Genomic DNA, 72,089 nt, shown 5'->3' on the forward strand with positions numbered 1-72,089 from the left:
TCTTCTTAGTAGATTACTGCAGTGATGGAAAATATGATGTAGTCTCACCTTGAGGCGAACCTGAATAAATTTTGTTGTCTTTTTCGTGCTTGCTTTTTCCTTTTTCTTTGATTATTATTATTTCTCTCATTAGTTTTGAATTAGGGCATTTAATTACTAACACACACCATTGTGATGCAACAAGGTTAACACAGTGCCACGAGTCAAGACCCTTTTTCTATTTTTTACACATTATACACTTCCCTCCAATAGGGAAGCATAACCATACAACCACTTGTATTGTGGGGTCCATAGGCATGGTCCTCACACATGTAAGGTTGAAACACCACATTAGAACTAATTAAAATTTTAACAAGGGGTCTATGTGTGGCACACTCATTACATCAAGAATAGTCGTGATTCCTACTTCCTAGGCAAGGATATCTACTGTCACAACAAAAATCCAAATTGCTGGTTTGAGGACCAAGAAGAGAAGTTGTATATCATAAACATTTTGGAGATAAATACCTACTTAAGGCATTCAAAATGAACTGCTCGCCACTAGGTTCTATGTACTTGGAATGGGAGCAAGAAACGTAATACTCCAGCCATCTACATAGAAGAAGAAATGCTCAAATGAGAAAGACTTCCAAATTCCAAACCCTTACAGTGAAAAATCTCAATGATCGTTCAGCATAACTTTCAAAAATGGGATCCTAAGGAGGATGAAGAAGTATTCATGTTCGTGTATTTGACTTCCATAAGCACTAGCAAAGGAAAAGCTTTTGGCTTCTCTCTTTTCATATTGAGCATTCCCCACCATTGGCACAAAAGATGAAAGCTTCCTTAGAAGTCAGAGCTGCTTCAAATCTGTTAAAGGGATTGAGAGTAGGAAGCTAATGCCACAAAATCCAAAGCAAGTGTGAGTCCTTAGATTTCATCATCCTTTTCAACATAGATTGAGTCTATGCAGATGTTGGATGGTACCTGAAGTGCTAATAAAAAAACACAAAGGATCATTGAAATGGAGATTCATCTAGTCCAAAGTGTATGTTACTTGAAATGCCAACACTTGGATGAGATCTTGAGTCCAACACATGTAACTCTTGCTTGATAGTAGAGAGATTAGTCTCAGCATTGCTAGTTAAGCTAATATTGTTGAAATATAAAAGGAGTATAGTAAATTGATATCTAGAGTGTCAAACAAATAAAGATTGACATTTTCTGATTAAAAGAAGACCATGTTTACATATCACCTCATGAGAAAATTCAAACCAAGTTCTAGAGGCATGCTTCAATCCACAAATAAAGTGAGTGAGTTTATGGATATATAATTTGGGATTTTTTTCATATAAGCTTATTTCTTCAATTCCCTATGAAGGAAATCTTTTTTGATATCCAATTAATCCACTAACTAATTGATGAGCAATTGTCTCTCAATTATCAACTATGTAGTGCTCTTTTAGGAAATTATTTAGTGGGTACTGGTGTGCCAATGGAGCTTCTTAAACCAAGTGGGGAAGTGCTGGTAGGCTTCAATACTAGTGGATGTGGTGGTGCACCATGAATCAAATAATGGACTTGTTTGTGAACTCCTCGACCTTTGTGAAGGGGATTATAGCAAGGGTAGTAAAGATAGAGGTGCATAAGATGATGAGGTTGTTGGATATATTCATTTTCAAGTATCATGGGTCCCTCTCAAAGTCAGGATGATTGAATAGGATAGCAAAGTTGAGGTGCCAATATGAGAAGAGAAAGTAGAGGTTAGTGTGATGGCTGAGATAAAACACAAGAAAGTTCATCAAAAGTAACATGTCCTAGAGGTATATAATCGATCACATGCAGCTAGTGTGCTTCTTGAGCATGAGGAAAGAAAGAGGAGTGATTAATTTGTCATAGAGGTTAGAATCAACATGGATGAAGACTACACAACCAAAAGTTTGCAAGATACGATAATCTAGGGTGTGCTTAAAAAGGATTTCAAATGGAGATTGACCATAAAGGGTAGGGCTGGGAAGGTGATTAATGATATGTACTTGGATGAAAGGCCTCAATCTATAATAATCATGGTACTTTACTTACAAATATCATGGATAAGGCCAATTCAGTAACATGTTTGTGCTATCTTTCTGCTACACCATTTTGTTGTAGTTTATAAATACATAATTTCTAATGTATAATACCATTCTAAGCATTACTCAAATGCATGAGAGATGTATACACCCTTCCATCATTTCGTAGGGTAGAGATTGTATGGTTAAAAGTTTTTCAATCATGACATGACATTAATGAAAAATTGGGAGAGAATAAAACATATATTTGATGAAATATATACAAGTGTAGTGCAAGAAATTATTAATGAAGATGATATAAAAATGTGTCCTAGAGAGAGAAACACTGGGAGTTGGTGTACAAGTGGTAACTAAATGCTAATGGAAGATGTTTGTGATTTCTCAATTCACACAGGGGCATTTATGTGGGACCAATTTTTTATTAAAATAAATCACTTTTAATGACATAAATTGTGCAAAGTAAGAACAATGTCCCAGTTTCTAGTGTTAGACTATAGGACATGCATCACCACCGGAAAACTCAAATTGACAAAGAAAATTTAAAGATAAATTAAGATACGGATTAACCAAAGGAGTAGCCTCAACCCAACTTGTTCCATGAACATAGCAATGTTGTCCAAATCTTCACCTTCTAGCTATGGTCACCTTAGATAGAAAGTCCTTTAAAAGAACATGGGAAGGAGTAAAAATTAGCTTGGCTGGCAACCCTTGGTCATTTGTCAGGACATAAAGCAAATTGTACTTAAAGGTAATAAAATAAAAGACTTTGGGTAATTGTAGAGGACCAAAGGCACTATGCAACACAATGCCATCCACTTGTGAAATGTTATGGGTAGTACCATCCCATGAACTATCTGACAAGTGCCAAATTGAGTAAGTTTAAAAAACTTTGCATCATAGCTCACATGAAGACCAACACCTTTATCAATAATCTAGGTTTTATCTTCAGGACTCTCAATGACTACATAATCCATTCATCTCACAAGAGAGTTGGCATCAATAGGGTTAGTCCTATGTTTAGCACTCACAATAATTTTTGGCAATGTCTCCATAAAGACTCCAAAATTGGCACTTAGACTAGTCTTGATTATTGGGGCGATTATCATTTCCTCTTTCATTATTTTTGCCACTTCCTCTACTATTTCCTCTTTCGCATTTGTTATTCCCCTGATAAACTCAGTTTCTATTATTTTTTTATTGTGTAGATTGATAATTCGATGTCAAACCTAATGCTTACCTGGGTATAAGATTTTCCCAAGGATGGCTAAGAGCCTTTCAAAGGTATGTAGAGTAAGCTGACTAGTAACTTGAAAGACAAACAATTGATAGTTTACATGAATCCACCTATCAAATATATGACTTTGTGTGAATTAGAAATTGTCTCTCTAGTTGTGGGTAACCGATCACTTATGTGCTTCACATCATTATAAAAAATCTTGAATATTGTGGGACCTTTGTTTGAGATTTTGGACATTTCACTGAATCTGCATGACTTGTGACTTTGTTTGAAAATAAATTAGTTTTAATTTTTTTATTAGATCACAAGCAATTATAATGCTCATTAAACTAAGGCATAATTTCTTCAAAGATGTGGCCTTAGTCTAGGATACTATATGGTAATCATCAGCTAGCTATGTTTAGTATTCGGGGTTTCGGATGAGATTCTCTTTAGAGGATCTAACCTCTCCATCCTCAGTTTTGGTAACTAAATTGGGGGATGGAGTAGATGATCCATCAATGTAATCCATGAGGGAAAAACTATGAATTTCTATCAGATCTTTCCGAATGAAGTAATTGATACTATTGAACTTCAAAGGGATGAACCTAATGTTAATGGAAGGGTAAAAATAAGCCATTTGAGTCTAAATGAGTTGACTTAGATCGGGGAAGAAGTAGTTATAGGAAGGTCGTGTTGTTGTATAATTGATTATCATGTTCACACCATTTTGGATGATTGATTATAGCTACGTACTATTGAATAGATAATAATGGAATAGTCTTACATGACTCTCATAATAAGAAAATCTCATAATGAATGAATTAATATTGAGGAGTCTTACAAGAGTCTCATGGGAGGAACCCTCACATAAGTGTTTCATTTCAACGGTGTTTTAGTTCTGCTAGTTCTCTATAATTGTTGTTTACTTTATTTCTAGTTAGGTTTCTATTCTAGATGTAATTGGTTTTACTTTGATTTTATGTATTCTCTCTTTTATAAATATACTCAATCTGAACACAATAAGTAAATTATTAGAATCTTTTAAAATTTCAACATGGTATCAGAGCAGGTTCAATGAGTTGACTCGGTCACCCCATAGAGAATATTTTCCTTTCCCATAAATGAGTCTCTTTGTATTTTTTATGTCAATGACTTTATTTCTTGTTAGTCTTTTATTTTGTCTCTCAAACACACACTCGATTGTAGAATAATCAATTAGCCTATTCTAGTTATCTACTCGTTCATCTCTAGTGTATTTTGCAGAAGATCTGTGATAACTAAATCGGAATTAGCATCAATTATTGCAAGAAGGGATCCACCCTCACCAAACCAATTGAGGAATCAACAATCGCTTAATGCAGCGGATGACATTGGTGGGACAAACCAAAACAATGAGGTGCATAACCATCACAACATCAACACCTTTTTTTTAATCCAAGCTAGTTACCCACAGAGATTTGCAATAGAACAAAAGAAGACAAACAAAATTTTGGATCTGATATGGAATTTGATAGATGACTATTCCCATTATTTCTTCATGTATAATGATTTACTTATACCAAAGACATATTTATCTTTTTCGTAATTATTCAAATGCTTATAGAAAAATATCAAGGAGGGTGTGAGATTCAAACACAATTTTGGTTCTCTCATACGTCTTCACTCTTCTTCTCTCTTGTGAAGTCTCTCTTCCACCAAGTCCTCTTCTCTTTTCTTATCTTAATAAACACTCAAGGAAAAGCTCTCTTTCAAGGTTTAAGGAATGCAAATCGTAGAATTTGACATGGTATTAGAGCAGGGATTCTAGGATTCGATTATTACTACTTGGTATTGTTGTTACTACAAGATTGATATTTTTTCATTGCTACATAGCCCAGATAAATTTCTTTAGTTCTCTACTCTTCTTCTAGTTTAAAGGCTTCCAGTTTTTTTTTTTTTTTTGATTGATCAATCTTTATACTCATTGATAGATCATACTTATTAAAGGATAGTTTACTAGACTCAATTGTTGTCCCATTGGTTGACCACACGTTCTAGACTCAACCACATTTTGTATGATCGATCATTCTTTATACTCATTGATAGATCGTACTTGTTAAAGGATACTTTACTACTCTCTGTTTAATCGATCATACCTTGTTTGATTTGATCAATCATTCTTCTCCTTGAACAATGATTTTGATGCTGCTGCTCCTGAAGTTTTAGGGTATGAAACTTTTGCTTGGCAACCTCCACAGCATTGAAGCACCAGCCACTCACCAACAGAAGATGGCAATCCTTCAAATATTTCTCAGTTTCAGGTTTTAAAGAAAAGTTCTGGGTAGCCTCTTTAGTAATTGTGAAAAATAAAGTCTATGGAGGTACCTGCTCCTCGGGCCAGCCTACTATCATCTGATGGAAGATGCAATGGTTACTCAAGATGGGGAGCTTGAATAGCAACTGAAGAAGTCACTTTGTATTATGATTTCCATGTGAGGATTGAAGGTGCTATTTACTCGGACTCGCTGTTAAATGTTGGACTCCAGCACCCAGCTGTCGCTGGAGCATCGAGGTTTTCGATTGGAGTGTGTTAATTTTGGAGTTTAAGGTAAAAGAAGACTTAAGTACGTGCTATTTCAGAAATTTAAAGTTTGGCTCCTTCAAAGGAAAGGTGTTAACTCCTTCCTTCTATAGAAAGGCATCAACTCCTTTCCAAGGAAAGGAGTCGACTCATTCACTAATGGCTTTACTTGCCAAGCATCATTAGTTAGGAACATCAAGGTACAACAAAAAATCCATCTCCTCCTTTGAAGGCTCCCAATCAACTTTTTCTTTTTTGGTTAATTCTAGTTAATTGATCTCTGGTCAGTTTGGTGGTCTAGCCGGTCTCCCATTCTAGGTGTCTTAAAAAAAGGGCCACCTTTGTTAGAGTAGGCTCCTCATAGACTCTTCAACCTTGAATATTTCTTCAATTTATCATCCCTTTTATTACTTTGGAGTAATACCTACTGATTAATTACCTGCTCTATAGGATTATCATGTGATTGGAACAACTTTTGCAACTTTCAACAACTTCATCTAAGGATGCTAGGCTTGGTTAAAGAAGCTCTGCTCCACTAACAGGAAATGTTGCAACTCACAAGTCTTATTGTTGAAACCAGTGCGCTAAAAGGCTCGAACCTTTTAGGAAAACAACCCCACAGATCTTATACAAATACTGGCCCGGTCGATATAAACAAATATTCCAACACTCCCCCGCACGGGGAAAACCCGTGGACAAATTCCTGAAAAAACCCAAAACAAATTCGGTGGGAGCGGGATTCGAACTCGGGACCAACCTGCTCTGATACAGTGCGCTAAAAGCCTCGAACCTTTTAGGAAAGCAACCCCACGGATCTTATACAAGGATTGGCCCGGTCGATACAAACAAATATTCCAACATTAGTGATAATTATTAAAGTTTTTGAATGCCCGGTATATACCACTAATTAGTAATTTGAATGCACCATAAAGAGTGTCATTAAGACTAGTAAAAGTCATTGAAACAAAGTTATTTATATGTATAGCCTACATCAACAAAATCTCACGCTTGAAAAAGAAAGAAAGAAAGAAAAAACGAGATAAAAATACTAATAAACGACGTCAAACACCAGGCTGAACGGTCTTAGCGCGAGAGATATTCTCACGTCTCGTTACCACGACGTAGTAGGTTCCCATTGCCAGCGCCACCAGAACGACGCACCCGAACACAATTCCCACCATCCCAAGGGCTCCGATGCCGCGACCATTCGATCGAGCGACGGGTTCCGAACTTTCTTGCATCTTGGTCACCATTGGTTTAAAGAAGGACGAAACAGGTGCGCAGTCGGATTCGGCGCAGGAAGTAGTGGGTACCGGAGACTTGGGGTTGAAGAATTCGAAAGCCTCGGGAGAGAATGCCATTGGAGATTCTTGTGCAAGACCGTGAGGCCCTCTGCCGGATTCCTGGGATTGGACATTGGAGAGGAAGGAGATAGAAGAGAAAAGAAGCAAGAAGTAGAAAGAGAGGGAAGAGATGGTTGCCATTGTTTTGTCTCCGACTGGCGAGGAGCAGAAAAGTGGTTTCTGAGATGGTGGAAGTCAGGGTTTTTTATAGTGTGACCGAGCTGCGTACTATATGAATGTTCTGGGCGTTGCTTGAAGTTGAATTTTCATTGAGTCAGGGGCGGTTAGAAAGCTGGGGAACAAAATGATGGGAGGCTTGGAGTGGCTCGAGGGAATTGAATGATGATGGCTACGGTTTCATTTAACCAGAAGACCCATCTCCATTACTCTGCTTTAACTAAGCTAATGGTGACCCTAACAGAGGGTGGACTTTCGCAGGGAAGGGTTGAAACTCTTTTGACATTGCTGGAGCATTCTCTCATCATCGTGTCTCCATTGGTGGCTCTGAATATTATGGTTCTCGAGTGCCCCTGCTCATGCATGAAAAATAATTTTCTCACTTCTGACTTAAGAGCAAACCAGTTACTGCAAACTTCAGTTTATCGTGTAGATTACGTATCATAATACCATAATAAGCTAGTTACTCCATGAGAGAAAGGCCCTTTCCCGTGACCTTTCCTTGTTCCAGTGGGCATTGCAAAATGCATGCGAGCTCAATGCAGAAATGAATGCGGGCCTGAGAGAGGGATTAGATATTAAAGGGCATCACGCACGCAACGCAGGCTTTGCGTGCTTTCTGTTCCTTGTATTTCACTCTTTTCTCCTCTCAATTTGATCAGAACAGGTGTCGAGACGAGACTCTGGAGATTTGATTATTCTGCGAGTGGCAGAAGGATAAACACGAGAACGTGGGAGTCTAATTATATGCGACGTGGTCCATTAGTTGTAGTGGTGCACTCATGAGGCTTGGCCCACGATTCGCCTTTACTTAACATGGTCCCATACATGAACTGAATCATGAAAATCTTCTATTTATTATGTATGATAAGAGTATTTTGTTATCTTATCCATTTTAAATTAATTAATATTAAATAGTAAATAATCATAATATTAACATATTAGTTAAGTGTTTTATATTTCAATATTATTATTTTTTATATAAGATGGATTTTAATACATTTACTAGTATTTTATGTATAATTTATTATATTTAATATATAAAAGCTATTAATTATTGATATTTTAATATTTTTATTATATTTTCATGCCATCTTTATGAGAAGTCTTCTTATTTACCAAGATGCCACCTCATGGACATGTGGGTTTTCTTCCTTAGACGTGTGGGTTTAAGCCCATCTTCTAACACTAACTTGTTGTAATTTGAGTACGATAAGTCTTTATTTATAATAGCGAAAACAAGTGGAATTCCATTACAATTAAATAACCCTTATCCTACTTACACCCAAAGTTAAACACTAAAGGATAAATCCTAGAAAAATTGAACAACTAAACATAAATAGAAGATTAACATAACTAAAATATCTTTAACTAAGACTCTTCTATGAGAGATCCTCCTATGAGATTCATGTAAGACTCCACCCCAATAATTCTTGCTCTATGACACTTCTTGTTGTGAGATTCATGTAAGACTCTTCCATACATACTCTTTAACATTGTAGTTTGATGGTTGTCGACTCCAATGAGAATATTTTCTTACATATAAATCTGATTGACATAAAATTTTCTCCATATAAAACTATACTTTGATACATTTTATTCAAGTATATTATTTTTTCATAAAATATACTTCTTTTGAGGCAAATAATTTGATAGATTTTGGACTCTATAATCTGGCCGAATTGAATACTCTTTCTTCTTGAACCAGTATGACCATTGACCCTTGCAAAAATTATATCTCGCTCTAGAAAACTCAGATTGAGAATTTGTTTGATAGGGTAGAAAATTGACTTACATGTATATTTTTTAACATATAAAATGGCTCAAAAATTGAAGTTTTCTACTACTGCTCGAACCTCTCTTGAAGTCTGACCTTTGCTGCTTCAAATATCTATTTCTCTTTTTAGAAAACATTGATTGGAAAAAAAATTGCGTTGGAAATTAGACTCGAAGATCTTTTCGTCAATATATAATTTATAATATGAAAATTTTAGTATTGAAGTGCGAACACCAAGAAAACAACGGATATTGGAACAAAAAATGAAGAAAAAATATAGAATATGAACCTATAGTCCTAGAGATGATAAATTAGAAAATGATTAAATTATCTTTGTGGATTGACCGAGTCAACTCATAGAACCCACTCTGATATCATATTAAATTTTTGAAAAAGGTAAATACCTCACTGACTTGATGTAATTTGAGTACAATGAGCATCTATATTTATTATAGAGGAAACAAGTAGAATTCTATTACAATTAAACTACATTTATCTTAGTTACACCCAAAGTTAAACACTAAAGTATGAGTCCTAGAATAATAAAATAACTAAACATAAATAACTTTGTGACCTTCTTCCATGAGAATTTTCTTAGATTCCACCATATTAGTTTTGGCTCTATGAGACTTCTTACTATGAGAGTCATGTAAGACTCTTCCATATCTGCTCTTCAACAATATCCAATATCACTTGACTACCATGAGTAGTAAACATATTTCAAACCCAAGCTATGTGATAGTAATTTGAAATTGCTTATTAGCTTGAGGCATTTGACATGTAGAAACCAAATGGGCAAGCCAATTTTGGAGACAATGATTTGCTCTATGTGGCTTACATCATTTCTACATGTTCTAGAGTGGTTATAAGAGTAAGCACTTAAGACTTTGAAATCCACAAATCCTCCTCAATCAAAGTGTAAGATTCTTTTACTACTTCATATGATTTCCATGAGCAAATCAATGAGGCACCTTCCCAAGCTTCAAATGTGTAGCAATTAAAGGTAAATTGAGCCTGAGTACCAAAAACGTTTCTAGACCTATGAATCTCACCTTAAAGCTCAAAATGACAAGCTCCAATATTGTGAAATGATATTTCATAATTTTGATACATTAACTCAATCTGATTTTCCTATCTTGAAATGAAGTTGGGAAAAGTAATCAACACTGCTACAAAATATGGGAAGAACTAATTTGTTAGATGAAGGAATCTCTCTTTAGTATCCCCTAACTCAATTATCATGTATTAAATAACCGTTACCCATATATATTCTATTTAATATATGTAAATGGATAATTGGGTAATTAGATAAAATTACATGAATGCATAATTAGGTAAGAATTGTATTCTATTTTTATTCTAATTAATGAATGGTCAATAGAAAATCAAGTAAATGGGTAAAAATTGACATCCCCACTTAAATTGCCTCAACTTGCTAAATATTAAAGTGAAAAATGCTAACATGGATAAATCCTTTTTCAAAACTCGACTCAATGATAAGTAAACTCTAGATGAAGCATGCAAATTATGTATTGTCTTGTTACTCATTATATAATGTTTTTTAATAAGACTCTATAACACTTTATATTATAAATCATATACGAAAGAATGTGTTTTAACGTTACTTTTCTGGCCAGAAATAACTTTGAAAGTAAAAATTATCCTTGAACCATAATGACCCTAATTAGAAATAACTTTGAAAGTAAAAATTATCCTTGAACCATAATGACCCTAATTAAATGAAATGCATTAAACAATGGGCCCTATTTACCTATAGACCTAGAATTTGATCAAATTAGGTCGAACCCCCTATGCCTTTGTCCATTTTAGACAAATTTTTAAAGATAGGATTTGAATTCAAACCTTTCAAAGAAGGTGGAACCTGTTTAAGCCCACAAGGGGTTATGTCGGTTTTGAATCAAATTCGGGTTTTATACTATTTTATTTAAAAAATTCTTTTAAAACATAAATTTTTACTCAAGGACGAACCGTTAAAACTACAAGAAGGAATGTAATAATAATAATAAATATAAAATAATTTATATTTATTATTACTTAAATCATTAAGAGTTTCATAATATAAAATGGAAAGGTTTTCAAGTTTTTTTTTTTAAATAAAAAACAAAATATATGTAAAAAAATCATTTGTTATGATCTAGCATCAATAATCTAAAATTTGTATTAAGCATGGAATCAAGTTGGCTTTGGTCCATATAAATTTTCAATGGGTTAGGATTTGAATTTGGATAGCTTTCGGGGTAGAGCATTTTCAAATCTACCAAGAACGACTCCATGAGATTTTAGGCTTATTGCAAGACTTGCTCGATAGAGATAAAGGATAACGGATGAACACAAATCAAATTGTATCCAGCTACGACACGTAGCTGAAGAGTTGTAAATGTTACACTTGTTGTAACTCTATAAATACATGTCTCCTCATCACAATGAATTATTTGTCTTCCTAGTTATTCTTCTATATGGTATCAGAGAGGGCTCAATTATTTTCTCCCTATGATCAATCCCTCTAAAGACCCAAAGCCACAACCCTCTCCTACCTGTCATTGCAACGTCTACCAACCCCCTCTAGATATTCCTCTATGTGTCACACTCTCGTCCATGCATAAGTCGAACTCTAATAGAGCCTTTAGCGATAGATCACATACCACGACCTCCAATTTCTCAAACCTACCTCTATTCACCATGCGGGGTGTCCAATACTCAATAAGCAAATCGGTGCGCCCGGGGAAGAATCGTGTCCGCATCACTGGATCTCCTCAAGAAGTGAACCACCAAAATTAACCAAAATCCAAGCTCCGACAGAGCCTCCAAGCGTCAGTGATGATCGCAGCTCAGCCACTGGAAAGAGCTTTGGATGTCCCACATTTTCAACTCTCGGCTCTTCACCGTCCCCCCAACTTTGGCGAAGCCTCTAAAAATAGTCATTGTCGGTGCCTGGTCTTTTTCTTCCCTCTTCTTCTTCCCATTTTCATGTTGTCGATCTTCGATTTAATCCGAATTTCTAATTAAAGACGAGTTTGGGAAGAAGAAGTTTGATGCACGTGTGACTCTCACACGTGGGATAGTACAAGAAAAAAGAAAAAAAAGCAACGTCTTCATTGCTTGCTTCTCTTCTTCTCACAGTGCCACTAGTTACTGTGTATTATTGCCACCTATAGCATGCTGCTTCTCTAAGCCTCGTTTGACTTTGTGCCCATGGCTCCTAAAGATACTCAAGCCACCATTCCTAAAACCCATGAGCCACCCATACATCTTACGGTGATCAACATCCATAACTCTATCAAACTCACATCTATCAATTATCTTTGCTAGAAGCTTTAGATGGAAGCCATTCTTATTAGTTATGATCTCTACAAGTTCATTGATGGCTCTCGTCCTATGCCCTCAGCCACAAAGATAGTCAATAATCTCGCTGCTCCCAATCCCGAATACCATACATGGCTTCCTTAGAACAAGCTAATTTTTTGTGCTCTAGTTGACTCTCTCATGTCATATCTCATTCCTCTTATCACTCAATTACGGACCTCTCATGAAGCCTAGAATACTTTGCCCGTAGTTATGCTCGGCTTTCACGTTGTCACATCAAGCAGATCAAGGAATAAATGAAGCATCTGATTAAGTGATCTCAAATAATTTCTGAGTATAAGCAGTTTATTAAAACCCATGTTGATGAACTTGCAACCCTGAGAAAACCTATGGATGAAGAGGATGTCACTGAGAAAACTTTGGATGGACTAGACAATGATTGAAATCCTCTTGTTGATATTATCAATGGTCATGACACCAATTTCATTTGATGAACTACATGAAAAACTCATCAACAAGAAACCCTTGTTATGTGTCCATAACAAGCTGGGGTGTTTTCCTACCACCCACTGATAGCTCCTGCCTTAAGTGTCACCAACACTTTCACTCCGGATGGTCAATCTCAGCCTCGACCCTACCTCGATATTTGCCAGTGGTGTCATGAAAAATGACACACCGTTCCACCTTGTCCTGTCTTTCGTCAAATGCAACTGCTCTTGCCACCAACCCAAGATCTTCACCAACCTCGTCCTTTGACATCATGGCAACCACAAGCACATCTTGCAACCGCCAACTCTTCCATTGGTTTTACTTAGCTTCTGGATAGTGAAGCATTATACCATGTTACGACCGACTTGAGTAATCATCTATACATATTCCTTATGATGGCAATGATGATATTGTGATTGGTGATGGCAATGGTCTTCCTATTACTCATTCTGGTTGCAAATACACCTCTACATCGGCAGTCAAATTTTCCTTAAATATTGTTCTTTGTGTTCATACTATGCAAAAAAAAAATTATTTCTATTTCTCAGTTATGTAAATCTAATAATACTTCCATTGATTTTTTACCTACTTCTTTTCTTGTGAATGATATTTGCACGTGGGCAGCACTTTTGCAAACTTGAACTAAAGATGGTGTGTACGAGTGGTCGTCGTCCTCAGTCCTATCTTCACTAATAATCGCCTTTTCCCGTGTCAAGACCACGTCATTTGTGTGGCATCGTCGCTTAGGTTATCTGTCATCTACGATTCTCAAGCACATAGTATCCACTTTTTAGTTAGATTTATCACATCCTCTGAATTTTAATTTCAATTGTAATTCTTGTCGATGCACTAAGAGTCACAAATTACCATTCTCCAACTCCTCTCTTGTCTCTTTTTCCTCTCTTGAGATTATTTTCTCGGTTATATGGACCACTCTATTTATTCTATTGATGATTTCAAATATAATGTTATTTTTGTCGACCACTTTACAAAGTTTATTTGGTTTTACCCTCTCAAAAGAAAATCTATGTGTTTGATATATTTTTCTAGTTTAAATCTCTTGTTGAAAACGTATTTGGTAAACGGATTAAATCTCTTGTTGAAAACTTCTTTGGTAAACGGATTACAACACTCTACTTAAATAATGGGGAGAAATATATAGCAATGGCCTGCTTTATAGTTACCACTGGTATTTCTCATCTCATGTCCGCTCCACGTACTCCTAGACATAATGGGTATTCTGAACGATGACATCGTCATATTGTCGAAATAGGTTTGTCTCTTCTTTCTTATGCATCCATACCTCTATCTTAGTAGTCATATGCATTCTCCACTGTTGTTTATCTCATCAATCGTCTACCTACACTCACATTTAATCTTACATCTCCACATGCCAAACTTTATGACACTCCTCCTAACTACTCTAAACTTCAAAGTTTTGGTTGTTTCTGTTATCCGTGGTTTAGACCGTACTCCTCCACAAACTCACTCCTCCTTCATCTCCTTGTATCTATGTTTTGAACCCACCTCTCATCTTGATAAGTCTCGTCATGTTAAATTTGTTGAGTCTCCCCATTCACTACACTTCAATCTCACCTTGACTATTCTTCATCTGATACACTCTTCCTTTGGTGTTCCTCTTTGTCCTTACTTTCGGTTACCGGCATATCATCCACATCTTCTATCCATGTGCCCTCTACTAGCTCCATTCAAGACCTCGCATCTAACCCCACTGACACACCTCCCTCATCAGCCGACCCACTCCCATCATCCCATCCAGCTTCCTCCCCTCCCCGTATTATCGTCACCAGATCCAAAAACAACATTTATAAGCCCATCCAAAAATTAAACCTCATAGCCTAACTTCCTACATTTGCAAACCTTGAACCATCAACTATGACTCAAGCTCTCACCAATCCCAAAAGGCATCAAGCTATGTCTGATGAGTATGATGCTCTTTTTCAGAATAGGACATGGAAACTTGTTCCCTTGGATCTCTCATGGAATCTAGTTAGGTGCAAATGGATTTTTCATACTAAATATCTGTTTGATGGCTCTATTGATAGGTACAAGGCTTCCTAAGATGCCAAAGAGTTTCATCAACGCCCTATAATTGATTATCATGAAACCTTTAGTCCCATTATTAAGCCTACCACTATTCGCATTATTCTTAGCCTTATAGTAAGTTGTGGTTGTTGGTTTCGGCAACTTGATATCATTAATGTATTTCCCCAAGGTACCCTGTTTGAGGATGTTTTGTTATGGCACAACCACCGGGCTTCATTGATCGTGATATCCCCTCTATTTCTGCAAACTTTACAAAGCTATTTATGGTCTCAAACAAGCTCCATGTGTTTGGTATCATGAGTTGTGCTAATTTCTTATGACCTCTGGCTTCACCAGCTCTCACGCAGACTCTTCTCTATTTATCTCTCACACATGAACTACTATGTTGTATATTCTAGTCTATGTGGACGATATCATTATTATAGGGGACAGTGATAAAGCTATGACAACGTTCATCCACCTTCTTGCTTATCGATTTTCACTCAAAGAACTTGGCTCCTTGACGCACTTTCTCAGAATTGAAGTTGTTCCTCATTCTCAAAGATTGTTTCTGTCTCAACACCGATATATTTTTTATCTACTTGCTCGATGCAAAGCATGTAACTATGTCTCTTGCCACATCATCTACATTCACACTTCAGTATGGCATGACACGCTTTGATCCATCTAAATATCGGACTGTTATTGGTAGTCTCCAATACTTATCTCTTACGTGCCCTGACATTGCTTATGTAGTGAATACGTTATCTCAATTTATGCATTGCCCTACTACTGACCACTTGGATGTTGTGAAGCGCTTGCTGCAATATCTTTGTGGTACTCTTAATCATGGTATTATCTTACATTGACAATCTTTTTTGTCCCTCCGTGTGTTCTTCGATGCTAACTGGGCAAGAAACAAGGATGATTTCACTTCCACAGGTGTCTATTTTGTTTACCTAGGTCACAATCCTATATCTTGGAGTTCTAAGAAACAACGGATTGTGGCTCACTCATCTACCAAGGTGAAATATCCATCTGTTGTTACCACTGCATTTAAGATTTGATAGATCTGCTCTCTACTCACTGAACTAGGTATTTTTCTTCTACAACAACTGGTGCTTTATTGTGAGAATGTTGGTGCTAAAAATATGTGCTCCAATCCAATATTTCACTCTCGCATGAAATATATTGCTTAGGATTACCACTTCACTCGCGAACAAGTTAAGAGTGGCGTTCTTCGAGCTACTCATGTCTCATCTGGTGATCAGTTAGATGATACTCTCACCAAACTATTTCCACGAATACGCTTCCTCTTCTTGAAGACCAAGATTGGACTCTCCTCTCGAAGCTCCACTTGTGAGGGCATGATAGAGATAAAGGATAACGGATGAATTCAAATCAAATTGTATCCAGCTACGACACATATTTGAAGAGTTGTACACCATATGACAGTTGTTGTAAATCTATAAATACATGTCTCCTCATTAATGAAAAACACGGTGAATTATTTTCTTCTTCCCAATGATTCTTCTATATTGCCTTCATCAATAATACACTCATTATCAATAATACACTCATTATTGGCTACAAGAATTCTGCACAAGTTTTTAAGCTTTTTTTATATTAGCATTATGCATAGTTGTGAAAGTTATTGAGTACACAATGGTGGATTCTCAAATGGATAGTCTCTGGTTGAGCATTGGATGAAGTAACCCTTCTCTCTGTCAATGGGGGACGAACCAATAAATGAATAAAATAGTTTACTAGGGTTCTATCAGCCACGATATGATAAGCACAATTAGGGGTGGCATCAAGCCGAGCCGAGCCCGAACCTGCCTATGTTCGAGCCAAACTTGATTTAAATATTTCGAACACGAGCTCGAGCCTAAAATTATTATCAAGATCGAGCCTAATAATTTTAACCAAGTTCAAGTCGAGCTCGAGCTTCAACATTCATTTAAAACTTTTCAAAAAATACATGTCTTGAGTTCATGCTCCAACATACATTTAAAATTTTTCAAAAAAATACATGTCAAATAAATTGTATATAAAAATTATACATATATTTTACATAAAATTGGGAATGACCTCTACTTAAAATCGGCATCAGGGTGACATCGAATCCAACTGAGTCCGAACCTTGTTCAAGCCGAGCTTGATTTAAATATTTTGAACTCGAGCTCGAGTCGACCCTAGCCTTGAACCTAAAATTTTAATCGAACTCGAGCCTAACAATTTTAATTGAGTTCGAGCTCGAGCTCTAATCGAGTTCAAGCTTAACCTACATTTAATACTCTATATAAAATATATATCATATAAATTATATATAAAATTATGCATACATTTTTTAAAAAAAAAGAATGATAGGGGAGGTTCAGGATTGAATTTCAATAATGGATTAAAACGCACCAATATTAATCTGTTTTACTCCAAATATTGTCTAGCTTGTTTTATAATTTTTGAAACTGGCCATAAATTTACTACGGCCTCCTTAGTGCTCCTAGTTGAAAATTTATATTCTAGGAAAAACTAGAAATATTTTTCCCATGATACATATTCCCAAAAAAACCTTTAAATAAAATCCTATTACTATTAGTGATTTATTATAAAATTACAAGAAATATTTTAAAATTTTCTTAGGAAAGTTAAATGGACCTCTTATTACCTCTTCTAGGGAAATAAATAAAAATTAATAATCAATCTAATATATTATTATACTTATCGATAAATTTTTAATCAAATAAAATGTCAAACACAAAATTGCAATGAAAATTGTCTCTTGCTAAAAGTATTACAACATTAACTGTCAAATATTTATTCAAAAAATTTTTATATATTTTTTTAGCCCAACTTGGCAGGAAAATCTTACTTAAAAAATTATAAGATTTTGTTAAAAAGAATTTTCAATTAGAAAAATGTTTACAAAAAACATGAGAGACTAATAGTTTCTAGAAATTTATTTCTTCAACATTTATTTTCAATTTCTTCAAGAGCTATGAGGAAGGAGATTTTAAGGAATTTTTTTTTCACTTTAAGATCTCCCACGTGCAAAATCATCTTCGCGCGGGGGAGGGGGGAGAAATAATTTCTCCCCTAATTTCTCCCTTGGTTCTGGTTTTCCGTCGAGACGACGCAGAGTGAAGGGGGTTACGGTGCCAGCGAGGACCTGTCGTCGGGGATGACGGCTGCGATGAAGGCGGCGGTGACGAAAATAGAGGTAACGACGAGGGAGGAAGAAATCGAACGGACGGCCACAGAGGCGATCGCGCGAGCAGCTGTCGACGGCGATAGAGGTGGCGACAACAGCCAACGAGAGGGGCTTGGCAGTGACGAGGGGAAGAAGAATTCCCCCCCCCTCCCGCTCCCTGCTCCGGATCCGATCCCGACACAATTCGAGCCATCGAACCGAACCCGAACCTGGATTCGTGCTCGGTTCGTTAAAATTTACGAGCCAATCGGAGCTCGAGATCTAGAGATGCCGGGCAACTATCTCAAGAGTGCAGATATCAGTTTGGTCCCAACGCTAGGACAGATTTCTGAATGTTAAACGCCATAAAACATGACAACCTCATCAAGGTGCGTGCAGTAGCAGAAAGAAGTACAGACTCGTTTTCTACAACCCTCATAATTTTGGAGGTATCGAAAGTAGTGAGTAGGAACAATATTCAATTAATGGTCTTCATTAATGAGCTCAGCCACCGGGGAGCACTCAGTGCTGTCCCCGGCCCCGGCCCCGGCCGCCCCACTGTGACATCAGAACAGATATTGCACGTTTTTGTCAAAAATTTCAGCAAATGCATTGTTTCGTCAAGAGCTGGAACATAATTGTTCACCCACTAAGATCTCAAAAGGTTCTCCAAATTTCCTCATTTTTTGTCAACTCTCTGAAACGACGAACCCTTTGTTGTCTCCTTTTGCGGTGCGTGGCTTCCGAATGAATGGTCGGCACTATAAAGCAACTTGTCGCCATCTATAGGTATATCTTAGAGCGATTAACTTGATCAAACGCCTCCAGAACTCTCTGGTCCGATGATTAAATAGGAAACTTCGCTACCACTTTTCCAAACTGCGGGGCGCCTCTCGACTGTTCACTTCCTACCAACCCAATAAAAAATCCACCTACTGTAAGGGGTTTAAGACACGATACTGTTGATAATGTCATAAATTATACACCAATGGCTACAAATTCCTGTTGTTTATTTCGAGATGAGACTACAATCCACCCACTGGAAGGGGCTGAGCCACCAATAAAGCTCACATTGATTAAGAAGAAACGGTAGAATTGCTCCAGTCATTTTAACCTCCTCCGTCACCCTCTAGTTGCTGATGATCCATTCTTAATAAAAGATCTTACTTGTCAATGATTTTTGTTATATGGGGAGAGCAGATGGGAAAAGGCGAACACGAAAGAGAAGTAGCATTTCATCAAACACTTGATAGCTGGTACACTAAAACGATAAAAGCAGCATCTAAAAAGCTACAGAAATGGGAAAGTACGGAAAGCTGTTTCACCAGACCGACTGATTTATATCTACAATTCACTGGATCTACATCTCTGCCTCCCGGATTCACCCTGTAAAAAACACGGAGCTGAGACAGCCACAGACGCCCATTTATTCGTCTGCTTCTTGCTTCTGAAGACTGTGACTAGGCTTGAGTCAGTGCAGGAAATTAGACATGGGGGTTGCTCCTGAAGGACCCGAGAGCCTTCATGGCCGCAGCCCTCAGTACGTACTGGTGGTAAGCAGCAGCAATCGCCGCGCCGATGAAGGGACCAAACCAGAAGATCCACTGAAACACATATGGTTCAAACACATAAACGTTAAAATTTTCTCATGATTCTGGGTAAAAATTATTGAAATTAACAAGACAGTGCCAATTGCTGAAGATGGAGATGTCCACCTGATTATACCGCAGGGCCGTACGGAACCAATTATGAAACGAAATTAACAAATGGCTGAGAGCGGCGTTAAATACATATAGAAACCCACAAACCTGATCATCCCAAGCTTTCTCTTTGTTGTAGATAACAGCAGCTCCAAGGCTCCTCGCCGGGTTGATACCGGTGCCGGTGATGGGAATAGTGGCCAAGTGGACCATGAACACCGCGAACCCAATTGGAAGCGGTGCCAGGACCTGCAGATTTTAATATCCGTTTAAGTAATTTAGACACAAAAAACACAAAACCCGTCACGCAAACTTTCTTAAATCATATCACGCAGAGAATTCGATTATTCGACTTGAAATTTATCCAGGAATTAATGCTCTTTTTTGTTTACTATTCGGGGCAGGAAAAAACAGAGACACGAAGACCAAGACCACTTCACCTATGGACAATGAAGAGTACAGAAGTCGCAGCAAACATACAGAGAAAAGGAAAGAATCCAAAGCACCAAACGTTAGTCACAGAGTACAAAAAACCAGACCCACGTCAAAAACCCTTGCAATGACGAAAGCTGAAACGCAGAACAACGGCCGGAGGAGTTACGCAAACGCGGTAGGAGACACAAATCGACAATGTAAAAAAAAGATAGATTATCTCGAGGAAGAGCTTTACGGGCTCAATTACAGAAAACCGTGACTAGGTTTTTCACATACCGGGACGTGAGAGTCTCTGGCGTTGCGCTTGGGATCCGTTGCGGAGAAGACGGTGTAGACGAGGACAAAGGTACCGATGATCTCAGCTCCCAGGCCTACGCCCTTGTTGTAACCGTCGGCAAGCTCGTTGGCACCTCCGCCGTATCGCTCGTAGTAGGACTTCTGGAACCCCTTCACGAGCCCAACACCGCAGATGGCTCCCAGGCACTGAGCAACCATGTACATCACCGCCCGGATCAAAGATACCTTGCGAGCAAGGAACAATCCGAATGTCACTGCCGGGTTTATGTGACCACCTGTGTAGCAGACACTGAAATCCATCAGAGCTTGCTATCATGATATCAATTCTGGGAAATATTTCTAAACTTATCAGCGCCTTATCTTCTATTTTGATTCGGACAGGCAGAGCAACTGAAATTTTCACGCATACTTTTCCCTTTTGAGAAGAAAAAACTAAACTTCGAACAGTCTTCTCCAAGCTAATTAATACGTTTCGACTCTGACTTTCAACATCACATTTTAGAAAATTTTCCACAATAATTAAGATGCTCGTGATTAAAATGCAAATACCCACCGGAAATTCCAGCAGTGCAGTAAACGAGAACGAAGATCATGCCACCGAAAGCCCAGGCGATGCCCAGGATTCCGACCCCTCCACACGCATCGCCGTTCTTTGCAGGATCCACCTGGCTCTTGTACCCGATCACAGTTGCCACCGTGATGTACAGAAAGAGCAACGTTGCTATGAACTCGGCGATCACCGCCCTGTAAAACGACCACTGTGTGAGCTCATCAACGTCGATCAGTGCGACCGGTGGGGGATCCTTGTAGTCCTTGGCCGAGAGCTCTCCGTGGCGCTCACCACCCTCAATGTCCTTCCCCATTTCTCACTGAAACTGAAAATTTGTCGAGAGAGATAAAGAGAAAAGAACGAGGAAAAACAGAAGAGATTTCTCCAGAGAGTGAAACGAGAAGTGTAAAAGCTCGGAGAGTGAGAGGAGTATTTATGGGTCGCAGGGAGAGATGAGAAGGGATTAGTGACTTAAATTTGCCGCCCCACACCGACTAATTCTCATTATTTCGCTGTCGCGGAGTCCTATTTGCCTTCCCAAATTCATTTTTCCACCTCCAACTTTTTCTGTATTCGACAATTTTCTCTTCCTTTCCGTACTCGATTCAGAAATCAGAAATAATCAGTAAAATTTATAGCCTTAGGGTTTCACTCCGATCTTGAACTTCGAAAAAGTGTAGGTAAATGTAAGAACTTGAATCATTCCATAACCATCAAAATCAATGTCGTGTGGAAGAAAAGTAATTGTAATCGTTGGCAGCTTCGTTGGTCGGCGAGTATCTCACTTTTAATAACCCTTTTCCCCCTCAAAACCACAAACAGTTACGAACAATTAAAGTTCCCAAAGAACGAGCCAGATTGGAAGACTCTCGTTCTTAAATTTGTCGTACATTAAATCATAAATGGTAATCACTGGAGCTCCTAATGGAACAGCTTGATCTGGAACGATTCAAAGCAACATCGCTCGTCCGAACATGGTGATAATCATGTAATCAACAGGTAAAATTTAGCGTTAGTTTTCTTTCAAACCCAAAAGGAAGAAAAAACAGTTTACTTGCAGCGTCAATAATAATATCCACCTCGTGCTTGATCCAGCAGTGCAGCAGTGACGACTTAGATTGGTCAAGAAAAGCAGAAGGAAAAACAAAAAGACAAATTCGTGTCCCTTTCTTGTTCGATAATGATTGATGAAAGAGAAAGGACACGTGGAGTAAAATCGGCCAGATTATGGTATCGGGGCGTGCGATTTGAATAAAAAGCGATTGGAGACTCGAGAGGAAAAGGAATGAAAATGATCGAGACACGTGGAATCGCATGGTTTCGATTCATCTGGCGGTTTGCACGGGGCCCCAGGATTCTCGGCAGCGCAGACGGATGAAGAGCAAACAGGGGAGGACGGAGGTGCCGACGTCCGGATGTTAATTTTGATAAAAGCTTTGGAAAATTGGGAGAGAGAATAGAAATAGAGGCAGGGAAGAAAGCATTAAAGAAAGGGGGAAGATTATTGAAGCTTGAGAAGAAAACGAGGACGTCCTCATAATTGCAATTCGCAGAACGGGAGAGACGTGGGGACCCATCAGTCACTTGGGCAGAAGAAGATTGGCCGGCCAGCGGAGCCATTTCATAACATGTCCGTGACGGCGACCGACCTTTTGAGCGGTGCCAGTCGGTCGGCTTTCCACTCCACGGGCATTTCAGGAGAGGCGCTGTTCCCCGAGGCGAGAAGATTCATCCTCCCACTTCTCTTCCTCTCACTCATCGTGAGAGAGAAGGGTGCAAAGGACAGTGAAAAGGAGACCTCATAAGGCAGAAGGTCTCTATCCTCTCTGCACATCAATTCTCTCAGAGAAATTAAAGCAGTCATAATGCCATCGCCACTCGATTCCAGTCTTCGAATATTTTGGGCTTTGGAAAACGACGACGATCGTCTTCCCGTGAAAGTGAAACTGGCAGTCTAACGGCCATCATCCAAAGCATCACATTTTCTTCTACAAGAAAAATCGATGGCATCAACTCAATTGAATTGTTTCTTACGCCAGGGGAAAAATAATAATCTCTCTCTTACTTTTCTCCTTCTCGTCGTGTCTCTCAGTTCGTTCCAACCAAACACGAGACTGGAATCTTGAGCCCCTGAACTCCGCTCTCAGTTCTGAAATTGTACCAGACTATAGTTACTTACAGATCAATCAAGAGAAATTCGTCTTTCCTCAACACACATCCATATACCCAACGTCGTATAATAATTACAAGAGTGGAGAAGACTGGTTCTTCTGCATTATTTTATTGTTGAGCATTGAAATTGTCAAATAAAAATGTCTGCATCAAGGCCGGAAAATGAGTTAGAAATGGAGTTTGGCCAATGTTCGGTGGCCAGAGTGAAGACAGCAGAAGGTACGGGAAATGTCACTGATTAGTCCTTATCTCCTACAGGTGACAGCTACTTTAGGGCCGGGTTGTTGTGCCAAACATAAATCATAGGAAAACATTTCATTCTTCTAAGTGCATATGCCAGAAAACGAAATCCACGAAGACAATTCCAAGTCCCAAGTTGAAGGTGGTTTATAGCTAGTGTCCCGAATGCAGTTGGTAGGGGTGGCATGGACTCCAATTGAGCTGCATATGTGTGAATTAGGTTTGATGTAAATACTTTAAACTCAAGCTCGATCCAAGCCCAGTTTTGAGTCTAAAATTGGAATTGAGTTCGAGTTCGAGCCCAATAATTTTAACCGAGTTAGAACTCCAATTTATATTTAAAACTTTGCATAAAATATATATCTAAATTTGGGTACCAAATCAAGTCTATATACCTCAATAACAGGAGAATTTTTTCTTTCCAATCAGTATAATTGTCTCCATTGAAAGGAATAATATTGCAAGAATAAAAAATTGGAACAGATAAAGTTTGAACAATTAAAAAATAAACAATAATCTTAATAAAACATGCAATGAAGCCAAATATTGAATATTTACCTATGTAAATAAATTAAAAAAATAAATAAATATATCATTATAATATTTCCTATGTGATTAGAGTATATAACACATAAGCAATTTGTATCACTTTATGATGTGATCAAAATTTGTCTGTAAAAGAATTTTCTAGGCCTTTGGACAACTAGAATTTTATTTTTTTGGAATATTTTCATCTCATCCTGCTTAATCACTTAAATATAACGTTTACCTTGTGGGGTTAAATTATTATATCTCTATGATTAATCACAATTTTTATATCAATAATTTTATGTGACTAAGTTTAATATCACTAGACATTTTCATAATTAAAAATGTTGTGGTTATTACTCAATTATTCAAATATAAACAAAAATATGACAACAAAATAATTAACTAAAATTGATACCAATTATTAATTCTTTATATTTAGGTCGACCAAAAATATATATAAAAAATTAAGTATACATAAAAACCTAAATTATTTAATTCTTATGAATATAGTGAGAAATTACATAAAAAATCTAACCCTCAACAGTTTTTTTCCTTTTTGTTTTTTTTGTTTTTAGTACTACATTGAGCCTTCACTCGTGCCACTCAGTTGTGTAGTTTGGAACGGGTGAGTTGCAGGCAACTCAGTGAACCAACTCGTCATTTTGAAGTCCGCTTACATATGAATCATTTAATTTTTTGTTTTGTTTTGGAGGTCGTCTTCAAAGAGAAACGCCCTGTGGTGGCCTCCGTCCCCACCTCGACGCCGACGCACCCAACATTGGCTTTGTTCTGACATATCTCAGACCCAAGAATGCACGACTGACGACGCGTAGGGAAATCTGCAATCGTCGACATTACGGTCGCGGCTCATCTAATGAAGCGCCTGTCTCAGCCGAGGATCGGTCGTGCCAGGAAGGCCGGCGCGCAATAGGTTGATGCGCAAATCTAGCTCCTAAAAACGCTGGTTGCGCCCGTAAAAAATTCAACGCCGACGTAAGGAGTGCGCCATCAACATCTTCCTTGCCGATGGTCAGCCCCTGGCTCTGCAACCCAGTCTTACGTAGTGCCCAAAAACACCACGGGGCACTCCTGGTGTTTTTTTTTTTTTAAGATGAGCTTGAGCCTCGCTCAAAGAGCTCGCACAATTTTTCCTTTAATGGAATTGAAAATCCTTAAAAATGTATGTGATACTTCCAATTTCTTCTGGATATAGTAAAAAACCAGCATATCTTGGAGATAAATGCCTTTTGTCCTGACTGAACATAGAGAGATGGAAACGTTTTGGCGTCCTTCGGTCCCGAGTCCCGACTCCTTAACTTGGGTTTAAGTAAACGGACAGGTTCACGAGTTTATGAATCCAACCAAGCCTTGTTCAGATTTGACTGATCTCGACCTTGAAGCATTGGATTAGCGAGCCACGCACTCATCTTCTTCGTGATAATGTTTTTAACTGAAACTATTAGTTTACACCCTTAAACAAAAGCTCCATCGCTTCTTGCACATCTGCCACCTACTTCGAGTCCATTCACTGAGAGCAGAGACACAGGACTTTGTCAGTACGCATGGCATTGTGCAGGCCATTGGCTACATCTTGTGTCTCTGATCGATCGGTTTCTACGATGGCTGACACGGCTGGGGCTCTGTTATGAAAACCACATGATCTCACCAAGCCGCCAGTGAGAAATTATCTATTAGTCAATTAATTTAAAACAATTAATGATACTTAATAATCAATTTGTGTAAAGTAAATATTATCCCATTTACGTTCTTCAGAAGTTTACTCTCCCGGATCGTGGAGTCTCGTTTAGTCTTGAATCATTGTGAACTTGGATTGAATTTTTGGTGGAAGTTATCGATATGAAACTCAATAGATTCGGTGTTCTATTCAATTTGTATGCGTTTCATCGGTTCAATGCTTTCTGTAAGAGAAGGAGAATGATGGAATTAAAGGTAGAAGCCGACTTCATGAAACAACACAGAAGCTTTTAATTTTCTCAAGCAATTTATCTACAATTCCATGAAACCCAGCTCTTACACTAAAAGACGATAGAGCCAAGATCACAAGGCACCCCATTTTATTCTTCTTGTTTCAAACACCGCGCTTGCCTTCTCTACTGAGCAAAGAACAAGCAAGAAGCAGAGCTAAGCTAGTTGCTCCTGAACGACCCAAGAGCCTTAATGGCCTGTGCTCGCAGAACGTATTGGTGATATGCCGCAGCAATAGCCGCACCAATGAAGGGGCCTACCCAGAAGATCCACTGAAACAGGATACAACAAACACAAAAAGATTATTATTCATTACTCATCATACGGTTCAAATAAAAAGTAAAAGCCCACAAACCTGATCATCCCAGGCTTTTTCTTTGTTGTAAATGACGGCAGCTCCAAGACTCCTAGCTGGGTTGATGCCGGTGCCGGTGATGGGGATGGTGGCCAAGTGAACCATGAACACAGCGAATCCAATTGGGAGAGGAGCCAAAACCTAAACATCCAATAACCAAATTTAGTTCAGCAGTGAATAACCAAATTAAAAAAAATTAATATCCGGTTTAAGGTTTAAGGGGTAGTGACATACCGGGACGTGGGAGTCTCTGGCGTTGCGCTTGGGATCAGTGGCCGCGAAGACAGTGTAAACGAGGACGAAGGTGCCGATGATCTCAGCCCCCAACCCTGTGCCCTTGTTGTAGCCGTCGGCGAGCTCGTTGGCACCTCCGCCGTATCGAACGTAGTAGGATTTCTGGAATCCCTTGACAAGCCCAACTCCGCAGATGGCTCCCAGACACTGAGCAACCATGTACATCACTGCTCGGATCAGCGATACCTTGCGGGCGAGAAACAGTCCAAAAGTCACCGCCGGGTTTATGTGACCACCTTTGATCCAACACAAAATTAAATTAAACTTCGAAGTCAATGACTCTCACTGTCAGTTCTAAAGAGCCGTCCTGTTCTGCTTGCTAACCATCCTTTTAGAAAGAAGTGAAAGAAATGTCTGACCTACCCTAACTACAGCTTCTAAACACGGCGGCAGAAAAAAAAACAGGATGAAACAAAATCAAACAAAATGTTCAAATCAGGGATAATAGCGGGTAAGAGGAAAGCAAGTACACACCAGAAATCCCGGCGGTGCAGTAGACGAGGATGAAGATCATGCCACCAAAAGCCCAAGCGATGCCGAGGATCCCTACCCCTCCGCAACCATCAGCGTTCTTCGTAGGATCCACCTGGCTCTTGTATCCGATAACAGTTGCCACGGTTATATAGAGAAAGAGCAAGGTCGCAATGAACTCGGCGATCACTGCCCTGTAAAACGACCATTTTGTCAGCTCCTCCGCGTCGATGAGAGGAGCCGGCGGGGGGTCCGTATAGTCCTTGGCCGTGAATTCGCCTTGTTGCTCCCCAACCTCGACATCTTTCCCCATTTCTCAAAAATCAATGAGAGCTGAAGACCTGAGAGAGAAAACGGTGGAAGAGCTTTCCTCACTAGGGAGCTGAGAATTGCTGTGTGCATCTGAAGCATGCAGCAGGTACTATTTATGGGAGGGCGTAGGACAGAGGTGAGGTGGGAGATAGAGTTTTTTACGACTTAATTTGCCGTCCAAAACCAACTAATTTCCATTTCTTCTCCATTCTTTACTCTCAGCAGGTTTACATCCTATTTCGATCAAATGAACAGAGCCAGAAGTGTTTATTAGTAAATAGGAAGTAAGATTTTTCTATAATCGGGAATGAGCGAAGCCCCTCGCGGATTCCAACAGAGCAGATGGGACGACAGCGAAACTCTCCTCATCAAGTTCCCTGTATTGGACCGTCCATTACACCTGCGCCACAAGCTGGACAGTGGACAAAAGCGTTGAGGCGTTATTCGCGTGTTTTGAATGTGGAATTCGGATTCCCATATCTGACGTGGAGGGATTTTAATAAATTTCCCATTTGGTGTGTGTGACGTTGCTTTGGCAAATTACAAAGCCAGCCCGGTTCGAGCGAGGACACTCGGAGTCTGCCTAAGCGATGGCTATTCATGTGGCTGAAAGGAAACCACGTGTCAGGCAATCGTCAGAGCAGCACCGACCAAAGTCCCTCTGGTGGACACGCGTAAAAAGGGTATTTGGCAGCTTCCTGCTTGACAAGGACAGCTTTTCGATACTTTGCGGCCAATAATGCTAATGATTAGATTAGATTAGATTAGATTAATGAGGAGAGTCTCCTTGTATCTTGGATTATTCGGAAGTGTGGTCTCGAGAGTGCGATGTGCCACCGTCCCACAGGCCATTGTCCGCCTCGGTGGTTCGCGCACCATTGAGATTGGTTCTCTCTTGATCTTTCTAGTTAAAATTGTCTGATAATTCTACTTAATTTCCTTTTTTCCTTTTTATTACTATTACTATCCTTATAATCCAATAAAAAAAATAATTGTAATTCTCAACATCCCCATGAAGCAGGCCAAAGAATAAATAAATGTAGCCTTAGAAATGACACATAAAAGAATAAAAAAATTGGAAATAAGTTGAATGAACCCTAAAGCTCATGGTAAAAAAATTGGCCCCAAATCGCCTAAAGCTCCAACAAGATAGTCTTGAGATCCTAATTTCAGCCCATAATCTACTATCAAGTATTGATTAACCTTGATTGTCTTAAAGATAGCTGTAGACTCGAGTCTCGATTGTCTTTGACATAGCCTTTGTTCTAATATTGTTTGAAGGAATCAAAATTAAGTTTTTTTCTTTTTCTTATAAACTCCATTGGTACATGGATAACAACTGGTTCTTTGTATTCAAGAACAATGACTTTGGAACATCATTTGCTCAAGTGTCTTTTGTTTCCATGTTGCTTAGTATTAAGTTTTAATTGGTTAATAAATAAGATAACATTTTAACAATTTTATGCTAGTTATAATTATTTTATAGATGATTTTGTATCTTGCTTGTATGATTTGTTTCTTATTCTTGAGGTAATTGTGTTATCAACTATAGTTTACTGGTTGAGACATACCATACTAGGATTGAAAATCAGCCATTTGTAAGTGAAGGAAATATTAGTACTAAAAGAAAAGGTAAGCATATCGTTCATAATGCTATTCAAGCCACTCATAGTAGTACTCAATCTCCAAAACCTTCACAAACCTAAAGGAGAAAGATAAAAAGGAGTTCGATTTCAACAGTGTGGAATGATTTTCATAAATTTAAAAAGATGGGATAGACATGGCTAGATGTAATTATTTTAAAGTTGAACCAAAAGTACCGAGCAAAAATAAAATGTCTAGTTGCTTTCAACATTTGAGGTAGTACCCAAAGAGAAAAAATCTTAACATTAGGCAACACTTACTATCCTCTACACAATACGCTATTGAAGCTATAAATCGCACAAATCATGTGTTTAATCAAGAGAAACTTAGAGCGAATATCACTAAGGGGATTGTACTAGAAGAACAAAATCATTGTCTACAGTTAAAATTCTACACTTTAAGAATATGTTAAAGGAGTTGAATCCTTTGTATCAACCCATTTCTAGTACTTCTTTGAAAATAGACATCTTGAAAATGTATAATAGTGAAAGACTGAATGAGTCGGATAAGTTTTCTACTAAAGTGGCTATTACAACATACGAACTTTAGTGTAAAGGGTATATGGCCATTGTAACTCACAATATTGATGACGCTTGTAAGTTACAAGAGCGCGTTCTAAGGTATGTCTTAGACTTACATCCATACTTTTTATTTATATTATTTACATGTCTTATATTATGTTTACACTAGTGTAGATAAAATATTTAGTACCTATTGTTTTTTTGGTTATGTTTACTTACGTTTCTTCTCCTCATACAAAAGATGTGTTATGGGACGCTTCATTGGATTCTTTTGTGGATTAAAATAAAGAAAGAAAGTTGTCTTACATTACTAAGACAATTGTTTTATTAATGATGTTTGTATAACATTACTTAGGGAACAACCTTATCATCATCCTCTTTTACTTGTTGGAGAGTTTTTACATGTTTGATATGTTGCTTACATTTCAGACGTAGTTGTTTAAGAAAGTCTTGGACAAATGAAAAAAAAGCAATAGAGATTTTAAGAGAATAGATTGTATATTAGACTACAAGCCCTCAACAAGTTAAGAAATTTGAAGAAATAACTCATCAATTAAGAATTTCCTATAAAAATAAATTGATTTTGGATTGTAAAACCGGAAGGTTTCAAGTAGCTTTAGAATATAAAGAAGTATTTGCATGTTTGGAATAAAGTGAAAAATTTAACATGGAATTGCCAATAGCAAAAGAAGGCCTCTTTATAAAGTAGTTACTACCTAAAATATTATTAAATAAAATAGAATGACCCATAAACCCATAGAAAAATGCAATATAAAAAATAAGAGAACTTCAATGATAAACCGTAATAGTTCATTTAATTTCCTAAACCGTTATTGACACATTTCACGTATTATTCCTCCTTTTGTCAACATCGAAACAAAAATGGGGACAACAAATTTTTAAATTTGATCTAAAATCTCATTGAGTACAAAGTTTGAGTAGCATCAACCTTTCGAAAGCATTGGTATAACTAGAATCACCGCCAATACAAAATTGAGTGCCTTGACCCTTTCCGAAGCTTCAAGAACTACAATAGGAAAGACTTTTCTTTACAATTTTGAATACCAAAAATGTCATTTTGGTATATATAGGCAAGGAAAAGGAACCGATTATAAAAGGCAATTGATGAAGCTACAATTCTTGCCTCTAGTATAAATTTGAACCTTTAGAACGATGAATTCATTGTATAAGACCTTCCTGAACCACATAAATCGATGATGTTGTTCATCTTTTGTGTTTAGAGTCGTTCTTAACATGGTATCAGAATAGAACAATCACCACTCAATTGTTATTATAGTCTATGGAATCATTCTTGAGCTGAAATTTCTTTACGCTGCACTTTTTGAAATCCAAGTACAATATATCTTCTACTTTAAAATCTTTCCTTGTTCATAAGCTCATATTTTCAAATTGCTCCCTCTTGAGGTGTTTTATAAAGACTACTTTTTTAACTCATATTAATTTTTTTCCTAAAGAGCTTCATATTTTGAAATTAAATCATTTGAGTCACTATTACAATTGGAAGAGAATATACAATCTAATTTGAGCTTGGGTATTGTAAAATCAACCTAAACAAGAGGTATTAAATGCATTTAATTTGTAAAGTAAGTAACCCTTGCATTATCATTTGGACAAGCCTTGTGCAAGCAAGTTACTAGACTTGACTCTCATTATAAAAATGACTCTGGGATTGTGATTGAGGTATCATATAGTGTTGATGTAATTGACCTCAATTATACTATTTTACATTTCAGATTAAACTACATGGAGTAGAGACACCTTTAAAATGGATTAATAACCTCAAAACTATTATAAAAATTATCGTCTTAACTATGATTGATTGATTGATTGATTGATTATGAATGGGCATACTTGTATTTTATGCTTGGGGTATCTTTCTTGTTAAGAAAAGTCATTAAAGATTTAAATGGAGCAGAGATTTTTAAACTTCAAAATTTAAGTGCATAAACCTATTCACCCCTGTTGCTTTGTTCTACTTTTCTGTGGTCAGATCCAAAATGCATCTATTTTTTAAGTTCTAATCCTAACAGAGATCAACAAAGTATTCTCAAACTGGAACAACTTCAATGCATAATCACGATGTTGAAAAACAAAACACAAAAACCATATGATCCGCGCTTTATTAGAGACAATTAGACGAAGTCTCATGTGAGGCCAGCGGCCACAGATATCTCAATTGCAACAAGACCCAACTGCTCTTCACTTTAACCTGTGGATGGTCTTCATGTCCGCAACCTCCTCAAGATTGCCCTGTTCAAGATAGTCCCACCATTTGAGCAGGAAGTTGTCCACAACAAGCCTGAACCAAGGTGAAAGTTTAACACCATCTTCACCGGCATCTGCTTTCCTCAGCAACTCTTTTAACTGCTCACGACCAACATACTTCACATCGGCAACTTCATCAGGATTTGGTTTCAAGGTGACATTCCGCACAATGAAAAGCAAATAATCCACTGAAATGAAAAAGGTTAGACATGGCAGTTCAAGTCAGCGTGTTACTCCAGCCAGATGATTACATGTAGAATATAAGTAATGCAATGTAAATATGTAAGCATATGCTGGACCAGACTGTACCTTCATGCTCACCCCACTTGCCATCAGATGGGGCCTTGTACAGCATTCGGCCAAGAGGTACAAACTCATCAACTGGTATTTCTTCAGGAGGAATACCCAATTCATCCAAAAGCTTTCTTTGAGCAGCATTTCTCACCCCTGCTTGAGAAAGAAGCATTATTGTCATGACACTGAAGAAGAAAATCAGAAAAGTAAATTGAATAGCTAAGATAAAATTTACCTAGGCAGTTCTCTTCTACAAGCTCAGACTCTCGATAAAGGGGATGGCTGCAGCAAGTGTTTGTCCACACCAAAGGAAATGTTACTTTTGTTGCAGATCGTTGCTGTGAAAAGAAAAGGAAAAAAATAGAATTATATCAAGTTGCATGGATGGCAAAATAACAAGACGAGACAGCAAAAAAAAGAGTGGGCAAATAACATTTTTCCTCAGGCACTCAAGTTGCATGTAGCATTGATGAGCATATATCTTGGAATAGTGAGCTGAATTACGTAGGCTATAGTGCATCAATTGCCGATGCTATAGTAAACTTGCTTAAAAAACAATATATAAAATAAACTAATGTTTCCTTGAAAGAAAAAAAAGGCAATTCAAGTTCTGGATGGATTGAATTGTTATTCCTCCTTCCTCATATATAAAACCTCTACTACAATTCTAAAAAAAAAAAGAAAAAAAAAATCAAGATGGATTGGCTAAAACAAGGTATTACTTCCCCTTCTTGTCTCTCTACCTGCCAATAGTTTGACGTAAAATTACTTCAAATTCAGGAAAGTAAAAGAAACTGACACTTTCACTGACAGAAAAGCAAATAGCATGCGACAATTTTTTTGCGAAAGGACTCCACAAACCTGAAGCAATAGTTCATACTTCGTATTAAAGAGAAACACGCTAAAAGCCCTATGTAGGAGATTTTCCGATTCAATTTTCTCCATTAAATGACCTGGACGACAATAGAGAAGCCGTTATACTCAACCAAGTATATATTGCTTAAATCATAAAATGTCAAAATCATTGATGTCATCAACCATGACAAACAACAAATATCTAAATTTACCACAAATGAATCGTAAAGTATTCATGAAGCTTCAGTTGTAAATATTCATGAAGTTTCAATTGTAAAAAATTATGAGTTTCCTTTCCTTCTTGTTAAGTAGCATTTATAAACTCTACAATAGGTTTCTGTGTAGGTCAACAACCACAAGTTACAGTGTAATCACAGCATAGATATAACTATCACATATTGGAAACATGAATGTGTTATGAAGCATCAGTAGATTGAGCATTTGAAGCTTTACCAAAAGATATGACTTGTCATAAAGGAAAAGTATAGATGCGGGTTTTTAACATGAAAATTTGATGGTTGATATTTTTCAGTAGATAAATTATATATAGAAGCAGAAGAACAAAAGTAGATACATAATATATAGAAGCAGAAGAACAAAAGTAAACTAAAACTTTTACCGGTTATTCAACCAGAAAAAATTCCAGAAGAAAACCCCGTCTGAGAGACAGCCATCACCATTTAATCTTGAAAAGTTGGCTCAGTGGTGGGTTTTGTAATCTTGACAACATGTTAAATGTGAAGAAAAATCTGAAATTTTTATTCATATTGAACTGATCAAATACAATTGACTAAATCACTAAATCAGAAATACAAATCTAATTTGCAGCTAATACAAATCTGACTCTAATCTCTAAAAATCAGGAAACTATTATCTAATAATTTACAGCTAATCTCCTATAATTAGAAATACAAATCTGACCCTACAATTACTGCTATTCACATTAATCTTGGGATTTTAATCAAATCCGAATTTCCAACACTCCCCCTCAAACTGGGGAGTAGATATTTTCCATCCCTAGCTTGCTCACTATCCTCTGAAATGCTGAACTCACCAATCCTTTAGATAGATGTCTACTAATTGGCCATCTATAGAAATGTAGAGACTGCAAATCAATCCGCTTTCAAGTTCTCCTCTATGAGCTATGTTGATTGTAGACTAATTGTCACAATAAAGCTTCATTGGGGTCTCCCATTTAATCTTCAAGTCTTCTAGGATAATCTTGAGCCATAACAACTCACAAATACTTTGTGCCATCGATCTAAACTCTGTCTCTGCACTAGATATTGCAACAACCGGTTATTTCTTACTACTTTAGGTTACCAAATTTCCACCAAGAAAGGTACAATACCCAGATGTTGAGATTCTGTCAGTAACAGAGCCAGCATAATCAGCACTTGTGTGTATTTCTAGTTCTATACTTGTACCATTTCTGAAGAGAATCCCTATTCCCGGGTTGCCTTTCAAATATTGTCAGATTTGGTATACTGCATAGTGATAGACATCCTTAAGGTTTTGCATGAATTGACACACCACATTACCTACGTATGCAATGTCAAGCCGCATGTGTGACAAATTGATTAGCCTCCCAACAAGTCATTTGTACATACCTTTGTCAACCGGTTCTCCTTCCATAGACTCTCCTAGTCTATGATTTGGTTCACTAGGGGTGTTTGATGGTCGACAACCGAGTTTACCTGTTTCTTCTAGCAAATCAAGAACATATTTTTGTTGTGAAACAAAGATTCCTTCGACCGAGCTACTTCTATTCCAAAGAAATGCTTTAATTTTTCAAGATCCTTTATTTCGAATTCTTTTGCTAAATACTTCCAAAGAACTTCCTTTTCATCTGGATCATTCCCAAATACTATAATATCATCCACCTAAACTATCAATGCCATGATTCCCCTTGAAGCCCAATGCTTGATAAACAATGTATGATCACCCTGGCTCTATTTGTACTTCATATTCAACATTGCTTTAGTAAATCTTTCAAACCATGCCCCGAGGAGATTGTTTGAGCCCATACAAGCCCTTTTTCACTTTGCACACTTTGTTTTTACCCAAATTTATGCCAAAGCCAGATGGAACTTCCATATAGATTTCCTCCTCAAGATCTCCATGTAAAAAATCATTCTTCACATCGAACCATTGTAAAGTCCAATCAAAGTTTGCTGCTAGAGATAACAACACCCTTACTATGTTCATCTTCGCCATTGGTGCAAATGTCTCTTGATAATCTACTCCATAGGTCTGTGTATATCCCTTGGCTACTAGTCTCACTTTATACCTCTCAATGGATCCATCCAACTTATACTTCACTGTGAAGACCCATTTACGCCCCACCAGTCTTTTTCCAATTGGTAATTCCACTACTTCCCATGTTTTAGTCTTCTCCAAAGAGCTTCCTTTTCATCTGGATCATTCCCAAATACTATAATATCATCCACCTAAACTATCAATGCCATGACTCCCCTTGAAGCCCAATGCTTGATAAACAATGTATGATCACCCTGGCTCTATTTGTACTTCATATTCAACATTGCTTTAGTAAATCTTTCAAACCATGCCCCGAGGAGATTGTTTGAGCCCATACAAGCCCTTTTTCACTTTGCACACTTTGTTTTTACCCAAATTTATGCCAAAGCCAGATGGAACTTCCATATAAATTTCCTCCTCAAGATCTCCATATAAAAAATCATTCTTCACATCGAACTATTGTAAAGTCCAATCAAAGTTTGCTGCTAGAGATAACAACAACCTTACTATGTTCATCTTCGCCATTGGTGCAAACGTCTCTTGATAATCTACTCCATAGGTCTGTGTATATCCCTTGGCTACTAGTCTCGCTTTATACCTCTCAATGGATCCATCCAACTTATACTTCACTGTGAAGACCCATTTACACTCTACCAGTCTTTTTCCAATTGGTAATTCCACTACTTCCCATGTTTTAGTCTTCTCCAAGGCCTCCATTTCTACTCTCATTGCATGCTTCCACTTCTCTTTGCCAAGTGCCTCAAACAAGATTTTTAGGATGGCTACAGTGTTTAGATGAGTTAGAAAGCTTTTGTGTGAGGTTGATAATTTTTCAAAGGACACAAAATGGGATAATGGATGTTTGTGTGCACTTTCTAACACCCTTTCTTGTGGCTATGTGCAGATCCAAATCAAGAATAGTAGTTGAAACCCTAGTAGAAGGACTTACCTCATTCCCAAGTGACGATTCGGTTTCTTGAACTTACACAGCTTTATCCTTCTTGAGTAGACCTATAGTGGCTTTGTGAGTGTAGGGTTTATTGGCCTTGATGGTTCTTCAGAAAGATTAGGAGATGATTCAATAGGCTCGACTTCAGAAATGGGTTCAAAAGTGAGTTCAGTTTCAGAAGTGGGTTCAGAATGCACAGGGGATGTTTTGACAAACATGGATGGTTCTCTCAAAAACAAATCTTTATCTTCCATAGATGATGTCTCCCCTTGAAGCTAAGGGCTAGAAAAATAACTTTCTTGTTCAGCAAATGTGACATCGACACAAACGTTTTACGAGTGGTAGGATTGTAGCACTTGTACCCCTTTCAGTAGGTGAATATCTTATGAAGATACACTTGATAGCTCTAGGATCTAGCATGATCCAGCCATGAGAGTGAACAAGAACAAATGAGATACATCCGAAAACTTTAGGAGCTAACTTAGTTGACACATTGAAAATATGGAAAATATCGAGAAAACACCTCCATTGGACTTTTAAAATCAAGGACTTGAGACGGGATATGATTTATTAGGTGAGCTGCAGTGAGGACCCACCCAAAGGGTTTTTGCAACATTCTTTTGGAACAAAAGAGCACGAACAAAAGCTTTTCTTTCGGCAACCTCATTTTGTTAGGGTGTGTTAACACATGAAGATTCATGAATAATTCCCTCTTTTTGAAAGTATGGAGACAAAATTTGATTAAAACAGTCTCTAACATTATCTGTCCTAAACCTCTTAATTCCAACATTGAATTGAATTTTGACCATTGTATAAAAAATAGGAAAAATGTTGCTCACATCAGATTTTTGTTTTAGCAAATAAATCCATGAAACCCGAGTGCAATCATCAATGAACGAGACAAACCAACAAGCCCCTGAAATGTTGGGAACTTGAGATGGACCCCAAATATCACTGTGCATAAAAAAAAAGGAATTGTAGTTCTTTTGTTACTCAAAAGAAAGGAAACACATCGGTGTTTAGAAAATTCACAAACATCGTGATGAAAATTGTTTACATTAACATTCTTAAACAAAGAAGGAAACATGACACTAAGGATACTAAAGGAAGGGTGTCCAAGTCTAAGATGATCAAGCCAAATTTAGTCTTTATTGGAATGAGAGCTGCTGGACAGAAACAAGAGAGGTGATTTGTTCCCATTGTTCACTTGGCCACTAGGTAACTCAAGATAATAAAGACCATGTCTTACCTTAGCATGTCCAATCGTCCTCCTCGTAACTTGGTCCTGAAAAATACAAGAAATACGAGAAAAAACACACTGCAGTTTAGATCTTTTGTAAGTTTATGGATAGACACAAGATTTGTAGATAACTTATGTACATGTAGCACATTTTTAAGGATCATGGATAGACTTAGAACAATGTCTCCCTGGCCTGCAACAGTGGTCAGGGATCCATCAGCAATTGCTATTTTTCTATTGCTAGGGCAGGGATGATATGTGAAAATTTTGTGTGAAGAATGAATCATATGATCCGTTGCCCCGGTGTCAATAACCTAGGAATTTAAAAAATCTGAACCAGAGGCACTTAAAGCATATAAGGAATGAAGCTTACCCGAATTTGCCAAGGAACAGGTACCTATAAACTTCTCTAATGAATCAAGGAGTGATCTCAACCTTTCAGTGTCTTCTTTGTTGAATTCATTCTACTCTCCACTACTGGAATTTACACCATCATGTGACCTATCTTCCCTATATTCAGTCATATTCACCTAGCTTCATTGTGTTTCACTTCTAGGTCTTCTATTCCATTGAGAACTTTGTGGTTTTCCATGAAGCTTCCAGCATTGCTCCTTGGTATAACAAGGTTTTTTGCAGTAGGTACACCAGAGGTTATCCTTGTTTGAGGGTCGAGACTCCATTCTCCCAACTTCTGAAGAGACCAATGTTTTTTCAGTATTAAACTTCGATTCTCATCATTGATTTTTCCAATTATCATTGTTGATCCTTCAACCAGTTGAGAGTAAAGCATACCTCCCCTTCAACTTTCTTCAGCATTGATAATGGAGATGGTCTCATTCAATGAATGCAAATCCTTTTTTTCCCAATATCTGAATTTTTACCTGATCAAACTCAACATTTAAACCAACGAGAAAGTCATAAACTCTATCCTTTTCAATGATATTCTTTAACGCAACTACATCATTGCTGCACTTCATCTCAATACACCTATAATGGTTCATCTCTTGCCATTCTTCAAGAGATTGGCATACTCCGTGATTGGGTGATCTCCTTGTTTAGTGGCAGAGATTTTAGTTTTAATTTCAAAGACTCAAGCAACATCCCTTACCTTAGAATAAGTTTGTTGTGTAGCTTCCCATATTTCTTTAGTCATTGGTAGAAACATAAACGTATCGTTGATTTCTGGCAGCATGAAATTCCACAGCCAAGACATGACCATGGAGTCTTCTTCATCCCAAGCATCAAATCTGGGATCTCCCTTGTTGGGCTCAGTACCAAGGAGATGACTCAATTTTCCCTTCCCTTTCAGAAAGGTCCGAACCACATGAGATCACTTCATATAATTTTTGCCATTTAATCTGTAGGCAAATTGAATATTTTGTAATTCTCCTGTTGTTTGATTGAGTGTCACCTCTTTGGAGTGGGCAGTAGTGGGACTGAGCAGTAGGAGTTTTCTCGGTTATGAAAGACATGTTGAAATCCTTCTGAAATAAGAATTAAAGGGAAAAGAATGGTGATGAAGACCAATGGTGAAAAATGTTCGATAAAGGGCTATGAAGGCCGAAGATTTGATGAAAGCTGAACAGCAAATGTGCAAAGAATACGCTGTTTTTTTAACTAAAAACAGGGTAGCAACAGGCAACAAAGAAACAGTGGTATGGTTTTAGCAACGAAGTCTTGTATGACGAGGTTTCTGATCCCAGAAAAGATCCTAAAGCTCTGATACCATGAAAAAAATTCCGAATTTTTCATTCTTATTGAACTAATCGAATACACCGACTTTATACAGCAAGGTATTGTTATTCTAGGAAATCAGGAATACAAATCTAATTTACAGCTAATACAAAACTGACTCTAATCTCTAAAAATCAAGAAACTATTATCTACTAATTTACAGCTAATCTCCTATAATTAGAAATACAAATCTGACCCTAAAATTTCTGCTATTCACAGAAATCTTGGGATTTCAATCAAATCCGAATTTCCAACAAAATGCTTAATAGCATGTTAACATATCAACAAATTAATGCTTAGTAGCACACTACCTTGATAAAATGCTTTTTGAATGTTGTAACAGGTATTTTTGTCATTTTACTCATGGTGGATTGATCAATGTTATCTCTAAATTTATTTCCGTAGTTTGTTTTATATTTAGATCTTTATATTTATCATGTTTTATGTAGTTAAAGGAGAGGGGTAGGTAAGTTTTTTTGTAATGTCTCAGTTATACCTAACATATAAAGGAGTGGGGTTGTTGAGACAGAATGAATAAGCATCTTCTTTCAATTTGATGCAAACTCCCTTATCCAAAATACTCTCCCCTTGCTCTTCTTCTTCACTTCTATCTCTGTTCTCTCAAAATCTGCAAACCCACAATTTTAAATGCTTAAGTTGTTGCAATGTCCGCAAGGTTCCAGTGTATAAAATCACTACAGCTGTCCTCTTTGACAGCAAAGCTCTTTAAGTTACCGAAAAGTGGAATGGGCCAACTAAACTGTCAATTCTGACAAAACAGTTGGGTTAACAACCAGAATAAGATGCATAGTCACAGGAGCAAATGTACTCATCAATTCCTTCATATTTCGACTTTAAGAAAATTTTCTTGAAAGGAGATAAACAAAAAAATTAGGCATATTTTCCAAAGTATAAGAGAGGAGTAGGCACAACAATATCTGACAAAATAACAAGGGATTTGTTTGATTCTGAAAGCTAATTGAAGGATCTAAACCATTGTACAACTCAAGGAAATAGGTGAATTAAAAGGATTCAAAGTAAAGATACAACGAGGGATCAAAAACTTATAATGGTGTTGCAGTAAAAAAATTCACTTACAATTGTATTTTGAGTCATGTCCAATAACACGATCTTGCTCATCCACCAACACACATCTGCATGAGATATGGGGACTCATTATATGCCTTCAGAAGTTAGTTACTTCCATCAATAGATGCATAAGAAAAGCAAAAGAAACTTTTATAATTCATTTAACTTGATATCATGCAGGCCAAAATGACAGTACGCATTAGAACAGTAAAAGTTATTGATTGCGTCTACTTAAGTGAGAAGCAAAAAACGATAAGAAGACTGCCAATGCACCAACAGATACTAACCCCACAATTTTTTTTTTTCCAAAACAAAGTAAAACTGTCAATCACAACTTGGATAGAAAGCATGTCATACAAATTTTGCCCTAATTGGTGATTGAATTGGTTTGAGATACAAGTTTTTGCTATCTTTCCTGCCCTAATTACTTGTGTGGGGCCCACACAGCCTGTGCATACATAAATCAGTGACTTTTGTACATTTCTGAGATGGCTGATTCTGGTGAAGGATTTACACCGACTAAGGAGACAAGTTATTCAAATGGCAAAGACGCAATTGTGATTTAGGGTTTAGGGCCTAAGCCCTACCCCAAACCCTAATTACTTAAACTGGTCAAAATTGGATCAGATCTACTTGAAAGCTGAGAGGAAATCTAAATACTTGAGAAATGATCCTGCGATTCTAGTGAATGATGATTGGGAAGTTGAAGATAACCAAGTAATGACTTGGTTGTTTAATAGTATGGATGCCAAACTAAGGAACCAAGTTATAAACTATGAAACCGCCAACAAGATTTGGACATCCCCCTAGTTTATGTATGCACAGGAAAGTAATTTATCAAGGATCTATGAGCTATATTCTAGATTGTTTAGTTTTAAGAGGGGTGACAGGAAGATTATTGATTACTAAAGTGAGTTGTAGAATATTCTAAAATATTGGTATCTATCACATTTTTTACTATTGATGGGAAACAATTGAGGAAGCAGCAAGGACAGATTTATGTTGCAAAGTTTTTGGAAGGTCACGGGCCCGATTATGTAGTATGAACCCAGTTGCTTGCTTCAAATGAGGTTCCTTTGCTCCCTCATGAATTTAACAAATTTATGCATGTAGAAACAGCTGTGAGACCACATGGTAGTAAGAAAAAACCTCCTATTGACACTGTTGCTATGAATATTCAGCATGGATCTAGTCAATCAGAGGCTACTCATGGTCGTGATAGTAACAGCAGAGGACAAGGCCCAGAGGGCTCAGGTTGTAACAGAGGTAGAGATGATCATAGGCATGTCCATTGTGGATGTACTAACCATGTTGCAGAAAAATGCTGGGAGAAGTTCACTAAGCCAGCATGGGCAAACTCTAAGTGTTTTTGGGAGTGGTGAGAAACATCTGCAACTCCTGTAGATGATATTGTGCATTGTGCTCCAGATATTCCAACTTCCCCCTTACATCCCCTGTGGGGGGGCTGGCCTTAGCTGATAGAGGAAAAAGCGTTTGATTCACGCTTCCCTAGGCAAAAGGTGACTGAGACACAATCCACTTCGTATCAGATTCAGAGATGGAGAGCCTTCTTATCTGGTTCGACCTCTCTCTTCGACTTTCCACTTCCCTAAGCTTTAGTAGTAGGGGGTCATCAATATCTCTCACTGCCAAAACCTCACATTTACAGTGTTTGCGGCTAAGGCCTAACTCAGATTGACTACTTAAAAACGGGGACGCAACAGTTGATCCAAAGGATGGCCCACTTGACTTCTCTATATTTGTGTCTCAATTCACTCCTACTACTACAGCTACTCTAGTTAAGTCAAGTGAGTCAACTTTCCATGTGCATCCATTGTCTACATGGGTTACTGATTGTGGTGCATCCTCTCATACATCAGATATGTCTTTGTTATTTTTAAACCTTAGTCAATCTTCGCCAAGTAAACAAGTTACACTTACAGATGGCTCATCTTTGTTAGTTAGTGGAGGAGGATCTATTATACCTACTTCTTTGCTTCTCGATTCTGTTTTATTATTTTCTAAATTTCCTGTCAATCTTCTCTTAGTAGGCCAAATCACCATCTTTGAATTGCTCAGTAACTTTATATCCTACTCATTATGTGTTTCAAGACCTCCAAACAAGGAAGATGATTGGTTCAGGACATGAGAGAGATGGATTGTGGATCATCATCACATGTATCTTTTGCACTTCATGCCATGGTACACTCTTCCATTGGCATCGTCGACTAGATCATCTGTCTCTAGGGAAGTCATCCCAGTTATTTCCTGATTTGTCATCTCCATCCCAATTTCAGTATGAGTCTTGTCAACTTGGAAGCACCAATGAGCATCATTTCCTCCCAATTAGTCTTCTAGTCATAGTTTTTTTTTTAAAATAGTCCATTTTGATGTATGAGGGGACGATGTCATGTTGTCAATACCTTTGGTTATAAGTATTTTGTGTCATTTATTGATATTTTAGTAGATCTACATTGTCATATCTCTTATTGGAGAAGTCTGAAGTCTTTATTGTATTTCAAAATTTCTATAGTGAAATAAAGACTCAAAATTTGGTACTTCACTCTGTGTTCAGCATACGGACAATGGACTTGAGTTTACGAGCCATAAGTTTAGTTCTTTTTGTCAATCGATTGGCATCATTCATCAATCTTCATATGAGTATACTTTACAACAAAATGGTGTTGCAAAAAGGAAAAATTGACATTTACTTGAAGTTTCACACACATTTTTTGTTTCATACTGCATGTTTTCTTATTAATAAGATGTCTTCTTCTTACTTGGTGGAAAAATTCCATTTCATATTCTCAAGCTTAATGTTGAGTTATTTCCCGTATGTCCTTAAGTATTTAAATGTGCCTGCTTTGTGCATGCCTTTGGTCCAACAACGGTTAAACTTACTCCTAAAGCTATGAAATGGGTGTTCTTATGGTATTCCCTGACACAAAAGGGTTATACATGTTATTGTCCATCTACAAAAAAAAAAAAACCGTGTCTTCAAATGTTACATTTTTTTAAGACACTTCTTATTTTCGCTTGTCTGGTTCTTTACCTAGTGTTACCCTTCATCCTGATCTTGTAGCACCTAGTTCTATGGAGGACATGATAGTCCACTGCCATCAGTTCAAGTATCTAAACCATTGCAAGTGTATCAACATAGAAACATGTGATAGCACTACAAAAGACTCTCTCCATAACCTGAGCTAGCACCTTCTCCATCTGAGGCACCTGAGATAAGTGATCTCCATCTTCCAATTGTTGTCCATAAAATTGTCCGTACATGTACACGGTATCCTATTTCTCAATTTGTTTATTTTCATTCTCTGTCAAGGTCCTTTAAAATGTTTGCTCTATCATCGTCTTCTTGTATCCTTCAGTACAAGAAGCATTGCCGTCTCCTTTGTGGAAACGGGCTATTGATGTATAGATGGATACTTTACAACATTGTAGAACTCAAACACTGTGGTGCTACAATTGTAGGATGTCATTGGGTATATACACTAAAGTACAGTGGATCTATTGAAAGGTATAAGACACATCTTGTGGTGAAAGGATATACCCAAACTTATGGTATGGATGTGTTTAAAGCTTTCTTCCATGTAGAGTTATCTTCTGTTAGGATTCTTGTTTCAATGGTAGTGACACAAAGTTACCTCCCTGATTCAGGGGGAGGGTACTATGCATACCACACAAATATCTTTGAGTTCTGTTTTATTTGTCCCAAACTTTCCTGTCAATCTTTTGTTTATGAGTCATATCACTAAATTTCTAAATTGTTCTATAACATTTCTTGTGTCTTTCAGGACTTTCAAATGAAGAAGACGATTGGTTCCACATGTGAGAAGGGAGGGCTCTATTTTTTGGGTGAAGTAACTATTCCAAAGGTTGTAGCAGTTACAACTAAAGATTCTCCAGACCTAAGGCACTTGCATTTAGGACACCTATCATCAGCTAAGCTTCATTAGTTATTTTCATCTTTGCCAGTTGATAGTTCCTTTGATTGCGAGTTGTGTCAATGAGGGAAAGATCGTCGGGCTAGTTTCCGTGCTAGTTTTAGTCAGAGCTCTCGAGTCTTTGAACTAAATACCTTTAGATGTATCGGATCCATGTCGAGTCTCTAGTCCATTTAGTTTCAAGTACTTCGTTTCTTTTATAAATGATTTTAGTAGAGTCATTTAAGTATATCTCCTACGAGATAAATTTGAAGTCTTTGATGCTTTTGTTACATTTTTCAATGAAATAAAAGATCAGTTTGGTGCTAATGTTCATATTTTCCATATTGATAATGGACTTGAGTTTCTGAATTACAAATTTACTTCATTTTGTGTTCTACATGGTATTACTCATCAAACGTCCAACATATATTCTTCCCAACAAAATGGAGTTGTTGGATGCAAGAACATACATCTTTTTGAAGTTATTTGTACTTTATTATTCCACAAGAATGCTCCTAAATCCTTTGTAGGATGCAGTGCTAACATCATGTTCTTTAATCAATCGCATGTCGTCATCTATTTTGCAAGGACAAGTTCCTATGCAGGTTTTAAAACTCAACATAAGTTGTACTTTGTAGATAAATTGTCTCCTCACTCCGTTAAATGTATTTTTCTGGGTTATTCCCGATAACCCATCATCAAAAATGATATAAGAGTTATTATCCTGTTAATTGTAAGACTTGTGTGTCTATTGATGTTACGTTTTTAGACTACTCCCTATTTTGCATCCTCTGATGAGTCTAAGTCACCATTTACTCCTTCTATGGATAACCCAGTGCCTATTGCTATTATAGAGCACTAGTCATAGGTTCCTCTCTACCACTTCCAGTGTATAATCGGCGTTCTAATCATCTGTTACCAGCACCAGCTCATGAGCCATCTACTCAAAACCAGCCGCCTTCCTCTTTGCCTATAGGTCTAGTTCCTTCTGAATTGGATTTGCCCATTAATATTCAGAAAGGTAAAAATTCATGTACTTCTCATCCCACATGCAATATGTTTCCCTTGATTTTTTGTCCCCTTCCTACAAATCATTTGCTCTGTCATTATCTATATCCACTATACCTCATTCAATGCAGGATACTATGTGGATGCTTTGGTGCCTAGGGGGATGTGAAGTCTCTGTAATCCACCTACAAGGGCCTTTGTCGCTAGATGTTGTTGGGTGCACACAATTAAGTCAAAGTTGATGGGACTATTGATCGGTACAAGGTTAGATTGGTGGCCAAGGGATAAACAAAGACCTTTGGTGTTGATGTGTTTAAAATGTTTTCTCCAGTTGCTCCACTCACCTCGATTCGTATTTTGGTGTCTTTGGTAGTTAAAAGAGGATGGTCACTATTTCAACTAGATGTTAAAAATGTCTTCTTGTAGACTTAAAGGAAGAAGTTTATATGGAGCAAGCTCCTATGTATGTTACTCAGGAGGAAACAGGGAGTATAAGCTGATTAAAGAAGGTTATATATGAACTTAAACAAAGTCCAAGAGCATGGTTTAAAAAATTCAGCTACATGGTGATGAAGTTGGTTTGTTTGAAGTCATTGTGATTATTTTATATTTTTTGTTGAAAAGGAAGGGGTCTTAGATATAGTATAGACACCTATGGTTTGTTCTATAGTATAGACATACAAACCATAGTTTATTCTCAAAGTCTACTTAAGGACAAGACATAGTATAGACACCTAGTGAGTAAATTGATTTATGCTATAGTTACAAGGCCTGATCCGAATCTAAGTCAATTCATGGAAAACCCAAGAAAAATACATTTATAAGCTACTCGGAGGATTCTAAAGGATTTGAAGGTGCTCTTGGGAAAGGACTTTTGTCTACTTGGAATAAGAAAATTGATGTCTTAGGATATTCTAATGTAGATTATGATGGGTGCAAGATGAATAGGAGGTCCACCACTAGTTACTATTACTTTGTTGGATGTACCTTAGTGAATTGGAAGAGTAAGAAACAAGCTATAGCGGCTATATCAAGCACCAAGGCAGAGTATAGGACGATGGCTCATACAGTTAGTGAATTTATGTGGGTGAAGCAAGTTCTTGTTGAATTTGGATTTAAATATTCTGGGGACCATGATTATGAAGTGTGACAATCAAGCAGTCATATTTATAGCAAGTGACCTAGTATTCCACGAGAGGACTAAACATACAGAAATCAATTGTCATTTCAATACAAATATTGTTATGCAAGGGAAGATGGTTACTCCATATGTGAAGTCCTCAAAACAACTTGGAGATGTGTTTACAAAACCCCTTGGAAGTTGTGAATACTTGGTGTTTTGTGACAAGTTGGGACTCTTTGGCATTTGCTCTCCAACTTGAGGGGGAGTGTTAAAATACTAGTATAGAGTTATTTTGGACACTTCACAATCTCTCATAGGTCTCATCAAGGTACAGCAAGCTAGACTACATATCAGGATCTTGTATTTCAATTTTCATTGAATTCTGGCTTGTATTTATCGAGTTATAAATATCTTTGTAATGAAGGGCATAACTGTCCTTTCATGTAAATTACACTTAAGTCAATGAGATAAAGAGAGGAGGTTTGTGCTTTTGAGCCCTCATTCAACGAAGCATCAAGAGCTGCTTCTCCCCCTGCCCCAGAAGTGACAGAACATTTAACAGATTGTCTAACTCGATGAGTAGCCTAATTGAAAGAAGTTCCAGGCCATGTTACTATGGACAAACACTTACAATAAGCTACCCTCCTTGTTATCTCTAATCCAAAAGCATTGGAATCTAGTTGCCACTTCCTCATGTCAGCCCCTGCCCCAACTCATTGCCGGACCCATCCTCCTGAAACTAAACTTTGAAGGATGCTCTCTCAGGAACCAGTGGCCTGCTGGCGGATCATTAGGAACCACGAAGGCAAAGTTTTAGTATCATTTTCTGGTCCTAAAGGCAAGCATGATTCTTCTGAAGCCGAAATCAATGCTTTATTATAAGTTTCATGATATACAAGCAAAATTTCTTAGTCATGGAGGTCATAGAAGGCGACTCAGCTATTGTTATTAGCTGGATGAGTGGGTGCTCACACCCACCTTGGAAATTTCTTAATGCAATTGAGGAGATCAAGTTCCCTAGATCTACTCTCATTATATCTTGGCAGCATACGCCAAGGGCTGCTAATAATAGTTGAGATTCTTTGGACAAGGAAGGTATTTCTCATTCTTCTTTTATGATGGGTACTCCTCCCTCTTGCACTTTGAGCGAAGTCTCCCTTCTTGCCTCTCTGAAATTGTTTTCCTAGCAACAAAGTCAGTCAACTTTAAAAAACAATTATTTTTCTTTCAATCTTACCAAGAAGACTCTTAATTATCATGAAACATATTCCTTACACTATAACACAACAGATCTAAAACATCCATCAGACTCGGCAAAAATCTCAAGATGCAGAAAATTTCGCTCCACTAGAATCTGCAATATTGTTAGTATGCACAGAAATTACGTTACAGTGAAGGATTGTATCAGTTTCCCCCAAAAAGAAAAGTCACAAGCAAGCAGACCCTTATATAAGCACATCCACACAGTATTCTTTTCCTCTCCAATCACTCGGAGCTTGACCTCTACAAGATCCTAGTAGAATATCAAAGAGATAAAAGCCAAATAATTCTCAAAAATTCAGTGGTAACAAACTCCGCGATTGAAGTTACTGAAGAAAAAAAAAACAGCGGCCTGTTCTCCTATACTTAGTAACAGGTATAACATACAAATACATCAACCAAATCATCGTGCATCAGAAACGCATACTGAGAGTGAAACGAAGACAGCATAAGAAGAAAATGAAGAAGAACGAGGCACGCACTCGTCTTCGAACATGAGGCGCTTCTGTACGGCGTCCATAGCCGAATCTGTGATGGTGTCTCCCATGGTTGAAGGCTTGGAAGTGGCAGACGAGAACGTTCTCAACCCCGAAATGCCAAACACCCAAGATACCCGACAAGCTGGAGACAAAAGGCCGGTGCTGGGATTTAAATGCCGAGGCGAGTAGAAGATACGGTTTGTGGATATCACTGCTGTGGACAGAAAACACGTCCCCGACATTCGCGTTGGGACCATTTCCTTTATCGTCAACGCAATAAGAATAAAACTATTATTTGACCGGTGACACAGCGTCCCTGATTCTGCTCACCCTCTGCAACTCGTGCTTGAAACAAATTCAAATGTTCAATTCTCACAGCACAGATCCCATTTTTGTTTCTCTTTCTTCTCTGAAAATTTCTAATTTTCTATACTCGGAAGAGCGAGTGCGACGAAAAGGAAAATAATAAAGAGGTCTAGTGTTCTCCACGCGTCACGTTTTTCCTCACCTTGGTTCTGGCGGCTGCCCTCTCGAAATGCTAAGATTGAATCAAGAGGGTGGCTCTGCGGAAAAACTGGATGGCTGTAATTGGAAAGGATGGGGTCACACATGGCGGCAGCCATCGCACGATACCCTGAGGCGTGACAGAATCGGATACAGTCGCCATCCATTGTCGATCTTGATACTGATATTTATAATTTTCTTTATTTAGGGAAACTTGACCTGACCCAATCCCAATAAGTCGGGGTTGGGTTTTAATATTCCCACTCTGGATCAGGGATAGGGTTCCGAAAAATACCTTATTTGATTTTGGGTCGGGTTCAGGTTTCACCAAAAATCTGGCCCATGGATTTATACCTATAACATCCTATTAAATATAAATGATATATAGGTTATAACTTTACTCGGATTATTTATGAAAATAATTTTTATCCCATTTTAATTTTTAATTGGATATTAATATAGTGTTGTCTAATTTAGCTTATCTCTTCCTACAAAATAATTAAAATTTTATCTTAGGACATTTATAGAAGAAAAAAATCAAACTTTCTTGAATCCCCCTTCGAGAAAGCCCGATTTTTTTCTTCCCCAATCTCCCTTTCCCTTTCAGCCTTTCCTTTCTTTCTTGTCCCGTGTCGATTGTAGACTACAGTTTTGATCGCCATCGCCACCACTAGGCCACTAGTTGCCAAAGAAACGATATGGGTTCTTATTTTTCGTCCAAATCCCGATTCTTATATCTAATTCTAACCCCTATTCTAATTTTCTTAAGAACCCAAACCAGATTCTTTTTTTTTTTTCATCATCCATTCCTCATGTTGTTGCCACCATTTTGGACTTGAATCAGCTGATAAACCACAATAACTTGTATGCTTATAGTGTTATGATATGTCAAAATAGAAATAGAAAATGTAACACCCACTAGTTTGAACAATAAACTTCTTCTAGACTTCCACCTCAGTTGATCAATGTTCTTCCATCATATGAAGAAACAAGAATTGTTTTTAGATACTCTCTTCTTTTTATGTTTTGATTAGATATGAGTGTATTTTGGAATATTTTGAGTTACTCTAATTTACTATGTAGTTAACTCTGAAATTATAACTGACCAATGAAATGGCTTCAGCAAGGAATCCAACTTCATCCCACCAAAAATCCTCGAGATGGGATGAGAAGATAAACCTACATTGAAAAATTATTTGAGCCTTAACCTCATACAAAAGATGTGTTGAGTGAAACCCTATTTGATTCTTTTTATATTGGAATATAGAAAGAAAGTTGCGTTGTATTACTATAGATAATTGGTATACGAATGATGTTTGTATAGCATTACTTAGGGAACAAGTTTCTCTCCCTCTTTTGGTGGAGAGTTTTATATGTTCGATGTGTTGCCCACATTTTAAATATAGTTATTCAAGGTCTTGGACAAATAAAAAGAACAATAGAGATTTTAAGTGATTGGATTGCAAGCCCTTCAAAGAGTTGAGAGTTTGAAAAAATGACTTATCAATTAAGAATTTCTTACAAAAAGAAGTTGATTTTGGATTGTAAAACCCAATGGAACTCCTATAAGATGCTTCAAATGGCTTTAGAATATAAAAATGTATTTGTACTTTTGAAACAACATAAAAACTTAAACATGGAATTACCAACTGAAGAAGTGGAGAATGGCAAATGAAATATGTTCTAGGTTGATGGTGTTTTGTGAGGTCACAAAGTTGTTCTCAGGTACTAAATACGTCACATTGAACTTTTTTTTTGCAAAGATGTGTGATATTAAGTTAGCATTAACTAGGTGGAGTGAGTCCATGAATAATGTTCTTTCCTCGATGGCATAAACAATGCTTAGCAAATTTGATAAGTATTAGAATAATTATTCTTTAATTTTGGCTATTGGAGTTATGCTAGATCTGAGGTATATGCTCGACATGATTGGGTTTTACTACCGAAAGTTGTACATGGATGAAATGGAAGAAGTTCGTAAAGTTCATGAATGTTTAAATATGTTTTTGAGGGAATATCATAAGAAAAAAAAGAAATATCCAATGTAGAGATGGATGCATCTTCCACAAGCATGAATCCTATTAAAGAGAACAATCTATCAAAATTTGAGTCATATATTAAGGAGAATAGGAGAGAACAATTATCAAGATCTGAATTAAATTTCTACTTGGATGAACCCTTAAATCCTAGGACTTCAAAATTTGATATGTTGATGTAGTGGAAGACTGATGGGTAGAAATATTCAACATTATTATTTTTATTATTATTAAGTTTCACTATTATTATGAGTTGTGAGGATATGGCTGTTGAGGTATTGTGTGGTGTAATTTGTAAGAAGTTTAATGTTGTTGACTTGTTGTGGCATTTCTAGGGGCACCGAGACTTTAATTTGATGTTATACTTGATATTCCAATTCAGGTAGAATGGTACAATGTGATGGAATTTTAATTATTTCATCTAGACAAGTTAGTTTTAATTCAAACAAGTATATGGTGTATACTAAGATTATTTTAATTTTGATTTTGTCATGGTAATTTTTAGTTATTTTTTATATTTTATTTTATTTTATAATTTATACAAGTTTATATGTTGTTTAATGGATCATGGAATGGAATTATCTGAACAATGTATTTGCATTCCATAACACATAAAGTTAATTTGAACAAGTTGTTTGTCGTTTTAGGTATATATAGCATATGATGAATATGTTGTTTTAATTTTTAACCTTATCATTGTAATTTTATATTTTGGAAAATTTTAAAAAATTAATAATTTTTTTTGGTTAATAATGTTTTAATGGGTCGTTATTACTTATGGGTCAGGGATGAGCTGAAGATGGGTCAATGATAGGGGGTAGGAACCCGACGGGGACGGGATGGGGATGGGGTTGAAGAACATGGGAACAAGAGAACAAGGTGGGCACAACATTGATTTTCTAACTCGTTCTAGTTTTTTTCAAGTTAGGATTTCAAATTTTGGAAAGCCAGACCTTGTTGTAGTTGGGCTCATTTTTTTCATTATATTATGATAATACAATTTTTTATTATTAAAATTTAAGAAGATAAAAAATATTAAATGATCATCAACATTAAAACATGAAAAAAACATAGAATAAAAATTAATTAGTATCTAAGTCATTTAATTTAAAATTAGATAGTTAAATTAAGAATTGGATGTGAACTTATACCCCCTTTTAACTATTATGAATGTATATCAATTTTCAGACACTATAGACTAAAAAAATCCAAGATTAATTTTAGTACTATGAATGTAGGATAATGTTCCGATAAGGGTTGATTAAACATATTTTTAGCACTATAAATGCAGGAAAATTTTCAAATAAAGCCTCATTGGATGAGGGAATTCTAAATCTAGATATCATATTTCTAAATATAACCTAAGTCTAAGTAGAGACAATAGTTAACTTTAGGAAGTAAAATAGTAATCATTTTTAATATTACTAAGTAAAAATGAAAAGCAAATATTGCAAAAGGAGGGGAAGATTGTCTTTTCCCATATGACAAGTAGAAGCAAGAAAGAGGAAAAGAAGAGAAGGGAAGGGAAGGGAAGAGGTGTTCCCTCTCCAAACTGATATTAAGGGAGAGGCTTATGACCCTCCCCCAATTTCACAAGTAATTGGAACCTTGATTTCTTTTTCCTACATCAACATGTTTCAATATCTTATCATCTTTGCACAAGTGTACCAAGAGGATTACTTCCATACCATAGATAACATCCCCCCATTTCCATCTCAAAGGAATCCCTCATAAAAGGCTTGAACATTCCAAGAATGATTGCCATCAAATCTCTAACCACCAGCAATAATAGGCAATGCTTCCTCTTTTTGAATTAGGTACATAAATGGTATATAAATAAAATAGAATAAATTATTTTGCAATCTATTCCATTGATAAAGGATATATTGATATGGGATATTGTAGGTATAGAGAATAAATCTTTTCCTATTTAGGAAACAATAGAATATATGATCATGTAAATGAATGAAATAATAACAAAAATATCTTTAGATTTTATACAACCATAAAAAGTATTAAAAGATCACACTACCATTATACATAAAAATCTAAGAATAATGTCATTCTATTTTATTATAAAATTCTTAAAAAGAATATTAAAAATCCTTAGAAAACAGACACTTGAATCATGTTTTATTTTAAACATAGATTCACACATATATAATCAGGTAGTAAATTAATGGGTAACAATAATCATTATCCATTTCTATTTCATTTAATAAATCGTAAACAAGTAATCGAGTAAAATCCTACAAAAGGCTAATTGAGTAAAAAAATTGTTTTGTTTTTGTTCCATTTAATAAATGATAAAAAAAAACTGGACAAATGGGTAAAATTGACACCCTTGTTCTAAATCCACATCCTCAAAGCCTAGTTTTGCTCACTAAAAGATGACAAGAGTCTTCGACAGCTTGGGCCACTTTGTTTGAAATTGATGGCTCCATAATATAGCCTTTAAAATGATTACATAACCTATTATATTTATTTTACTAACTTAAGGTACAAAAGACTATTTTAGTAAATTAATTTAAAAATTATGTCCTAATCTCCTATATTATTTAGTTATAGAACTTCAGATACAAATAAGGGTATTTTAGTCATTTGTCTTTAAAATGGTGTTTTATATGAATATAACTAAATCTAATATATAACTTTATTTTATGTAAGGCACTCTTTCAAAATAATTATAATCAAACCACACTTCCTCTTTTAAATAGCTCTTTATGGAGAAGAATTCTTTGTAAGTAATGTGGATTACAAGATCAAAATTATGATTAGCGGATATGACAATGCCGAATAAAGGGATTAGAAAAGGTGCTCAAAATCGAATGGTTTATAAGATGAAATGATACTAAATGACAACTCAATAATACCAAATGCAAATATTAGAATCAAAAGTCATGATCAAATAATAATAAGATGTTTATTGAGTTTCACCTGAAATGTATCGTCACTTCACTAACACAAAAAATAGGTTTTACAACATAGAAAGATGTTTGAATTTATTCTAGAAGAATTAATTGTAGGATGTAGGGCATAGTGAATTTCACCAAACAAAGAAATACACCTTTTAGCACTTAAAAGGATATTCGACTTATAAAATACTAAACCTAGGGATTGGAATTGATGCTTAAAATCTTCACCTTATACATGCAGTCTCTTAGTTAACAAAGAAACATTGAAGATTTGTTTCCTTATTTAAATTTATATATTTTTACTTTAGTTAATATAAATATTATTTGCTTACGCTTAAAAATATAGTTTTAAATTATCTAAGTGAAGGAAAAGAAATATTTAGTTTGTAAATGATTTGAAATAAAAAAAATATAAAATACAAGTTATTTTATATTATGGATGAAATAATGTGTAGATGCATATAACTATTTTAATTAACTATTACAATGTAGTTATCTTGTTTAGTAAAATTAGTTTATGATAGATCAATAAAATAGAAATATAACTAAACATAATTTATTAAGTATTTTGTTATATCTTTCTTGAAATTTTTACTAAAATAATCAAATCTATAATCTAATTTACTTTATTATGTTTATTTAAATAATTATTGTGAATTAAAAATGAGAACTAGTTTCGCTCCACTGGGTTTGACCACTAGTTGACTCAAGATGATGACTTCATGAAGTCATTGGGTATTGTTAAGTTTCAACTTTGTTTTAACCCAAATTAATTAGTCAAAGTCAGGTGGCCATTTCCCAATTTAACCCAAATTAACCCAACTTTGTCATAATTTTTTTAACACTTGTTTACACCCCCAACACACACACACACACACACACACACACACACACACATACACAACACACATCCAGGTCCTATGTAAACAAAAATGAGCCTGGAATGTGGACAACATAAATAGGCATAAATTGGACTTAGCATATCGATGTCCTCCTTTTATATAATTCTTAAATAGTAAAATTATTGATAAGCATATCGATGTCCTCCTCTAATATAATTCTTAAATACTAAAATTATCAATATGGGCTTTAACTGCTTTTACTCCTCAATCTAAGGGTTTTATCACCGTAAAAAAAGGACATTGGTAGTCAAGGTCATGTTGGCCTTCATAGTTTGATGATAATAAAAACAAGTAACTCGAAAGAGTGCTTCTAACACTTTTATATGTATGCCTATTTTCTATGACATGAGTTTCACCAAAGAAATTAATGAATCAATTTGTTGAGTAAACAAAAACCGGATATTATTGCTGTGAAGAAGACAAATAAACTAAAAAACCTTCAAGATTGTAAAGAATAAAATAAATAAAAATTGTAGAGGTCAAAATTTCCACCTAAAAGTTAGGGTCGACTCTATAGTTAGGTCATCTCGATATCTAATTACTAGTTTATGTTGCCACATACTGACGTTGAGTTGCCTCTAGCTTTAGGTTGAATCAACTTGAACCCAAAATAGTAACTTAAATTGGTGTTTGGTATAGCTGAGTCAACTTGAACATACCTCTTAAGTCGACTCAACCATTAGGGGAACTATTTATTTACTTGCTTTCAAGATACCATGAGAGGCCTTGAGATGCATTTATGAAGTAGAGTGATCACCGATGCTCCATTAAGTTGAAACTTGTATTTCTTTGAAAACTCTTTGTGCCAAAATTTGTAAACAAACTCCCAAGAACTCCAAAAAGTTGAAATCAATTAAGTTTGTCCACAATCAAGGAGGATCAAACTAGTAGGTGTTTTATTTGGCAAAATCAATGAGTTAACAACTTCTTTGTTTTTGCTTTTGATTGTATTTTCCTCTCTTTGATTAACCAAAACATGACCATACTGAGTTATAAAACATGTTCTATCATTCCCTTAGAAAAAGACACTTGAATCATGTTTTATTTTACATACTTCTTTATACACAATATTTTTTATATATTCTTCTAGGGCATTATCTCTTTGTTTGACGAGGATCCTCAATCCACTTCTTAAAGACAAGTCTCAATAAATATATTTCAACATGATCGAATGTTTGTTCGTGTTTCTTATTTATCATTATTGTCAACACAATTTTAATGGAAATTATATGCATCTCAAGATAAAATGCCACTTGTGCTCATTTGTAGACATCACAATTCTTGGTAGAAACACTTATTCACCATCATCAAACTTTGTTTCAATAATTTTGTTGTCTAGTTCTAAAATGATCATTTTGATACTATTACAAAGCATTGATGTTACATCCAAATTTCGTAACAAAACAACTTGTATACTAAATTTTTGTTGCAAACATGGTTAGGCATTGTCGAAAACTTTAGTGAGTTATGAAACTCAGTAGGATACAAACTATCTTTGTCCTGAATATAGGCAAACGTTGGGCTAAAAGAGTCAACATTAAAGTAGTTGACAATCACCAAATAATAGATTAAGAAATTGTGAATTTACTTCTTTAGCATCTTCATTTGTAGGCGCTAAAATTCCTCACTTCAAAAAATGATTTTCTTTCTATAGTTTTCATGTAGATACTTGTAAATCACTTTTACAAAAGAAGCAATAGGATCTTCACTTTGTGGAACTCAGAAATCATCTAAATTTTTATCCAATGTGGTTCATCATCATGTGATAGAGAGATTACAGGTACATTACCATTATCAACCTTTAGTATTCAATCACTGAATTCGGTTTGTTCTTGAACACTTAATTGGTTTGTAAAACTTGTGTTGATTGTATGTTGACTCCCTTCATGATTTTGATGATAATAAAACTTAATAGAATTGACAATTGTAAATTAAGTATTTAAGATATTTTCCCTTCAAGATACATGCATTTCAAGCTCTAAAGCTTCAAAACGAATCAAGCTTCTCTAAGACTTCAAGCATCATGGGAAGTCAATCTTGTAGAAGCACCCTTGGAAGATGAAAACAAAGTGAAAATTGGAGTTTAGAATTTAGTGAGATGTGTCAAAACTCAATCTATATAAAAGAGAGTTTTCCAACTCCCATTTGAGGTACAATGCAAACTAGGAGCTTTAGGACATGCATTGCATTTATGCATGTTTTAATGCATGTTTTAAAACTATCATATACACTTTTCAAACATGTTACAAGGACTAAGGATTAGGGGTGGCATCGAGTCGAGCCAAGTTCGAACCTGCATATGTTCGAGTAGGGTTTGATTTAAATATTTTGAACTCGAGCTTGAGCCGAGCCACGAGCCTAAAATTATAATTGAGCTTGAACCCCATAATTTTAACCGAGTTTGAGTTCCAACCTACATTAAAACTTTGTAAGAAAATACATATCAAATAAACTGTATATAAAATTATGGATAAATTTTACTTAAAATTGGGCATGACCTCTACATAAATTTGGGCATAACCTCTGTAAATAATCCCTGCATAAAATTAATCTATATACTCTGCATAAAATTGTTCATGACCTCTGTATAGTATTATGCATAAACTTTATTCAATAATCAAACACAAAAATTTAAATAAAATATCAATATCAAATTTTCAATTACGATTTTAGTGAATTTACTACTTCCATTTGTTTTAGGTAAGTCATTAACTTTGACCAACCTGAACTTGATAAAGACTATAACCAATGACTTGTGGACTTTAATAAGCAATGCTGCAAGCCAATATCCTAAAATGTAGAATGACATAATTGGACTTTCTCCCTATCATGATACCTTCTATATCAGAGATTTATGAAAGGAAGGATATGTGACATAAGTTGCACGACTAGTCAATGGCTCCCCTCTAAACCAACCTTTACCAACAACAAGGCTTTCCATTAATATAATAGCCATCTAAACGCCCTTACTAAAAACCAGTAAGACCTTTTCTGTCAGAATTTATGTAATATTGAGAATGAGACATTTCTAATAAACAATAGTTTCTAGGAGGGGCTGAATAGCCGCATCACACGCCTTAGCAAATGGTGGAACAAAAGCAAAAATGAACAAAATCAGATTTCACCCAATTTTAACACCAGCGAAAAGCATAGAGATGGAGGAAAAGAGGACTCATCAAGTCCACGCCTACTGCCACGTAGAGGCATTTGAAGCCGAAGCCCTCAGAGACGAGCTCGTCTGTGGCACTTTGGATGGAGGGGAGGTTGAAAAGGAGCTCAACGAGGAGAAGGGAGGACTCAGCGGGACCCAAGCGGAGGATGGAGTGGAAGATGTGATCCCTGATTTCATTCTCGAGGTCCGGGTTGATGAGGTATCCGTGATTGAATGGTCGTCGGAGGGAGATGGGTGTCGTAGGACAGAAGCTGAACGGCGACGAGCCAGCACTTGGAAGAGTGAGGAGGATGGTCGAGGCAGTTGGAAACCACTACAACGGGGTCCAAATAGCCACCGATGCCGGCCTTGATGAGGCCACCGCCATTGTACAACACCATCCAACATGTTTTTGTTACCTTCCTCCTAGAGTACCCAGTCCCACTCTTCTTGACCTATGATTTGCCCCCTTATTCCCCTAACTCCGTAGGTTGCCGCTACCAAATCCCAGATTTACGAACAGGAAGCGTCATTAAGTAACGAGCCGGTTTGCGAGCCTTTGAACCAAACTGCGGTTTGCTCGAGCTCGACTTGTTTACTTAAACGAGTCTGAGTCTGATCTCGAATTCAATTCGAGATTGAGATGACTTGAACCAAGCAGAGCCAAGCTCGAGTTACTTGCGAATCAACTTGGTTCGATGCACCCCTACTTAGGATCATTCATTCCCATGTTTTCAAAGTCAATTTAGTTAAATTGGCACTGGAATGATCGATAAACATCTGCCAATGATTGATCATCCCGAAGTGCACAAGCGAAGATCATAAAACATGATTAATCAACCTAGGTTGATTGATCTATCATCCAGAACATGGCCAAATCGTGCTATAAAACATGATGGATCATCCCACCTGGACTAATTGATCTATATTATCCTGGCAAGTGAATTTAACATTTGAATGATATGTCAAAACACATGACTGATCTATCATACAAAACCTTGCTAGTTAGGGACATAAAGCATGATTGATCATGGGAAATTCATTGATCGATCATAGTTCACTCCACTGCCAAAGGCGGTTCTGATTAATTGATCATACCTTGGTAATGATTGATCAACTTAAAATGTCAGACCCAATGAAAAAATATTGATTGATCATACCATCGATCGATAAGACACATTCTGACAGAAAAATAGTCGTTACACTCGATTGATCGATCAATCCATACACTGACTTTTGAAAACAGGCAAAAAAGGCTAGTTTGGCATGAGAAACTTATAAACACCTTACCAATCCTCCCATAGATAATTTAATGAGCATTTATTGGTATATTCATAAGCCTCCATTCTCAAATACTTGAAAAACTTTTCAAAGTGCTTTTGAGAGAAAAAGTGAGCATATCCTTTGAAATTTCCCATACTCTTTTCTACATTCCTCTCCTTTGAATTTGTATTAGACAAACTCCTATCCTTTCATTGTGCTGCAAAGTTGAAAGCTTGAATCTCTCAATGAGAAGGTACTCTTTAAATGTAAACGGTGTAAGTGTTTTATCCTTTATTGGTATTTTTCTTTTGTGAGAGGTTCATCTAGAACCTATTGTAATCTAGATAGAAAGGGCCTAACTAGAGCTAGAATCTAGCCAAACTTGTAGGGAGATTGATTGTAAAAGTATGTACTTGAGCTACACGTGGCTTAAAGAGAGTTGAAATCTCTTTGATGTAAATTACAGTTGTTAGAGCTAAAATAGTGCAATTTCCCAAGCACAGGTTCTTGGGCGGTGAATCCCAATAAGAGAATATCGATAACAAAAATATTTGTGTTATCTTTATGGTGTGTGAATGTTTTACATTTGAATTATATGCTTGCATGTTTTCTATTTTCTCACCTTGCGTAAAATTTTAATTTGTAATCTTCAATTCACCCCCCTCTTGAGAAGCCACCTGAGCCAACAATTTGTACCTTTGTTTCATATTGATTCCCAATTTAAAAATTTTACAATCTCTTCAAATTGATGACTTTTGAATGCATGAAGCAACAATCTGTTATTTTTTAAAATGACACGTAAGATTAATCTAAAATCACTACCCAACCCAACTGTTTTTCCACTAAACACTTCCTTATCTACTTCATAGAATAAGTTTTTCGTGATGTCCCAAAATTTTCAATTTAATGTTTCAAATGCATGTTTATGAGTCATAGGTGCTTTATCCCATATAATCAAATCTGGATTTTGAATAAGTTCAACTAGTTGGGATTGATTTCAGATTGGGAAGCTAGAAAACTCATCAAACTTAATTGGAGCTTTGACCTTGACATTACTAGATGATGCAATTGTTAACACTCTTTTTCCTTCATATCTTAAAGAAGATGTAATACATTTCCATAAATATATTCTATTAGTACCGCCACTTTCATATACAAAAAATAATTCTCTCTTTCGATCATGCACTAAATCTACAACCTAATGAAATATAGCCTTGTGTTTTGCATTTAAGGCTTGATATGATAAAACTGAATTTTCTCATAATGATTCATGATCGCAGTTGAAATCATCTTTGATCAACCTATTTGAATCCGTTGTTCATTGCACAAACTTGGATAATCTTTTAATGACTTATTACTTTGATTTAGTAACAACTCAATCTTTTGTAATGCAAAAATTTTAGTTCATCAAGATGTAAAAAATCTTAATAACTTTTTCTCTACTCATACTATTTCATATCATTTGACCAAGAAACCCAATGACAAATTCAAAGAGAGAGTGGATTTGAAAGTTCACAAAAGAGGAACAATGTAACAACTATTTTTTAGTAGCCCATGTAGTTGTTTTTATAAGGGCTTCTTGAAATTCATTTCCATTCTTCAATAATCCTAAAACATTGCATGTTAATTTAAAAGTAGGAAAAGTCCTTCCATTTATTGTATGAATTCCTTCAAAGCCTCATGGGCCATGTATAATATTCATCAATATTTTACATTATTTGTTGGATGAGCTTAATATATTCTACCTATACATTTGCCTTGATCGCTTATCTGCCAATATTTATGCATTATATTCCAAACCTATTTTGTTGGAAATTCTAGATATGTTATTCATCTTGCATCCTCATGTATCTTGTTTGAGTAGAGCCATTCAAGGAAGTATGTTTTTTTTTTCTAAACTGGTTGTATTATACTTTCTCCAATAATGACTACATCTTCAATCCCCTTAAATGATTTCGCTCTTTTTTTTTTTTTTATGGCATATCCAATTCAGACGATATTCTTTTGTAGTTGCATAAATATCAACCATAAATTAATAAAATAATCACCCTCTAAACAATTTTGTCCTTCAAGCAGCAGCTGTTATAGTTGGTAATATTCCCATATTGAGATTGTATTTTTCTAGCTAGTATTTGACCTAGACAATTGTTTTATGAGATATTTGTTATGTATCCATCTTCTTCATATGAAAATAATTATGGATATTGCATTGATATAGAACTTGGATAAGTTTTTCTAGTCCTCTGTAAACTTGTACCTATTTTGTCGACAATAATGTCTATACCATCCAAATTTTCATATCCATCTCCAATCATGAGAGCCACGATTTCTGATGACGTAGGTGTTTTGTATCAACAATCAACTTCATTTCTTGTTCCAATCAAATCTCAATTTCAAAAGAATTGTCTTATTTCCTTAAAAAATGATCTCTTTCCATTTTGAAAGCTTTGGTGAGTTTGTTATTATTATCTAGCATATCCAAAAGGTCACACAAATTCTCATGATGAATATCCAAACTATCTCAAATGTGTTGATTTTGTCAAATACCTTGTTCGGTGTCATAGATATATAATTGAGCAAATTGAGGCTTTTATCTTGCCATAGTTAATAATAAGCCAATGTAATGGTAAAATGTGTTGATTATGTCAAATGATAATTAGACCCTGTCAACTTTTCAGAATTAATCATGATGGTATCTTTTCCTTCAAACCCAAAATTTCCTTTAGCTAAGGTATAAATTTCTCCTGTCTCAACCATAATACTGATATGTGATCACGTAATAACCAATTTAAGCTTCTAGACAATTTCCAGATTTATTACCAGGTGGGCCCCACTCACAAAATTAGGGTTAAGGTACAAAATAGTATGCACACTTCAACAATCCAATAACCAGTAATTCATAACTATTTTAATCAATATTATGCAAAAGTAGTAGCAATTAGGGTTGGCATCATCAATTGGGTGATGACATAGGCATCCAACACTGGGTTGGGTGATGCAGATTTCAAAAAACCTATTTAGGTACCCAATTAGGGCAATCAAATTGTAGAGAATCCTTCAATAATTCATAAAAATCAGTAACCCTAAAGTTATGGCAGAAAAAGGGAGAGAAAAAAATATAACTTTGATGAACTAGAATAAAAAACCTATAGTTTATCTCCTTCGAGCAGGATGTCCTCTTCAAAATGGCAAGAATCTACAGTAGAATGCTCCCAACAACGATCTACTACTCTAATACCAAGTAAAAATCAAGATTTGGGTGAAGGAAGACGAGAAAATTGAGAAAAAAAGGACAAAAGAGAAGAAAGAACTTTTTGAAGAGGCTAAATGGCATCCTTGGGAACTATGCACGGATTCCTAGACTCCTTAAATAAGTGTTTTGAGTTATAAAATACAAAAATACCCCTTAACACTTAATAAACCTTAATCTCCCTCTATCTCCCTAACTACACATCCTATGTACATAAATATTTAACCATTGATATAATATAAAAATCATAACAAGATTACATAAAAATTTAACCACTGAAGTGGCAAAATAACCAAAATACCCCTCGAGGGCAAAATAACCGATATACCCCTAAATGTATTTTCTAACAATCCATTTACAGATATGTTATTCTAAATGAAACTAATCCATGTGCTCTTATCATTTATGTAAATACCTTTACTGTGTATGCCCACCGACTTTGAGATACCTAGAGACATTATTTTTCTTCTGAAAATTTAAATGCAGAGGGTACTAAATATCACTTTTTTTTGGAGCACCTTAATGGAGGCTCATGCTCAATCACCTAATTCTCTTTTAATTTGTTTTAGTTGTCACTTATCGGAATGATGGTGCAAACTTTGTTACTTAGTTATTTTTTTTGTTTATTTTTTATTTACTCAGTGATTATGATGATATTAAGAACACATTGTCGCGCATTAGATGTATGTATATTCAAGTTTTCTGATGTTAGATTAACAAAAAATTCTTCAGTGCAAATTATGTATATACTGTGAAGGTGATGGATACCATTTCACAATCTTCCCATTTTGGTAACTTTCTATTCACAAAGCAAGACAAAGCTACTCCATGTCAAATCCCCCGGAGATGTAGTTATTCTCAAACATGTGGTGGTAGGTAAAAATTGGAAAGGCCTTTAAGATAATTGTCTTTATGTTTCCATTTGCAGCCTCATGATTTGCACATATTCTGTACCTTAGTGTAATTTTTTTTTACGAGGATGAAGCATAGGGTGACCACGGGTCGGATTAAGATTGGGTTACGATCACCGTCCTCTCACTGTTTCAACCTGATTTAAATCTGACCTGTTCTTAACTTATTCTTGTAAACCTCACCCGACTCAACCCTGTTTTGTATCTCTGTTTCGTTTGTGGGTTGGATTGCTTCAGGTTAAGGGCAGGTATGGGAAAACCCGTCCTTGACTCGAAACCTGACGGGTTTTTTTCCCAGCTCAGTCCCTAATTCATAGGGTGATAAAAAAAGTATGAAACTGGGTTTTTTGGGTAGGGTCAGATCCGGTTCAATAAAACCCAACCTGACGAAGATTTACAAGAATTACAAGAATAAAACATGGTCACTCTAATGAAGCAATACAAGAATAAAAGGGATGGAATCCCAACCTCATAATGGGAAAAGATTTTCTCACAACAAGAAGAGCCAAAAAAATTTCTGGAACAAAAGCTTGTCTGTACAATTCTTTTGTAATTATATTTCTGGGAAAAAAATTTAAATATTGATGATTTAAAACCATGGGGCACTGACTGTCCCTTCTAATGACCGATTAGGATCTAAATAATGGTCAGTCAAAAGTAGGGGTGGCATTGAACCGAGTTGGATTGTGAGCGGCTCAATTCCAGCTTGGTTCGATTCGATTTATCTGGATCTCAAACTAGAGCTCGTTTGAGTTAACGAGATGAGCTTGACTAAACTATGGTTCAGTTTGAAAACTCAAGATCCGGCTCATTAACTTAACGAGGGTCTGGGATGCAGGAGCTGGGAGCGGGAGTTGTCTTCGACTCTTCGAGTTCGAGTTGGATTTCTTCCTCCCCTCGTCTACCATTGCCTATCCTTTTCACCATCGAGCCCCTCTTGTCCGTTGATGTGGCTGTCTCCGTCGCCGTCAACAGTTGCTCACCGGCTGCCTTCATCGCAGACTCTGTTACCCCCACGTCGTCTCGATAGCAGGTACCTTCGTCGCTGCTTCTGTTGCCTCTACCTTCGTCGCAGTCGTCAGCCCCAATGATAGCTCTTCGCCAACCCCACTAGACCCCCTTGCCTCCCGCGTCGTCTCAGCGGAAAACCAGAGACCTAAGTTAGGGGAGAAATAATTTTTCCCCCTTGCATGCGTGAAGACAACGTGCGAGGTCACAAGCACGTGAAAAAAAATATTTCTTGAACTCTGGCTGTCTCTCTTCCTCATGACTCTTAAAGAAACTCAAATTGTTTGAGATACTCTCATTATGCTAACTCCACTCAAGTTTTTCAGAAGAACATATTGGTAACATTTCAGAACTACTGTTGTATGAATTCATGCTCCAAAGAATGGACGAATAATGAGCATACAATTAAGTCATCCAAAACCATTTTTCTTCAACCTTTTCTCTGTATCGATGATTTGGTTTTCCAGTCCTTGAATCAGAACGATCTAATTGAGTACAAATCTACAAAACTAGAGTTGCTTTTCAAATGAATATTTTTGTGTTTGACTATTAAATAAAGTTTATGCATAATTATATAGCTTTTATGAATAATTGTATGCATAGTATATAAATAATTTTATATAGGGTTAATATAAAGTGGTTATGTCTAATTATAAGTAAAGGTTATGCTAATTTTATGTAAAATATATGCATAATTTTATATACAATTTATTTGACTTGTATTTTATACAAAGTTTTAAATGTAGGTTGGAGTTCAAACTCGGCTCGAACTTAGTTTAAATTATTGGGTTCAAGCTCAATTACAATTTTAGACTCGAAGTTAGGCTCAACTCGAGTTTGAGTTCAAAATATTTAAAATCAAGCTTGGCTCGAACATAAGCAAGTTCAGGCTGGATTCCACCCCGTTTCCCATGAATACCCGCCAACGGACAATGATTTCCGCGAGAAAATCAAGCTAAAACTGCATGGAAATGGCAGAGAAGTATGGTTTCCAAGGCGGCAGGATGGAAGGGAAGAGACGGGACTCTCTTTCCTGAAAATTTTCCTAACTCCCCCCAATTCCCGAATCGCTGCTCATTAAATTAATGAGCCGGTTCATCAGCCAACGAGCCCAACCTGGCTCTGTTCGAGCTCGACTTGTTAATCTAAACGAATCTATTTCTGAGCTCGAGCTCGGCTCGAGCTCAATATATAACGAATCGAACCAAGCTGGCACCGAGCCGAACTCGAGCGGCTCGCGAGCCGGCTCGGTTCGAAGCTACCCCTAGGTGGATGGCCTGGAGGCCGAGTTGCAGGAAAGATTCTGGTTAATTTAAAATGCTTAGTGGGCGAATTATGATCCTGGGTTCAGGTGGGTTGTGATCGTTGCTTTCTGTAAAAATGATGTTTACCCAGATTCAATTACAATAGGCATTTTGATGGTGCATATTTTGGTCTCAACAAAGATTGTTTGTCAGTCCATACAGTGATATGAACATTTTCTGATATTTGCTGCTTCTGACTGTAGAATGCTTTGTTAAAAAAAACCAGTAGCTTTTTCTACAGATTTGGTTAAGCAAATACACTTGTAATCTGAACAATTCTCAAAAGATCCGTATGATCCTTTGACCCTTGATCTGAACAATCCTCATCAAAGTCAAAATGACTATACACTACATTAATCCGGTGGGCTTGGACTATGCTTGGTGAGGTACAGTTTTGTCTAACATAGGTCTAAATTACCAAAATTTCTATGTTTTGTGATGCATTCCCTTTGTTATGCATCACTTTAAAGCCAATAGTTGTGTCTTAGATTATTAATTTGTTACAGTACATGCAGGTGACATCAGCTCTAATTTGGTGTTCTCTTGGCTTGATTAAACTACATTTCAGTCATATATCCCTGTTTGGTTAGCGCATGTCATCTTCTGCCTAACCCTAATTTATTTAAAGTGGGTTCCATATACCTGGCACTGGTATCCTTTAATCTTGAAGTGCTTTTGTCATTATGGTGACTGTTGTTGGTGTTTAATGGCTGATTCCGGAAAAATTATTACTTCCAAAAGGGATTCTAGAAGTTTAGGGGAAAAAAAATACAATTTTGATTACATTTGTGAGACTGAATGGACAAAACTATTTGAGTTGGTCCAAATCGGAGATGGTCCTCCTATCCCTTTACAGATGATTGGGAATCAGAATATAGTCAGATAATGATTTGGTTATTCAATAGTAACTATAAGAAAACCTATCTCTCTCAAACCTATTTTTCTCAAAATTTCACAGTATTTATCAGAAAACTACACGCATAAAAAACAGAGAGGACTGGAAGAGCTTAAACTGTGGCATGCGATTATAAGAAATTCTAGAATTCATTGGTATCCAAGTAAGTTAATGCAACAGCAGCATGCAAGGCTGCTCCAACAGGAAGAACATTCTCATCAACAAAGAAGTGAGGAGAGTGCAATTCTTTAGTAGACCCTAGACTCTCGTTTCTTATTCCAACATTGAAATCACAACCAGGTATTTGCTGCAAGTAAAAGCTGAAATCCTCAGCTCCCATGCACATTGGGCATAATTGAACTTTATCCTCTCCAAGTAGGGCTTCCCCAACCTTTTTCACATGCTCATACATTGCTTCGTCATTCACAGTTGCCGGATAGGGTCTTAGTTCTCCTTCCATGAAGTCCACCGAGGCAGAACAACGGTGCACCAGGGCTTGCGCCTCTATTATCTGCAGAGGTAGATATCGGTAAGATCAAACAAGCACAGATTACAGTCTGCATTTGGGGTGTAGTAACTGAGAACTGTGTTCTGTTTTAAAAAGGGGCACTAGGTTAACTAGTAAGAGTTCCTTTTCCTATTATATCAACTGGTTAATTTTGATAAACAGACCAGAATCGATAGGTATATAGCATCATTGATACGGCATCTCACCAAATTTTAAACCGTCAAGTGTAAATACTTCCTAACATATTAAGAGAAACGAAATGGCTAGAAAAGAAAAGATAGAAAAACTCTTATATTGATTCCTCATTTAAAATCCACTATGATATTGCCATTGAAAAGATTTTGCTCTAAGATTACTCTGTGGTTGAACACTTCACAATTGGTATGACAATCTGGAATTGCTTGCACAAAGACTTTCCAGTCGAAAAGTCATTCCCCTTTGAGTATAAACCCAGGACTAAAAAGAATATATTTAAAAAGTAACCAAACTATCCAACACAGGTAGAATGTATCACCTCTTCGATCCTTTTGGCAAGATACGAGAATCCTTCATTTGTCATGCTCCTGAATGTCCCTCCAAACTGCACAGTTTCTGGGATTACATTTAGTGCTTCACCAGCCTTTATCAACCCAAAGGAGACCACCTACAGTGAGTTAAAAAAAAAAAAAGATCACTCACCAGAAAAGTAAAGGGGAAAGTTCCCAATAGATGGCTGCATCTGCCTGTAACCTCATCAAACCAACTTGCACTTTTCTATCTGAAGGGCTTTCTGCAGACATACTTTCCAAGTCAATGTAGAAGTGTACAAAGGGAGAAGCTTACAGCACTCTCTAGAGGATCTGATTCCCTTGAAACAAGCTGCTGAAGGGCCTGAATCGCAAAGGATGCTGCAAGAACTGAATCCACTGCCTTGTGTGGACTTGCTGCGTGACCACCGGTTCCTTGAATTGTGGCAAGAAAACGTCCTGATGCAGCTAGAAAGGGCCCAGGCCTTGAAGCAATCATTCCTGTAAGAGTGTTGGGATCCACATGTACCCCAAAAATTGCCTTCACCTTTTCAAGAGCTCCCTCTTGCAACATATGGTAAGCACCAGCCTTACCCTCCTCTGCCGGTTGGAAGACAAGCTTCACTGTGCCCTTTACAGTGAAAATGAAGAAAAGAAATTACAACCTAGCTAGTAAGATTAGCAGATGTAAATTAAGCTGAATACCCCAATCTATGAATGACCCCGAGATACAGCACAAGTATCTGTCATATCTGATTACCTTCAAATAGGTCTTTCGACTTTGGAGCAACCTAGCAGCACCAAGTAGCATAGTGACATGTACATCATGACCACAAGCATGCATCTTACCGTTGTTCTTGCTTTTATGCTCCCAATCTACCAGCTCCTTCATGGAAAATAAATATTTGAACAAAATTAGACTCTTCGAAAGGAAGAGGATACCAGCAAAAACGGTTCTCTAAATTTAAAAAAAGAATGACCATATTTCATTTTCATGTTCTTGATACATATACCGGATATATAAATCCCCTGAAACATGCATCCTTCTAAATGTGAAAGGTTAACAAGCTCGTCAAATTTTTAATCGCCGAAGCGTTTTTGCCAACTGTGTACTCGGAGATGCCAATAGAGAAAATGCTTCAATAATCCCTTTGCTTCAAATTCATGTTATAGCATTCATGTTATAAACAAAACAAGGTGATTTCACAGGATACCATAGAGAAGATAGCCGGATAAAACGAGAAGAGAAGCAAAAAAGACCAGCTTACATGCAAAGCAAGGGCATCCATGTCCGCCCTCAGAGCGAACCAAGGCTGCTCACCGGATCCAATAGTCGCCACAATCCCCGTTTTGGCATACGGCCACTTGTATTCGATCCCCAGGGAGTCGAGCTCCGATCTAATAAACTCACTCGTGTTATATTCCTCAAAACCAAGTTCTGGGTACTCGTGAATCCTTCTCCGAATTGATTTCATCCAATCGAAGAAATGGGATTCTCTGGCTGATTGCAAGAGCTCACCCCCCAGAGTTTTCGCGTCCAAAGGCGAACTCTGAGAGACCCATGAGCAAAGGAAGCAAGAAAAAAGCAAAGAAGAGAAAAGAAACGGAGAGAAGTCCATTGACTGAACTTAATACGAGCCTCGCCAATGTGTAAAGGGAAATCGTCTTTAAGATTGATAAAGATTAGCAAGCCAGACTCAAGTGATAATGGTTACCGAAACTAGCATTGGAGAGTGATGAAACCAAGGAGTTTGGGAGATTCCCTGGCAGACGGCAATGGCAGTAATCGGAAATACTAATAGTGTACTCATTTGAATCCCATTGATCGTCCTTTTCACGAATAAATAACACCCGAAGAACTAGTTCAGAAATATAAATTAAAAAATATAAAAAAAAAGCAATAGTTAAAAAATAATTGTATTATCAGTTATTATTGCTAAAAACGATTGATTAATAATGTCTATTATTGTTGTTATTTTATAGCACATTTTATTATAGAAGTCATATCGATCATAAATCAGTAAATAATGATTAATTCAACTTTATATTTATGCTGTTAATGATTTTTTAGCTACTTCTCCAAATTAGCTTAAATGGGATGCAGAGTAACCTCTGAAAAGAAAGAGTCCTCTTAGGATTCGCATTTGTATCCACACTTTGCCCATTTTACCAAAGCTTTCCAAAATGCTTCAACCATATTAACTACTTGGAGACCAAAACATCCCATTTCTATCAAGTATTCCAATCTATGAACATGATTGAATGAAATTCTTTCTAGAAGAAATTACCCCAAGGAAGTCCTCTTAGGATCTGCATTTGTATTTACATTTTGCCCATGTTACCAAACTTTCTGAAATGCCCATGTTACATTTTAAAGCAGGAAAATAGTGGAATTTCAGTGCAATGGTTAGTAAATGTGCTGAGATGATCTTAAAAACCTCAATGGATAGATTGGCTTGTGGTGCCATATGGAAATTTTTGCTTGTTTTAGAACTTTTTGTAGGTTAAAGAAATGTGTTTGTGCTATGGTCAATCTTTACTGAATCTATGTGGGTACAAAGGTTGCTCATTCTACCACCTCTATAGGTCATGTATGAAATTAAAGGTATAATTATGTGGAATGTAGTTCATTTATTTCATTATAAATATCTCTAGGTTACATGACATGGAATGTATCTCATTATTTGGGAGTTGGGGTGGGGGGGCTGATTGTAAGTGTGTGTTAAATGGTATATAGAAGGATCTTTAGATATGGAAGTAAGAATTGATAAGGGATTTGGTAAGAACTCTTGGGTCACCTAGCCTCATTTAGAAATGTGAAATTGTGGATTCATTTGAATGGATAATTATGTGGACCCTTAAATACATGGGTGTATGTGCAAAGTAAAATACTCATGTGTGTCCCAATTGTAGTGGGGAGTCTAGACCTCAACTGGAAAACCAGAAGAGGGTTATGTGGACCTTATCAGAGCACTGAGAAGATGATGTGGATTTCTTAGGACGCCAGCAGGGAATTAGGACATCTTTTTGGACATTGATCAAGGGATAAGAAATTGACCTAGGTCATAAGGATGGGTATACTAAGGACCAAAGTTTGGAAACTATGTGCCTCAACTACAATGAAGAGTAAGGATGGGCAACCAACGAAGGTGTGTTTTAAATCACTAGTGTATATGTATATATACATATATATATATATATATATATGCACACATGGCAAAGGTAGATAGCCAGATGGCTTGTTAAATCGATATTTGGGTGAAGGAAGAGGAGAAAATTGAAAGAAAAATGACAAAAGAGAAGAAGAGCTTTCTAAATAGCCTAAATGGCATCCTTGGGAACTGTTCAGTGATTCCTAGAGTCCTTAAATAGGTGTTTTGAGTTACAAAATACAAAAATACCCTTATACCCTTAATCTCCTTATATCTTGCAAATTACACATTCTATATATATATATATGAAAATTTAACCATTGATGTAATTTTTCAAGCAAAACAAGATAACATAAAGGAAATTAACCACTGAAATGGTAAAATGACCAAAATAGCCCAAGATGTATTTTCTAACAACCATGTGCTCTTGTCATTTATGTAAATACCTTTACTATGCATGCCCACCGACTTTGAAATACCTGCAACCATTATTTTCTTCTGATAATTTAAATAGAGATAGTCCTACACATTCTCTCTGTGTCGGGTTCAATCTCTAATGTATCTCTATATTGTATTAACCATCTTATACTGCCATCTATGAATTACACATTTCAGCCTGTTTTCAATCACGATTACTGTTGGGGTGATTGCTGGAATAAGAATGCACACATAGGATTGCTTGGAACCACTGAATGCTGAAAGAGATACAAACCTGTATATACTAAGACTTATCTGACTATAACTCCAACTGATCATCAGAAATTGGTTAACCATCGAGTTGTGATAGCCACGAAATTGAGAGTTGGCATTAGCTACATTCTGGATAAAGAGAAGAAAACTCATACAATAGGCAAAACAAGTTCCATTAACTTAGAAACTTGCAACCAGTTTAACAAAAAGACAGAGCTTGATTCAAACCTATTCAAATTCATCTGAATTTCATCTAAAGCTAACATATGGGCTTTAATAGCATCAAATTCAGTATCTAACCTATCCAAAAATTTTGCAACAAGTAGCTAATTTTGCTATTTCTCAACTCATTCTCACCCATAGTAAACGGATGATATGCATTGATCCCCTGGCATATGCCAAAAATTGTACTATAATATTTTGTAAGAGTTCGATTTCCTCTTTTCAACCCAAAAAAGTTTGTATACAGCTCATAAACTTGAGAGAGATCACTACTCTCCTATGCATATAAATATTCTATAGACAACCACATAGTATTTGTTGTCATATAATTCATCACTTGATTTCTAAGAGTAGAATCAATATTATTGACAATCCAAGTCATAACTTAACTGTCTTCTACCTTCCAATAATCATTTGGAGGCACTGGGGGATCATCTCGGATAAACTTCAACTTCTTTCTGCCCTTGATACATTTTAACAAGACTTAGCCCAATTAAGATAATTAAACCCCATCAACTTTTCTAAAGTAATCATTTTGTTATCCTTTCCATCAAACCCAGAATCCTCTAGTCGGGGTACAAATTTCTCCTATCTTAGCTATAATATCAATATATGATCACACAATAACCAATTTAAGCTTCCAGACAATTTTCAAATTTATCACCAAGGTGAGTCTC

General features: G+C 36.5%; 5 protein-coding genes across 5 annotated transcripts; all 5 read right to left on the reverse strand.

Annotated features, from left to right (window-relative positions):
• Positions 1–6,891: 6,891 nt before the first annotated feature.
• On the reverse strand, positions 6,892–7,314 carry LOC137948530 (uncharacterized). Its single transcript, XM_068794616.1, has one exon. It carries the CDS (start codon positions 7,312–7,314, stop codon positions 6,892–6,894), a length of 423 nt encoding a protein of 140 aa, XP_068650717.1.
• Positions 7,315–19,389: 12,075 nt separating this feature from the next.
• LOC137950232 (aquaporin PIP2-4-like) lies at positions 19,390–21,585 on the reverse strand. The gene is made up of 4 exons (XM_068796621.1): positions 21,162–21,585; positions 20,588–20,883; positions 19,985–20,125; positions 19,390–19,780 (listed from the first exon to the last, which is right to left on the reverse strand). The coding sequence occupies exons 1-4, from the start codon at positions 21,469–21,471 to the stop codon at positions 19,661–19,663; spliced, it is 867 nt and encodes a 288-aa protein (XP_068652722.1). The 5' UTR covers positions 21,472–21,585; the 3' UTR covers positions 19,390–19,660.
• A 4,478-nt stretch (positions 21,586–26,063) lies between these two features.
• Positions 26,064–27,520, reverse strand: LOC137950251 (probable aquaporin PIP2-2). Its single transcript, XM_068796639.1, has 4 exons — positions 27,211–27,520; positions 26,677–26,972; positions 26,443–26,583; positions 26,064–26,359 (listed from the first exon to the last, which is right to left on the reverse strand). Exons 1-4 carry the CDS (start codon positions 27,518–27,520, stop codon positions 26,249–26,251), a joined length of 858 nt encoding a protein of 285 aa, XP_068652740.1. The 3' UTR covers positions 26,064–26,248.
• A 4,267-nt stretch (positions 27,521–31,787) lies between these two features.
• LOC137950240 (isopentenyl-diphosphate Delta-isomerase I-like) lies at positions 31,788–48,788 on the reverse strand. Its single transcript, XM_068796629.1, has 6 exons — positions 48,199–48,788; positions 40,400–40,455; positions 33,126–33,217; positions 32,500–32,602; positions 32,280–32,417; positions 31,788–32,158 (listed from the first exon to the last, which is right to left on the reverse strand). Exons 1-6 carry the CDS (start codon positions 48,450–48,452, stop codon positions 31,905–31,907), a joined length of 897 nt encoding a protein of 298 aa, XP_068652730.1. The 5' UTR covers positions 48,453–48,788; the 3' UTR covers positions 31,788–31,904.
• Positions 48,789–66,451: 17,663 nt separating this feature from the next.
• On the reverse strand, positions 66,452–69,033 carry LOC137950260 (IAA-amino acid hydrolase ILR1-like 3). Its single transcript, XM_068796648.1, has 5 exons — positions 68,617–69,033; positions 68,109–68,234; positions 67,665–67,979; positions 67,357–67,485; positions 66,452–66,845 (listed from the first exon to the last, which is right to left on the reverse strand). Exons 1-5 carry the CDS (start codon positions 68,965–68,967, stop codon positions 66,477–66,479), a joined length of 1,290 nt encoding a protein of 429 aa, XP_068652749.1. The 5' UTR covers positions 68,968–69,033; the 3' UTR covers positions 66,452–66,476.
• Between the last annotated feature and the right edge of the window lie 3,056 nt (positions 69,034–72,089).

The sequence above is a fragment of the Aristolochia californica genome, unplaced genomic scaffold (genome assembly GCF_029961685.1).
Source record: "Aristolochia californica isolate CCGP_79_NKW_82.1479 unplaced genomic scaffold, dmAriCali1.0.hap1 SCAF_1, whole genome shotgun sequence".
Taxonomy (NCBI): Eukaryota; Viridiplantae; Streptophyta; class Magnoliopsida; order Piperales; family Aristolochiaceae; genus Aristolochia; species Aristolochia californica.

Coding starts and splice junctions, on each gene's coding strand:
- LOC137948530 (XM_068794616.1), bottom strand. CDS start 7,314: ATGGCAACCATCTCTTCCCTCTCTTTCTACTTCTTGCTTCTTTTCTCT.
- LOC137950232 (XM_068796621.1), bottom strand. CDS start 21,471: ATGGGGAAGGACATTGAGGGTGGTGAGCGCCACGGAGAGCTCTCGGCC. Junction 20,126..20,587: donor CCAGAGACTCTCACGTCCCG/GTATGTGAAAAA, acceptor TAAAATCTGCAG/GTCCTGGCACCGCTTCCAAT. Junction 19,781..19,984: donor AGAAAGCTTGGGATGATCAG/GTTTGTGGGTTT, acceptor TATGTGTTTCAG/TGGATCTTCTGGTTTGGTCC.
- LOC137950251 (XM_068796639.1), bottom strand. CDS start 27,520: ATGGGGAAAGATGTCGAGGTTGGGGAGCAACAAGGCGAATTCACGGCC. Junction 26,973..27,210: donor CTGCACCGCCGGGATTTCTG/GTGTGTACTTGC, acceptor GTTGGATCAAAG/GTGGTCACATAAACCCGGCG. Junction 26,584..26,676: donor CCAGAGACTCCCACGTCCCG/GTATGTCACTAC, acceptor TTGGATGTTTAG/GTTTTGGCTCCTCTCCCAAT.
- LOC137950240 (XM_068796629.1), bottom strand. CDS start 48,452: ATGGTCCCAACGCGAATGTCGGGGACGTGTTTTCTGTCCACAGCAGTG. Junction 33,218..40,399: donor ACATGACTCAAAATACAATT/GTAAGTGAATTT, acceptor ATTGTCGTCCAG/GTCATTTAATGGAGAAAATT. Junction 32,418..32,499: donor TGTAGAAGAGAACTGCCTAG/GTAAATTTTATC, acceptor TTTCTCAAGCAG/GGGTGAGAAATGCTGCTCAA.
- LOC137950260 (XM_068796648.1), bottom strand. CDS start 68,967: ATGGACTTCTCTCCGTTTCTTTTCTCTTCTTTGCTTTTTTCTTGCTTC. Junction 67,486..67,664: donor CAGATCCTCTAGAGAGTGCT/GTAAGCTTCTCC, acceptor AACTCACTGTAG/GTGGTCTCCTTTGGGTTGAT. Junction 66,846..67,356: donor TTGCCAAAAGGATCGAAGAG/GTGATACATTCT, acceptor CTACCTCTGCAG/ATAATAGAGGCGCAAGCCCT.